Genomic DNA, 70,961 nt, shown 5'->3' with positions numbered 1-70,961 from the left:
AAGGGCAGTTACTTGAGAAGGCTGTATGTCTCAAGAGCATGAGAATCCTGATTCTGGCTACCTGTCAGAAACACTGAGAGGTCTTTTAAAAATACAGATGCCTGGGCCCATCTGGTCGGTAGCACTGACCTTGGGGAAAAAAATAAAAATTCAAGTGAAAAATCTAGGTTCTGAGGGGACTTGGGGGCAGATGCAGAGATTCTGAAGCTTTCCTGGAGGAGCCAGAGGGAAACTTCCACCATGCCCCTCCCCACTGTCTCAGAGGTTGGCCACGCCCAGCTTGAGGTGGGACGGAGCTGGGGTAAAGCAAAAGAATGCTGGGCCAGCCCAGTTGGGGGTGAGAAGCCCAGTGGCTGTGGGGTGAGTGGGGGCAGTGGATGTCCCAAACATCCAGCGTGGGGCAGCTGATGGCGGGAGGAAGTATTTCCTGCCCCCTGGGAAAATCCCGGAAGTAATAATGGAAGCAGGACCCGCCCACCAAGTCTCCTGCACTCCCAGAGAGGTTCGGGGAGAAGCACCGTTTCCAGATCCTGAGTTCAGGGGTCCAGGCTCAGAGACACCTTCGCCGTGTTAATGAAGATTCAGAAGTCACTCGTGTAGACCAAAGAGTAGATGCCCACTTGGCCTGACGCCTCTGTATACTGTGCCAGCCCTGCAAAGTCAGACTCCGCCCGGGGAGGCGCCCTGCACTCACGGGATAGGCCCCGACACCCTCTTATCCCTGAGGAGCTAAAATAAAAGCGCCTTTAAGAACCTCCCCACCCCTCGCCCCTCCGCATGGGGAATCCACTGCTCCGTGTTTAACCAGAGTCCTCAGTGTGTCCTCATCTCCGTGGTTTCCTCGGGGACCCCACAGATTTGGGGTGGAAGGCCAGGTCTTCCATGTGAGGTTGGAGGGCTTACTTCTCGTCCTTGGCACTGTTACTTCCGGCTCATCATTTCCGGGCTTTGAAGCGTTTCTCCTTAGTGTCCTTATTTAAAGGGATGAATCGCACACAGCCCGCTTCTGTAGTCAGCACGCTGACTTGCCTGATTGCTGTGCCTTTATGCACTTTTTATTTTTTAAAGATGATGCTCCTTTGGCAAAGTTTGATTCCAAAGAACTAGACTTGTGAATTCTTAAAAAAAAAGGTTTTAGCTTATTTAGAATTTTTGCCTCCTAATCTAGAGTCTGGAAGACTAAAATGTAATCAGGACAACATCTTCTTAATATATACATATATTTTTGTCCACACGGTACAGCATGTGGGAGTTCTCAGATCAGGGGTTGAACCTATGCCCCCTGCAGTCAAAGGGTGGAGTCTTAACCACTGGCCCACTAGGGAAGTTCCCAAAGTCTTCTTAAATCTGACCTCAAATAAGAGCTCTTAAATTGGAGTTGTGTAACTTTTTTTTTGCGTTCACTCTGCTTGACAAGGTACACACACAAACACGTTGTTATCACTTCCCTTAAAATTCAACAAGTGTGTGTTATGTGTCTAACAAGAGTCAGATACTGTGTTAGGGACTCTAGGTAAAAATATGGGCAAAACTCTAGACTAGTGGAGGAGACGTGTTTGATCATTTCAGTACAGAGTGGACCATGTTCAGCCAGAGCCACGAACCCAGCCCCTGAGAAGAGGGGTGCTTAGCCCAGCCCTGGTGCTGGGGGAAGACTCTGGGGAGATGCTACATGAACTGTCAGGTGTGGTAGATAAGAACAAGCTGATAGGAGGAGAAAAGGGAACTCTTTTAAAAAAAACTATTTTATTGAAGTATAGTTGATTTACAATGCTGTAATTTCTATCGTACAGCAAAGTGATTTAGTTATACACGTGTATACGTTCTTTCCCCTTATGGTTTATCACAGGCTATCGAACACCGTTCCCTGTGCTCTGCAGCAGGACCTTGTTGTTATTTATTCTATATATAACACTTTACCTCTGCTACTCCCAAATTCCCTAATTCTCCTCCCCCTGCCCTTCCCCCAGTAGGGAACAAAGGATAAGTTTGTTCTCTAAGACTGTGAGTCTATTTCTGTTTTGCAAATAAGTTCATTTGTATCATTATTTTTTTAGATTCAGTATGTAAGCAGTATCCACATGATATTTGTCTTTCTCTGACTTACTTCACTCCGTATGATGATATCCGGGTTCACCCATGTTGCTGCAAATAGCTTTGTTCAATCTTTTTTATGGCTGAGTAATATTCCACTGTGGTCTGCACGTGCGTGCCTTCTTTGCGCCCTCATCTGTTGATGGACATGTTGGTTGCTCCCGTGTCTTGGCCATTGTTCACGGTGCTGCCGTGAACACTGGGGTGCACGCGTCCTTTCAGATCACGTTTCTCTCTGGGTGTACGCCCAGGATCAGATGGCAGCCCTATTTTTAGCTTTTTAAGGAAATTCCATACTGTTCTCCACAGTGGCCACACCAATTTGTGTTCCCACCAACAGTGTAGGAGGGTTCCCTTCTCTCTACACCCTTTTCAGCATTTACTGTTTATAAATTTTTTGATGATGACCATTCCGACTGGTGTGAGGCGGTATCCCAATGGAGTTTTGATTTGCATTTCTCTTATAATTAATGAACTTCCCTGGTGGCTCAGACAGTAAAGCGTCTGCTTACAATGCAGAAGACCTGGGTTCGATCCCTGGGTTGGGAAGATCCCCTGGAGAAGGAAATGGCAATCCACCCCAGTACTCTTGCCTGGAAAATCCCATGGATGGAGGATCCTGGTAGGCTACAGTCCATGGGGTTACAAAGAGTTGGACACGACTGAGCGACTTCGCTTTCTTTACTTTCTATAATTAATGATGTTGAAAATCTTTTCGTATGCCTATTAGCCATCTGCATGTCTTACTTGGAGGAAAGTCTATTTAGGTCCTCTGCTTATTTTTTGAGTGGGTTGTTTATTTTTATATTACACCACATGAGCTGTTTGTATATTTTGGAAACATCCCTTGTCGGTCACATCATTTGCAAACATTTTCTCCCAATCTGTGGGTTGCTTTTTGGTTTTGTTTATACGTTCCTTTGCTGTGTAAAAACTTTTGAGTTTAATTAGGTCTCATCTGTTTATTTTTGTTTTTATTTCCATTACTCTGGGAGGTGGAATGAAGATACGGCTGCAACTCTGGTTTCCTCTGATGGTTTTAGTGTCCAGGCTTACCTTTGGGGCTCTAATCCATTTTGAGTTCATTTTTGCGTGTGGTGTTGAAGAGTGTTCTAATTTCCTTTTTTACATGTGGCTGTCCAGCTTTCCCAGCAGCATCTATTGAAGAGACTGTCTTTCCTCCGGTGGATAGTCTTATCTCCTTTGTTGTAAATTAATTCACCATAGGTGTGCGGGTTTATTTCTGGGCTTTCTGTCCTATTCCATTGATCTATATGTCTGTTTTTGTGCCTGGGCCATACTCCTTTGATGACTATAGCTATGTATGATAGTTTGCAGTCAGGGAATCTGATTCTTCCAGCTCCATTTTTCTTTCTCAAAATTGCTTTCTCTGTTTGGGATCTTTTGTGTCTTCATACAAATCTTAAGACTTTTTCGTTCTGGTTCTGTGAAAAATGCTGTTGGTAATTTGATTGCATAGTATCTGTAGATTGCTTTGGGTATTTTTGACAATATTCATTCTTCCGATCCAAAACACGGTGTATCTTTCCATCTGTTTGTGTCCTCTTCCATTTCTTTCATCAGCATCCTATAGTTTTTAGTTTTTTGAGGAAAGGGCTGCACCAACCTATATTCCTGCTGACAATGTAGGAGGGTTCCCTAGAAAAGGGCATGCTTGGTAAAGGGAACAGCATAGCAAAAGCAGGTACAAAAGAATGAGCGTTGCATTAGGGACTATGTGTTGGAGACAGTGGGGTGAGGGGCAGCCAGCGAGTCCAGAGGCTAAAGCCCAGGCTAGGAAGGAGGTTGCAGGCACGCTATGTTGGGGGTCCATGGTATTACCCTGAAAATAATGGGGGATCCATAGAGGGGATTCCATCAAGGGAAGCATTTTAGCGAGATCACTTGAACTTTAGGAAAGACTGAAGGTGCTTGAATGAATGAATCTGAGGTTCAAGGGAGGAGTTGAGGCTGGAGAAACACCTGGGAATTATTTGAATATAGGTGAATTATTGCATCACGCATAGGTATTGAAGGGTCACTGGATGCTGGGCCTGTTGCTGTGGCAATTTTGGAAAAAGTAATTATTTACAAATGTAAGTCTATTTTGTGTCCCACTTGGCAAGTGTACTTAAGAAGTCTGTTCATTTACTTTCCTGGAATTGTTTTTGAAATAGCTCTGCCTTCCCAGAAACCAGAGAGTACATATCCAAACCCATCTGAGTCTGCGCTGACATAATAGGCAGTGAAGATGATGTTTTGCAATTTTCTGATTCATGGATGGCTCATCAAGGCCATGCAAGCTTAGCTTCCCCAAAACACAGACGAGGACCTAGCCGTGTCCTTGGTACATGACAGAGATTCAAGAAATACTTGGTTTCTTTTTAATTTAGAAAGTGACCTGAAGTGTCTAGAATTCACTCTGGAAAGAGCAATGTAATCTGGGACGCGAACAGCAAACTTACCATTCAGAAGCTCAAGCCCAGCCTTTGAAACTCGTCAGAGCACAGAAAGGTTTTCACTTTGCCAGCTCAGTCCTCGTGGGTGTCAGCAGATGCCGCACCTTCTGGTTAATCACTGGGCAAAGAAGACGAGGATTAGGACCAAAGGGCTAGAGGATTTTGTCTTAAGCACTTGCCTTATGAGAAAGCCTTGAGGAAATCCAGAGGCCCCTTGACAACTGCCTTGTAATGAGTTCTGCCGCTCATGAGGAGCAGATGAGTTAGGAGGCTGAAACTGTTGTTTTAAATAGAATCCCCCAAACCAATTCCTATATCACACACCAAACAGGAGGAAAGTCATTGTAAATCCCAAGGGACATTCCCTCCTCACGTTCAGAAGCTGTACTTACTTGCTGTTTATGTTTCGTTTAGAAAGCGAATGAAAACCTGCCTCTCAGAGACGGGAGTAAAGGGAAAGAGTTTACGGGCTGGTGCTCAGGGCCACAGTGTTTTCCAGAAGGTGTGCGAGAAAAGAGATCAAACACCTTTGCCTCTCAGCTTGTCTGAGCAGCCCCCGGGGGTGGGGGGCGGGACCTGCATGGCAGGCACCCCACACTGGGAGGTGGGGGCAGAGCTGGTTGGACAACACCCAGGAGTTGTGAGCACAGCATGCTGTAGGTCTTGCACTCAGGGTCCTGCGGTTTTCCTTTCATAATGATAAAGGGCAGGAGCAGAGCCCAGTCTTGCCTGAGAGAGGCGCTGGCTCAGCGGCAGACACAGGCCCTGCCCCAGTCAACCTCCCATCTTCTGGCTGGCAGAGCCCCAGGGAGCTCCGAGCGGCAGGGTTCCCAGCCCTCTCCTCTTTGTGAGGGACTTTCTGTGACTGTAGTTTTCCCTGGTGGCTCAGAGATTAAAGCGTCTGCCTGGAATGCAGGAGACCCAGATTCAGTCCCTGGGTCGGGAAGATCCCCTGGAGAAGGAAATGGCAACCCACTCCAGTACTCTTGCCTGGAGAATCCCATGGAGGGAGGGTAGGCTACAGTCCATGGGGTCGCAAAGAGTTGGACATGACTGAGCAACTTCACTTTCGCTTTCACTTCCGTGACTGTGACTCAGCTCTGGCCAGTGAGGCAGAGGGAAGTCTTCTGATAGGGAGTGGGGGGCAGGTCAGGGGAAGAGCTCTCTCAACACAAACATGTTGGAGGAGAGCATCCTTCGGCAACCTCTCTTCCTTCCTACCTGGGATGCTGGGGTTAGGACATCATGGTCGGTGTTGGGATGGACATCCTGTAACCATGAAGGGATGGATGCCAGAATCCAAAGCCAACAGGAATGGCAAGCGGAAGGCGGCAAGAGCCTGTCGATGAGTGAGGTCTGCGAGCTGTTGCAACCAGTGGGGAACTGCCTGCCTTTGAACAGGGCGTGTGAAATGACTCAAGAGTGCCATTTCATCATCCCCTGGGAGCCAGTTATTCTTTGACTTGCTTTCAAACTCATTAAAGTGACTAAATTTTGGTAGATCCTAAAACAACTTGACTCTTATTTTCACCCATTCCTGTTTAGGTCATTGTAACCAACACTGGGAGGCAATACTGAGAGAGATAATCCTTCAGTAGGTTGATAAGGAGTCCAGGGCCCTCAAGGAGGAAGGGGTCCAGGGCTCTCAAGGAGGAGAAAGGGACAAACACTTTTTTTATACATTGCTTTGTCTTAGTCACATAAGACATTCTTTTCTTAAACTCTGAGTTGTTATGACAGCAATCTTTAAGACTTTCTTTAAGCCCAGATCTAATGATTACACAACAAAACAATACGTGTTTCCCCTTAAGCTTCTGTGAAAGTGAAAGGGAAGTCACTCATTTGTGTCCAACTCTTTGTGACCCCATAGACTGTAGCCCAACAGGCTCCTCCATCCATGGGATTTTCCGGGCAAGAATACTGGAGTGGGGTGCCTTTCCTTTTCCAAGAGAACTTCCTGACCCAGGGTTTGAACCTGGGTCTCCCACACTGCAGGCAGATGCTTTACCATCTGAGCCACACAGTTCAGTCGCTCAGTCATGTCCGACTCTTTGCGACCCCATGAACTGCAGACACCAGGCCTCCCTGTCCATCACCAACTCCAGGAGTGTACTCAAACTCATGTCCATTGAGTTGGTGATGCCATCCAGCCATCTCATACTCTGTCGTCGCCTTCTCCTCCTGCCTTCAATCTTTCCCAGCATCAGAGTCTTTGCCAATGAGTCAGTTCTTCGCATGAGGTGGCCAAAGTACTGGAGCTTCAACATCAGTCCTTCCAATGAACACCCAGGACTGATCTCCTTCAGAATGGACTGGTTGGATCTCCTTGCAGTCCAAGGGACTCGCAAGAGTCTTCTCCAACACCACAGTTCAAAAGCACGCTTCCCTTGTGGCTCAGCTGGTAAAGAATCCACTTGCAATGCGGGAATCCTGGGTTCAATTCCTGGGCTGGAAAGATCCCCTGGAGAAGGGCAAGGCTGCCCACTCCAGTGTTCTGGCCTGGAGAGTCCCATGCACTGTACAGCCCTTGGGGTCACAAAGAGTGGGACACGGCTGAGCCACTTTCACTCACTTCACTGGCTTCCTTTGAGGCTCAGCTGAGCCACACAGCCTCCCCTCAAAATCAAAAGGTGAACAAAAGCCATCCCTGCGTGGACGTCCTCTGTTCAGTTCAGTTCAGTCGCTCAGTCATGTCTGGCTCTTTGCGACCCCATGAACCTCAGCACGCCAGGCCTCCCTGTCCATCACCAACTCCCGGAGTTCACTCAGACTCACGTCCATCGAGTCTGTGATGCCATCCAGCCATCTCATCCTCTGTCGTCCCCTTCTCCTCCTGCCCCCAATCCCTCCCAGCATCAGAGCCTTTTCCAGTGAGTCAACTCTTTGCATGAGGTGGCCAAAGTACTGGAGTTTCGGCTTTAGCATCATTCCTTCCAAAGAAATCCCAGGGTTGATCTCCTTCAGAATGGACTGGTTGGATCTCCTTGCAGTCCAAGGGACTCTCAAGAGTCTTCTCCAACACCACACTTCAAAAGCATCAGTTCTTCGGTGCTCAGCTTTCTTCACAGTCCAACTTTCACATCCATACATGACCAATGGAAAAACCATAGCCTTGACTAGACGGACCTTTGTTGGCAAAGTAATGTCTTTGCTTTTGAATATGCTATCTAGGTTGGTCATAACTTTTCTTCCAAGGAGTAAGCGTCTTAATTTCATGGCTGCAATCACCATCTGCAGGGATTTTGGAGCCCCCAAAAATAAAGTCCTCTGTACTAATGATTATATGACAGCAATGTATCTTGTTCGAGGACATGTATTTTCTTCTTAACAAAAACCTTCTGACTAAACTTGTTATCTTAAGATGTGTGTTGTGGGAGTGGGTCTGGTAAGACCTTTCTCTTGTTAGTTCTAACCTTGTTAATTTAAGGTGTATGTTGTGGAGTGGGTCTGGTAAGACCTTTCTCTTGTTAGTTCTAACCTTGTTAACTTAAGGTGTATGTTGTGGAGTGGGTCTGGTAGAAGTGTATAAGGCCTGCTAAGAATAGTGAGGGGGGCGCTCTGCTGATGTCCCTCTTCTGATGTCTCTGTCAGAAGCTTCCTCTGTCCCTTTTTACACTTTAATAAGACTTTGTTACACAAATGCTCTTGAGTGATCAAGTCTGGTCTCTGGCTAAATCTTCTTCTTCGGGGATCATGAATCCAACATTGTTCACCGTTAACTATCAATACAATGTGGAGGTTGAAAATAAAGACCTTGGAAGCAGGTGAAAACCTGGGTTTGTGATCTAACTGCATCCCTTTCTTGGTTTGTGGCCTTGGGAAGATTGCTTCATCCACGTAAGCCTTTCTTTCTTCAACTATAGAATGGGATAATATAAAATGAGGATTATAATGGTACCTACTTTGCTGGCCTTGGAGAAGGCAATGGCGATCCACTCCAGTACTCTTGCCTGGAAAATCCCATGGATGGAGGAGCCTGGTGGGCTGCAGTCCATGGGGTCACTAAGAGTCAGACACGACCGAGCAACTTCACTTTCATTTTCACTTTTCACTTTCATGCATTGGAGAAGGAAATGGCAACCCACTCCAGTGTTCTTGCCTGGAGAATCCCAGGGACGGGGGAGCCTGGTGGGCTGCCGTCTATGGGGTCGCACAGAGTCGGACTCGACTGAAGCGACTTAGCAGCAGCAGTACTTTGTTGGCCTATTGTAAATATAACAAGAAATAATGTGAGTTAAGGGTTAGGCACAGATTTATCACCTGTGGCTGTTATGACTATTATTTCTGATGATGGGTGTTTGTCACAGAGGTCTTATTGTCTCTTGCCTAGTTAGTGAAGAAAGTTTTTTCTACTTGATTTTTCTCTAATCTCTTGAAACATCATTCATCTGTACTACACTTCCTGGTTTTCCCTCTGTGATAGAATCCATGGAGTTGAGCATCCAGCCCTTTGGTAAGTGCTAAGGGGGAACATCATGAGAAACGCTGGGCTGGGGGAGCACAAGCTAGAATCAAGGTTGCCGGGAGAAATATCAATAACCTCAGATATGCAGATGACACCACCCTTATGGCAGAAAGTGAAGAAGAACTAAAGGGCCTCTTGATGAAAGTGAAAAAGTTGGCTTAAAGCTCAACATTCAGAAAACTAGGATCATGGCATTTGGTCCCATCACTTCATGGCAAATAGATGGAGAAACAGTGGAAACAGTGTCAGACTTTATTTTTTGGGCTTCAAAATCACTGCAGATGGTGATTGCAGCCATGAAAATACAAGACGCTTACTCCGTGGAAGGAAAGTTATGACCAACCTAGATAGCATATTCAAAAGCAGAGACATTACTTTGACAACAAAGGTCCGTCTAGTCAAGGCTATGGTTTTTGCAGTGGTCATGTATGGATGTGAGAGTTGGACTGTGAAGAAAGCTGAGCAGTGAAGAATTGATGCGTTTGAACTGTGGTGTTGGAGAAGACTCTTGAGAGTCCTTTGGACTGCAAGGAGATCCAACCAGTCCATCCTAAAGGAAGTCAGTCTGGAATATTCATTGGAAGGACTGATGCTGAAGCTGAAAGTCCAATATGTTGGCCACCTGATGCAAAGAGCTGACTCATTGGAAAAGACCCTGATGCTGGGAAAGATTGAGGGCAGGAGGAGAAGGGGACGACAGAGGATGAGATGGTTGGATGGCATCACCAACTCAGAGGACATGGGTTTGGGTGGACTTCGGGAGTTGGTGATGGACAGGGAGGCTTGGCGTACTGCGGTTCAATGGGTTGCAAAGAGTTGGACGTGACTGAGTGACTGAACTGAACTGAAGGGGGAACAGGGGCTTCCCTGGTGGCTCAGATAGTAAAGAATCTGCCTGCCAATGCAGGAGAATTTGTTCAATCCCTGGGTCGGGAAGATCTTCTGGAGAAGGAAATGGCAACCTCCTCCAGATTCTTGCCTGGAGAATCCCATGGACAAAGGAGTCTCTAGCTGGCTACAGTCCATGGGGTTGCAAAGAGTCAGATACAACTGAGTGACTAACGCTTTTACTCACTTTTAAGGGGGAATGAGGAAGCGCAGACCATGGCTCTTTGCTGAAGAAAGCCTGCTGCTCAGTCTGGGATAGACTTCCACCGTGAGTCAGTCTGACTAGCAGTGCTGGACCAGGGCCATCGTAAGGCAACTGGTACCATGTTCCCATCCGGGCCCCACTGGTTAGGCTCGGGCCAGCTGGGCAGGGAGGCAATGCAAGCATGTAGCAGCCCGGTTTGAGGAGGGAGCTTGGAGGCTCAACCAGCTGGGAGGCCTTTGCTCAGACGGTCTGTGTGGAGATGTCCCTGTCAAGGGCTGGAGCCTCGTGGAGACGGTAGCAACTCCACCACCCAGCAAAGCAACAACCACCTAGAGCCGTGGGCACAGGCCTCTGTGGAGAGAGCTTAAGGGTACTCTTAAGAGCTGACTGGAGAAGAAAAGAGCATTCCCAGTAAAGAGTAGGAAGAGGGGCTCCTCATCCTCCCGTTCCATGAGGCATCTGATCATCATGGGGGAACAAAACAAGACCTCTCCGCAGCAGGTCAGTGTGCTCAGCGGTGCCTCTCTCTGGGCGGTCGGAGCGATGGGGACGCCTGTCCCTTGTGCTTGGTGAAGGCTCTCTGGACAGGCCGGGTCAGTGACGTGCAGAGCAGAGATGGGGTCAGGTGCTTTGAGCTGTCCGTGTGTGGGGGGAGGAGGCGTCCCCAGGCTGTTTATCAGGAGCCAGCCTTGGGCACGCAGGCACCAGCTCTCAAAGGGCATGACGGGCTGGCAGCTTTGAATGTAGATTGCACCAGGCCAGAGGTACCCCTGGGTCTGGACTTTCAACACATTCCTTGTGGCCGTGTTGGCTCAGGAGCACAAGGAGGGAGGCTGATTGGCCTCGTACAGCCTGGCCGCGAGCCCTGCTATTGGGAGACCCTCTGCTTGGCTTGACTCTGGCTTGTATGCTGAAGTCTGGCTGAATGGGCTGCCAAGGATCAGAGTTTATGTAAACACACAGAGGCCATGGTTCTTGCACCATACAGGAGCTCATATCTGATTGCCCTCACATCCCAGTTGCAAGGGAATCATGTTGGGGGAAGGCAGGGAGGGTGTGCATTGTCCTTTGTGAGTGTCTTCACCACCGTAACCTAGAAACACGTCAGATTTCATCTGTTCCTGCAATTGAATCCCATTGACTTGGCTGAGATGCTGAGAGGTACTCTGCTCCTTAGCACCCCTCCCTTCCTTGTTGATGCTGCCCATGGTCTCATTTAGGAAGCTGGCCCTGCCTGACCGTCAACAGGGAAGGTGCGAGGCATCTGTGCATCCAAGGAAAGGCAGTTGACAGCTACAGTGTCAATGTTTTATATTTTGATTTTTTAAAAATAAGTCATTTGTTTATTTCTATTTCATTCTAAAAAGGATTGGAGTCTGTTTACAGTTAGATCCTGTTTTTTCCCCTCGTGTGTTTTCTTTCCTTTTTGGTTATTTATAATGTAAAAACACCCTATTTTTAAACTTTCCACCTTTAGTCACAGTTTCTTTGGGAACAGTTTTCTGTTTTTAAAGGGTCTATCATTTGTCTCCTTCTGCAGCTGGAAGGAGGTGGTAAACAAGGCCTGTGGGCCACATCGGCCCCATCACCTGTTTTTGTAAATAAAGTTTTATTGGAACACAGGGACGTGCATCTGTTATTGACCCTGCCTGCTTTTGTGCTACAAGGGCAGGGTTGTAGTCAGAGCAGAGACCATGCGGCTGCAAAGTCAAAAATATTTACTATCTAGCCCTCTGTAGAAAAAGAATAAATACTAAATATAATTCAAAACGTTAAGTTATAATTTTAAAATGCCATCTGGCCCAAGTGCGTTTATTCTGATCAGCACTGTGCAGTGATGTGTGGCTAGAATTGGTGTCTGTTCTCTGTACCAGTGTCACCCTGATGCCAGAGGCCCAGCCTTTCTGGATCTGTCTGGCCTTCAGAGGCTGCTCTTTCTGGGCTCTGTCCCAGATAGGGGCTCAACCCAGTTGCTTGGTTCCCATCCTCCAGCACAGGACACGGTCAGTACGGAAGGCTTGGCTGAAAGTTTAGGGTGATAGAAATAAAGTTTTAGATTGAGGACTAGACACAATTCTGAAAATCCCTCTGGTAACCCTTCCTGACTCCACTAGGAATATGTTTTTGACCATCTTGCTCTTTAGATGGAGAAGGCAATGGCACCCCACTCCAGTACTCTTGCCTGGAAAATCCCAAGGACGGAGGAGTCTGGTAGGCTGCCGTCCATGGGGTAGCTAAGAGTCGGACACGACTGAGCAACTTCACTTTCACTTTTCACTTTCCACTTTCATGCACTGGAGAAGGAAATGGCAACCCACTCCAGTGTTCTTGCCTGGAGAATCCCAGGGGAGGGGGAGCCTGGTGGGCTGCCGTCTATGGGGTCGCACAGAGTCGGACAGCTCTTTAGATGCTCATGATATTGTTTGACCCTTCTCTTCCACTTTCTTCTGGAGAGCTATCATGCTCTCTACTCCTCACTTACAGGGGATACCTGATATCTTCTAATGCTGGTATGTACCAGTTACTGAAAAATAACTGGAATATGAGAGGGAAATTTTCTGTGTTGCAGGGGAACTTTGCTTCCCTAGGCTTCAGGTTTCCACAAGGAGGGGCATCAATTAGTGGAACACGAGTGGCCTCTCTCTGCTTCTCACTCATTAGTCCTCAAGGAGGAAGGACAGCTAATATTTTAGATAAGCTTGGGATGAGGACTGACCACATGCCCCTTCCTCAGTCTCTTTGTCTTGGGACACAGCTTCCTGGAAGCCCATAGGCTGATCTTGCAGTTTGGAGAGAAAATTTCAGTCCAAGGGAGTAGGAGTATTTGGCGCATGGGGTGGGAGTACTATAAATAAGCAAAGAATGGAATTTGATGAGCAAACTAACTCTTGTAGGTAGAAAATTTTAGTGGACAGGCCATACATTCTAAGGTGGATTTCCCTATTAGGAGACAAGGAGATAAGGATTTGAGGGCAAGTGATTTGTCTGGAAGGTGAGCTTAGGAAGTTGAGGTGTGAGGAAAGGATTGCAGGCAATCAAGCCATTTACCATTTGGGTGCTCAGAGCTTAACCCCACAGTAAACTCTGGGAAATGGTGTAGAATCTGCACCTCAGAGCTATCCTGCTGGAGAGATGGGGAGCTGAGGTATTTATACTCTAACTCTTGTCAGTCACTGATTGAGGATTGCTCCTGGTGGGGGGCGGGGGGGGGGTGACTTCCTAGGCACATCGGGCCTTCCCCACATCAGAAAGCAACCTTTTTATCTTTGAAGAAAACCCACAGGCAAAGAAGGCGGTGCTAGTGGTAAAGAAAAGTTAAGTTGCTCAGTCGTATCTGACTCTTTGTGACCCCATGGACTGTAGCCCACCAGGCTCTTCCGTCCATGGGATTCTCCAGGCAAGAATACTGGAGTGGGTTGCCATTTCCTTCTCCAGGGGATCTTCCTGACCCAGGGATTGAACCTGGGTCTCCTGCATTCCCGGCAGACGCTTTAACCTCTGAGCCACCAGGGGAAGCCCTGGTGGAGAAGAACCCGCCTGCCAATGCAGGAGACGTAAGAGACGCGGGTTCGATCCCTGGGTTGGGAAGATCCCCTGGAGGAGGAAATGGCAACTCACTGCAGTATTCTTGCCTGGAGAATCCCATGGACGGAGGAGCCTGGTGGGCTACAGTCCATGGGGTTTCAAAGAGCTGGACACAGCTGAAGTGACTGAGCACTCACAGGGAAACCCTCAGGCTGCTGCTCACTCCCTGAGGCTGAAAGGCTGGAGGGAGGAGGGTGGGGCCAGAACACTCTGTCGCTATCACAGACTGGTGTGGAAGGGTGAGTTTGGCATCTCTTTCTTAGTTAACTGTGTTTTAACTTTACTGTGGGATTTAGGATTGAGAGAATCTAATTTTGGGCTTTCTCAGGATTTGTTTTCTGATCATAGAATCTCACGGTTGGCTGTTAGTTATGGCTCTTTTCCAAGGCCGCAGGTCCTGGATCTTCTCCAAAAGACTCCTATGGCTCAGTGGTAAAGAATCTGCCTGCCAATGCACGAGACACAGGAGACGCAAGTTCAATCCCTGGGTCAGGAAGATCCCCTGGCAGAGGGCATGGCAACCCCCTCCAGCATTCTTGCCTGGAGGATCCCATGGACAGAGGAGCCAGGCGGGCTACGGTCCACAGGGAAGCATAGAGTTGGACACGACTGAGCTCACACGCACACACAGAGGCTCACCATAATCCTCTCCACTGGCTGCCTGCCTGCCTGGGCCCCAGCTGCCTTCTTGAGACAGGGCCCTCCGACAGCACTTCCGGCAGCAGCTTTAGCAGCCTGTCGTCCTCTGTCCACAGACAATGGTATTTCTGCACCTTCACATCGTGGGTTCTCTGGAGAGGAGATGAGGCTGAGAACTGCTGAAAAGCTGAGTGATAAACTGGTTTGTCTAGTTCTCATAGATTCTTTGGAGAAGGCAATGGCACCCCACTTCAGTACTCTTGCTTGGAAAATCGCATGGATGGAGGAGCGTGGTACGCTACAGTCCATGGGGTCGCTAAGAGTCTGACACGACTGAGTGACGTCACTATCACTTTCGTAGAGTCCTACCTTGTCTCTTATGTCTCTCCGTGGAAAATTATTGGTGAATGTGCTGACTGACCCAATTAGGTCAAGTGTCCTCCTGCCACCAGTCGGGGGTGGACTCCTGTAGAGGCAGCAGGTGGCTCCTGGTGTGGCCACGTGGCTAGACTTGGGGAATGTGTGGGGTGGGCAATCCAACAGCTACCTGCCTCCCCCATAACAGACACTTCTCCATCCTCTGAGCAGGGTCACTGGTGCCTCTGTACTAGTCATGGCTTGAAAACAGCTTTCCAGGCTCTTCTGGGCCTTAAGTGAAGCATCGCCACCCTTGGCCAATTCCTAGAGGAGAAGGGTCAACAGTGCCATCAAGAAGGCCGCCCAGTGAACTAAAGGTGCCCCACCTGCTGGTCACATTTTACTGTAAAGTTACGAGGCTTTCGTAAGTCCAAGCTGCAGTAGAACTGGCCCTGTCATCTTCATTTAGCGTTTGTCAACGGTTCTGGAATATCACTTGACTGTGAGTTAGCTGTGTGGTTCAGAAATTTTCAACTCCTCTAAGGGCAGAAAGTGAAGAGGAACTTTAGAGCCTCTTGATGAGGGTGAAAGAGGGGAGTGAAAAAGCTGGCTTGAAACTCAACAATAAAAGAAGCTAGGATCATGGCTTCCAGTCCCATCACTTTATGGCAAATGGAAGGGGTAAAAGTGGAAGTGGTTTCAGACTTTATTTTCTTGGGCTCCAAAATCACTGTGGACAGTGAGTGCAGCCATTAAATTAAAAGATGGTTGCTCCTTGGAAAAAAAACTATGACAAGCCTAGACAGCGTATTAAGAAGCAGAGACATTACTTTCCCAACAAGATCTATATAGTCACAGCTATGGTTTTCCTAGCAATCATGTACAGATATGAGGGATGGGCCATAAAGAAGGCTGGGCACCAAAGAACTGATGCTTTTGAACTGTGGTGCTGGAGAAGACTCTTGAGAGTCCCTTGGACTGCAAGGAGAGCCAACCAGTCCGTCCTTCAAGAAATCAGTCCTAAACATTCATTGGAAGGACTGATGCTAAAGTGAAACTCCAATACTTTGGCCACCTGATGTGAAGAGCTGACTCATTTGAAAAGACCCCAATGCTGGGAAAGATTGAAGGCAGGAGGAGAAGGGGATGACAGAGGACGAAATGGTTGGATGGCATCACTGACTCAATGGACATGAGTTTGAGCAAGCTCTGGGAGATAGTGGAAGACAGAGGGGCCTGGCGGGCTGCAGTCCACGGGGTCGCAAAGAGCTGGACACGATTTAGCAACTGAACAACAACAACAACAGTTTCAAACATGACGCTGATCTGTTTGGGCTGAGCTTGTAAACTATCACTGGGAGTGAAGTAACCACGCCGATTCTGTTGTTAACCCAAAAAGAGTCAGGTGACCTGCTTTGATGTGATGACAGCATGGCATATTGGTATAACGTAGAGACTTTGGTGATGAGAAAATATCGACATCCCAGACCTGTGCAAAGATCTACCACACCAGCAAAGATCCTCCCAATATTGAAGCCATGCTAAGGACACACTTCCCTATTTAAAGAGCACGATTCACAGAAGAGTAGGTTGAAACTGCAGAAACATTGACGTAAAGTGAAGTCGCTCATTTGTGTCCGACTCTTTGCAACCCTATGGACTGCAGCCCTCCAGGCTCCTCCACACATAGGATTTTCCAGGCAAGAGTATTAGAGTGGGTTGCCATTTCCTTCTTCAGGGGATCCTCCTGACCCAGGGCTGGAACCTGGGTCTTCCACGTTGTAGGCAGATGCTTTACCATCTGAGCCACCAGGAGATTGCAGAAACATTGGAGATTGGCATATAATTAACAAAGAAATAGCAGAGGGTTCTAGAATGCTGGAAATATCACCTCCTTAGTTATTGTGCTCAACATAATTATTGAAAATATGCCCAAATCCAAGTGTTTGAAGAATCAGGGCAGGACTTGTAGGCGCTTTGGGCTTTGGCCCAACAAGCTGCATTTCTAACAGAGCCTTTACAGAACAAGCATCAACAGCGTCCACAATATGTAGGGCTGTGCCCATCAAGCAGCCCACGGCAGTGTCCGGATTTAGTGACTGGTCACAGGTCGTTTGGTGCCCAGCTGGCTTTTTCATGGCCTCTCAGTGCAAAGTGGAAGTCTCCCCTCGAGGTGGGCATGATAACGTGACCTCCAATGATGTCAAATTCTGGCACAGTGACTGACACATGATCAGCTCGGTCCTGGGGGACTTTCTGATGTTCGTGGGAGTTGCGATTCTAAATTGGCCAGTGGGATTAATGCATTGAGACCAAAAAGGAAACAGATCAGGGCCCCTCTAGGGATGACATCTGCTTTCGTTGTGAAATAGCACAAAGAGTGTTGGACTCTAACATTGTTGGCTGAAAACTCTCTGTTCCCACAGTGGGACAGCCTCAGGATATTAGCAGAATTTGTGTTGAACATAAACAAGTCTGAAAGAAGACGATGGTGGCTGAATCTCTTCTTTCCATGGGATGATGAATCTGCCTAGATCATTGCTTACTAATGATGGTGAATTCAGTCTTAAAACCCAAACAATTAAGTCTTACAACATTCAGATGGACGAGTGAAACTCTTGGGAATCAAATCTTCTGACTGCCAGGGTTCCCCACTTTTAAATTGATCACTGTAAATAAAATCAGAACTGAGTCCATAGAGGAGAGGATTTGAATACTATTACTCTATGATGAGGAGAAGGTTGAATTCTTTGAGAATTAAGTGGAGGCATCTGTTTTGTTTAAATTAAGGGTCTTTAAGTACCAGTCAGGGACTGAGTTGACAGCCATTTCTGTAATAAAGTAATAAATCATGGGGATGGTTAAGGAAGCAAGAAACACCACATTCTTACTTTGTTCAAACAATTAAGCAATAAGCCATCTGGGTCCTTTTGTAAATTACTGTCAAGTACAGCTTATACAATTCAATTCAGCCTTTCATTTAATTATATTAATTTATTCCAGCAACTTTAAATACCAAACAATGCCAATACCAATGTTCAGTTTTAAAACAGAAGTCTAGTTTAGCTTTTACTTTTTAACGATTAACACCCTTCCCGAGGTTGTCATCTGAGAATTTTTAGCACTGTCTCAGCCTCAGGATATAGGAGAATTTGTGTGGAACATAAACAAGTCTAAAAGAAGAAGATGGTGGCTGAATCTCTTCTTTCCATGGGATGATGAATCTGTCTAGATCAGTGCTATCCAATAGGCCTGTTTTCATGACAGAATGTGCTATTATCTGTACTCTCTCACACAGTGGCTCTTGAGTCCTTGAAATGTGGCCAGTACTGCTGAGGAACTGAGCCTAAATTTTCTTTAATTGTAATGAATTTATGTTTAGGTAGCCACATGTGGCCAGTGGCTCTTTGCCCAAGTCTAGAGTGTATTCTGAGGAAGGAAAAACACGGCATGCCACTAACTTCAACAGGTGGAGAAGAGATGCATAGTTATGACGGATATTTTTTGGAAGCCCTCACTTCCTGCTCAGTGTTTGTTATCTGAAACTCAGTGTTTGTTATCTGTATCCCGAGACAGCCCAGAGGAGATGAGCATCTTTGAGGGGAGTTCTCTGACTATGTGAAGAGGGAACTCCATTTGGAAGAGAAACGGGCACCATTTTTTCTTAATCGCAGAACCAACCCCACTCAACAACCCTTAAGTCCCATCTAGATGGGCCAAGTCACAGCATGAGAGACATCCGGCTTTCGCCAGCATGGACTCTGCCCTGAGGAAGATGTGTTCTTCCTACGGCTGAATGTAAGGATGTGGGCCCCTTTGGGGGTAGCCAGACATTTCCTGGGGGCTCAGACCCAGCCCTTTCAGCCTCATGGACATCAACACCCCGCTCTAGTTCCTCTCAAAGGAATTTTGACTCAGATGCTGGCATTTCCCTCCCAGGGAGATTTGCCTCTTTGCAAAAGTTGCTTGTTCTGATCCAGTCAATGCAAACTTGGTAAGAGGACATCAGGAGTTTCTCAACTATACACACTTCTTTTTTGTGGGACTGTTCAGTCTAAGCTGACCCAACACCAGTGACTATAGAGAAGTGTATTGCATGAGAATCTGATCATAGTTAATCAAGATAGAGAACAGTGAGGGCAAGGGTGAATGGAGGTAGGAAGTCCCGAGAACATTCTCATTAACATGAAAACATCTTATTCCAGGTCCACTGACTCTTTGCAGCTGCTAGGCTGAGCTGAAAACTGGGCAGAAGTCTCTGTAACCCTGTTTTCTCTGAGTAGCTTGCTTCCTTCATCTGAGTTATGGTTTAACCAATGAACATGAAATTTGTCTTCATAAACTTATTCAAGTGTTTGGATGTCAGAACTTTGCACCTTCTTCACTCTTTAATTTTAATCTCTGTTGTCGACACAGACAGTCCAAGGCAAGGCAGTTTAGAATAAGCTGATCAGTAGGGATTTTGTATCCTGAAGATGTTGCCAGGCCTCTTTCCCTTGTTGTTGCTCAGTCGTGTCCAACTCTTTACGACCTCATGGACTGCAGCCTGCCAGGCTCCCCTGTCCATGGATTTTCCAGGCAAGAATACTGGAGTGGGTTGCTATTTCCTTCTCCAGGGCATCTTCCCAACCCAGGGATGGAACCCACGTTTCCTGCATCGGCAGGTGAATCCTTTACTGCTGAGCCACCAGAGAAGCCCCTTCTTTCCTCAGTCAGAGATAAAAGGAATTGCATACTGCTCAGTTGGGGGGGGGGAACCAAGAATCTTCTGCACCATGCTATGATCATTTACCAGTGATGAAGACAATGAGACAATGGGTCCGTATTTTTTGTCTAAAACAGACAGTGGCCTGTGAGAGAAAGGCAGGAAGAGAAGGCTTTCCGTATTCATTCACGGAGCTGTGTCTCTGCCCTCGCCACCGCACACACCTAAAGGGCCTGCTTCGTGAAAGGCACGTGCTCCTGCAGTTCACTTGGGCTGGACTGCGATGGCCACGCTTCTGTGTTCCTTCTGCGGGTGGCGTTCACCGTTCATCCACGGTGCTGACGTTGTCAAATCGCCACAGCTGGCTGGCTTTTCCATCGCACTCACGCAAGTACAGATCTTTATTGTTTTCCTGCACCACAGCTTCCATGCATTTCCCAGAGAGAATGTGAACAATCATTCCATTCTGAAAGGAGAGAAGGAAAAAAAATAAAGAAATAGAGAAAATCAGTCGGACCCTCACGATCAGTCAGCAAAGAAAGAAATACCTAAAATTTGTGCTAGTCATTAAGAGAATGATAAAAGCGTTGCCAACTGGCCTGATAGGGAATTGGAGTATTTTGGCTACTTTGTAATATAATTTATGTAGCCCTAAGTTTCCCAGGTGGCTCAGTGGTAAAGAATCCACCTGCCAAGCAGCAGACACAGGTTGGATCCCTGGGTCAGGAAGATCCCCTGGAGAAGGACATGGCAACCCAATCCAGTGTCCTTGCCTGGGAAATCCCATGGACGGAGGAGCCTGGTGGGCAATGGTCCATAGGGGTGCAAAAGAGTCAGATACGACTTTGTAACTAAACAATGACAACAACAATATGTAACATAAAACTTCCCATCTTAACCATTTTTAAGTGTAAAATGTATTCCTGTTAAGTATATTCACATTGTGTTGAGACAGATCTCCAGAACTTTTTCTTCTTCCAAAACAGAAACTCAAAACCCATTGAATGACAGCTTCCCTTTCCCTTCTTCCTCTCGGGCCAGGTAACTACCATTCTGTTTTCTGTTTGTATGAATCTGACTTCCCTATACACCTCATATTAAGCGTAATCGTATAGTATTTGCCTTTTGGTGACCGGCTTTTTTCACTTAGAATAATGTCTTCAAGTTCCATCCATGTTGAAACAAAAGACAGGATTTCCTTCTTCCTTAAGATGGAATAATATTCCATTGTGTGTACATAGCATATTTTGTTTATGTATTCATCAATCACTGGATTCTTGGGTTGCTTCCGCCTCTTGACTATTGTGAATAGTGTTGCTATGAACAGTACCTCACTTCTTTTTATGGCTGGATGAGAATACTTTTTTAAAGCCTTACTTTTTAACGCCTGAAAGATGCTGGGTATATCTTAGTCACTAATTTTTTACACATTATGCTTAAATGCTATTTCTAAATCTATCTTATCCAGAGGCTTGCTTAGAATGATCCTTTATGATCATTCATAAAGGGCCTTAACTTGGTTTCCAAGAATTCTTTGAGCATGTGTGGGCCCCCTGAGCCTTGGGTTCACTTGTCGCCGAGCCCCGAGAGCTTTGTTCTCAACAGTTCTCGTGAGTTCAGCTTAAGTCTTAGACTACCTGATTTTCCTCTTTCACAGCCTGCTCTAAGAGCGGTGATGCTTGGAGTTCTGATTAGTTATTTAACCTCCCTTATTTCCAAGCAAAAGGGGAAGATAAAGCACTTAAAAAGATGTGTGTATTACTTTGTTTTTTCATGTACTTACACCCTACCTCATGTCAGAAGGGATTTGAGGTGAAGGAAAAACAATGTAGACAGTTGTTAATACTGCCTCCTTCCAACCCTTAATCTGCCCACTCTGCCTAAATATTTGGGCTCCTCCTATTTCCTCTTTATTGGATACTGACCTCTGGAAAGGAGCTAGAGCCTCTCTCTGGGGTAATGGGAATTAAAGTCTTTCAAAAATGATGAAATGCTCAGCATGAAATTAGCAAAGAAAGAAAGTACGATCTACACCACCATCTATGTGATTGTGGAACAGGAGGTGGGCCTTTCCTCTGCTCCTAAAAGCACACCACCAGTGGGGTTTGGCAGTGTCTGTAACGCGCCCCACAGTCCTACTCGAGGCCTAAAGCTGATAAACTTTACAGCTAGGGGGTCTCCTCTTTCCAGTGCATGAAGACTGAGCGACACAGAGACCTGGGAAATTAGCACCTTTCTGGATGCCGGCGGATAACTCGGCTGCAAGGTCGGCTTCACCACCCTCCGAGACCTTAGTGCCAAACCACTAAGTTCAGCCCAGGGACACAGGCTAGTGCGGTAACACTTGACCTCTCGGAAGAGCCAGACACGTGCCCACCAGAGGCCCTGTGAGCTCCTCCTGGGTGGGTCACTCACCTCCTGGTGATCCCAGTGCTGATGGTGGATGGCAGGGCCCCCCTCGGTGCAGTTCTGGAGAATCACCTGCTCTCGCCTGACGTCAAAGCACAGGTGTCCTGGGCCGCCGTAGTGGATGGCGCTCCGGCCCGTGTGCTCCAGGCGCTGGGACAGGGGAACAGCCGTTAGCACCGCTAGAAGGAGACCCTGTCCAAAGCTGGATAAGGGGAGGAGAGCTCACTGCAACAGGGCCAAGGTCTGGGGGCAAGCTTCAGATTCTGCCCGAGTCAGCAAGGCCCCATCTCATAGTCAGGTCCACAGATACCGTGTTGGACTAGCTCTGACCTCTGACACCGCCTCACTCCAGTTACCGTGACACTCACATCTATACATTCTGACAGCCTCCTCCCTTATTCTATTTCCTGCAACATAGGCGAAGCCATCGGGCTTCCCGCATAGCTTAGCTGATATAGAATCTGCCTGCCTTGCAGGAGATCCCGGTTCAATTCCCAGGTTGGGAAGATCCGCTGGAGAAGGGATAGGCTACCCACTCCAGTATTCTTGGGCTTCCCTGGTGGCTCAGCTGGTAAAGAATCTGCCTCCAATGCGGGAGACCTGGGTTCAATGCCTGGGCTGGGAAGATCCCCTGGAGAAGGGAAAGGCTCCCCACTCCAGTCTTCTGGCCTGGAGAATTCCATGGACTGCATAGTCCATGGGGTCGCAATGAGCCAGATAGGATTGAGCGACTCTCACTTTCCCTTTCAGGTGACGCCAGGAAGGATGCCCTATGTTTTGTGAGGGTCCCTGGAGATTTCTCTTTGCTATAAACTTAGTTCCTTATACATAAAAGAGTGTGTTTCTTCTTATTCTTAACACAGCATATGGTAGATTCAGCTTAGCTAGTTCACAATTTTTCTGGATACAGAAGCCGATGCTAATCCCCACCTCCCCACCAAGAATCTTGGTGGTGGTTTAGTCACTAAGTTGTGTCTGATTCTTGCGACCCCAGGGACTGGGAACCTACCAGGCCCCTCTGTCCATGGGATTCTCCAGGCAAGAATACTGGAGTGGGCAGCCATTTCCTTCTCCAGGGGACTCTTCCCAGGAATTGAACCCAGGACTCACTCCTGCACTGCAGGCAGATTCTTTACCGACTGAGCTACAAGGGAAGCCCAAGAGTCTTAACGAACTCCAAAACCTAACATTCCTCTTGCACGAGGGAGACCATTATCCCTACTTGCAGATGAGGAAGCCAAGACTCAGAGGTTAAGAAGCCTACCTGACGTCACACAGCCAGAAGGTGAGGCGCTTCCACCGTCATAAGGCCTCCTCACCTACCGCTTTCTCTCTGTCCCCTGGGCCAGGAGTGAGTGCCCATCGGTGTGTTCTAGAACACTGGTAGACAGTAAAACCAGAAGGGGACAAAGGGATCCTGAGTGCCTGCTTCCCGACAAGTCCTGCAGGCCCAGGGCCTTCGCCTGGGGTCCCAGAGCCTCGCTGGTCCTGCCTGCAGGGCTGGACCCTCCAAAGCATTTTCCTGCTTTGGCCCCAGGCTCTCGGGGGCTTATCTGACTCGTTCCATCAGTATCTCCAGGAACTCACACTTTGTTGTTCGCTTTTAATAGAGGCCTTTGGGGTAGAAGAGCTTAATTCAACAGCCCCATCACAGGCTGGAAGCAGAGAGACTTGGGGGCGGGTTAGACTTTCGAGGTTATCATCCAAGCTGTGAAAAGAAGTGAACCCACCAACCCTTGGCCAAAGTCACAGGGGCGTCCCATTACCTGGGCAGGTATTTGTGTGATGGGAATTTGAAGAGAAGAAACGCCCTCACACAGAAGGAGCCCTTCCTGATAAGCCAGGAGCCCACAGGATGCTGGACGCACCCTCCGCCTCTAACCTCCCCCTCACTCGCTGAGGATCTCCTAGTCTGTCCTGCCGGCCGTGCGCCCACGTGCAGGACCTCAGGGTCAAGGAGACCCTCCCCCTGCGGGAGAGAGCCTGCCGGTGGTGTTCATCATCCCCCTTTGGCCACCCCTCGGGACATAAGCTGGAGAAGGAAATGGCAGCCCACTCCAGTATTCTTGCCTAGAGAATCCCACGGACAGAGGAGCCTGGTGGGCTGCTGTCCATGGGGTCACAGAGTCGGACATGACTGAAGTGACCGCAGTAGCAGGTCATAAGCTTCTGTTGTCCTGGGGCGGCCCGCCCTTCCAGCTACCCCAGGGTCCAGCCTCACTGCAGAGGGAACCCCCCGGGAATCTGAGGATGGTCTCCAGTGCACCTGCCCCAGCAGAGTTGTTCCCTTCCCTTCCCCAGGGGCGTTTCCACCCTCTGCCTCCCTTCTGACTGTGGAGAGCAAGCCCTTCTCCCCGAGGGAGGAGTTTCACAGACCACATGCTCTGAGTGAAGCCGCTGCTCTGAGACCTGCAGCCAGCTGGGTGACCTCTCCTCCGGCAAGTGGGGTGGGGGCCGCTGAGGCCACGAGGCTGTCTGCCCAAATCCAGCCTTTTCTCACACACACACACACACACACACACGGCTCTTGTATTGCCCTAAGAGCCCCCTCTGGCCTGGAAGTCTTGGCCCCCAGAGGCAGGACTCAGCGCCAGCAGCCTGGAGTCTCAGGAACACAGTCACGAATCACAGGTTTGATGGACTACTGTAAATGGGGGACGTTTTCTGAGGTCTCCTCACTTCCTCGGGGCTTCTGTGCCTATAGACCCTGCTTGGTCACCTACTGTCCCCATCTCTGGTTCTAGTTGGCTAATGGTCTTGAACTGGTTTCAAAAAGGTGCCCTGGTGAGAATTTGCCTGCACATAAGTTTTCTTTGATCTCCGATTATAGATTTTTAATTTAAATGATGAACTTTTCCATTTTGTAAATAAGCTCATTTGCATCATCTTTTAGGTTTCACACATAAGAGATATCTTAAGATATTTGTCTTTCTCTGTCTGACTTACTTCATTTAGTATGTCTACAAAACAGGAACAGACCCACATTCAGAGAAGACAAACTTATGGTTACCAAAGGGAAAAAGGTAGGGGGAAACAGATAAATTAGGAATTTGGGATTAGCAGACACAAACTGCTATATATATAATAGATAAACAGCAAGGCCCTACTGTATAGCCCAGGGAGCTATAGTCAATATCCTGTAATAAGCTACAACAGGAAAGAATCCGAAAAAGAATATAAACATGTATATATGTAGAACTGAATCACTTTGCTATACACCAGAAGCTAAGACAACACTGTAGATCAGCTACAGTCCAAGAAAAAGAAAAAGAGGGAATTCCCTAGCAGAGCAGAGGTGGGGATTCCACACTTGCCCTGTAGGGGCATGGGTTTGATCCTAGTTGGGGAAGTAAGATCCTGCATACTGTGAGGCTTGGCCAGTAAGTAAACAATTTTTAATTTTTTTAAATGGGAGTCTTTTCCATGAATTCTGGATTTCCAGTGTCTTTTATGGTTTTGGATGATCTCGTGATGCTGGATCCACTTCCACACAAGACAAGAGACATGCCTGTGGCCGGGGCAGGCGCTCCTCAGGGAGAACGGCCGCTGCCCACCTCCCTGTGCCCGCTGCCCCTTACCCACAGGGGTTCTGGAGACGCCTGCCTTGGTCGCCCCTGGGCTAGCCGCCCTCCAAGCCTGCGTTTCCTTATCTGTCAGCCGAATGCACTGGCTAAACAGCCTGACCCTTTTCCTTGAGCTCAGAGGCTGGTTCTCTGAAGGCTCCACATCTGGGCTAGGGGCTCGGGACAGGTTGGCGGGCGGGTCACAAGAGTGGGGCCCCAGGCACAGACAAGGACGCGGACCGGGAAAGGAGAGGCCCCCAGGGGAAGAGAGGGGCATCCCGGCAAAGACGCCCTGGGGGTCTGGGAGCGCTGGCCACCCACCTGCTGCGGCTCACCGTCCCTGCAGGGGGCCAGCATCACGGCACAGCCCGGGGCCGCCTCTTTCGCCGCGCAGTCTGCGCAGAAGCCCAGTCCAGTGTTGTGGAGCTGTAAGCAGACACGCGGGGGTGAATCCCACCCTCCGCGCAAAGACGCCCTCTGTCGGCCGCATTCCCCTCCTTCACTCTCTGCAGTGATGCTCAAGGCCCACGTGCGGGCCACAGAAGCGAGGGAGGTCAAGCTCAAACCAGCGATCCTAAGGGCCGGGCCTCCTGAAGGCCGTGGACGCACCCCAGGGTGAGGGGCCCTGCGGTGGGCTACGGCACAGCCCAGCCATGCCCCGCAGGGAGGCCCCGCTGGGCCCGGCCTGGGTGCCCGGGGCTGGGGGGAGAGCCTCTGAACCCAGGCCCTGGCCGGGAAGCCGCTCAGCCCCCTTTCCTCCTCCTCCGCCCTTTGTCTTTCTCATGCCTTGCCTTTCCGGAGAACCTGGGCCTGCGTTCCAGTGGGTACAGCTCCGGGTAGACGTTGGCCAGAAACCAGTGGAAGGTCCGGCAGCCCAGCCTTCTCTGCAGCTGTTGGCGCTCCGTGCAGTCCGGCTTCCCGGCCTGGGGAGGGGGGAGACACAGGCAGCGGCTTTACATCAGAGCTCACGCGGGGGAGGGACGGGGGGCTGGGAGGGAGCTGAGGGAGGCGGACAGCGCGCGTCACCGCGGGCCACGTCCCGCGCCAGAAAGCATCCACGTGTCCTGCCAGCAGAACTGTGCCGAATGCTGGTGGGCCAGTTGAAAATGCCGTTTGTGGACATTTAATCAAATGTATGAAAGGTTTATTTTTCTGGCCTTTGCGGGGAGGTCCTCTACGTTTACTTCTATGCTTCTGTTTCACGTCTTGGGGTAATTGCATAGCCCCGAGCACTTTACCTGGGTGAAAGGGCCCTCGGGGGCCCATCTCAAAAATTACTCCCCACCCAGTCTTTGCTCTGGGCCCAGGATGAACGGCCGCATCCTTAGATGTGATGACAGACCGCGCCCCACAGACACCGGGGGATTCGAGGCCAGGACCAGCTGTGACCGCTTCTCCCTCCCACTGCTCCCCCCGCCGCGCCCCCTCACCTCCTCGCGGAGATGCTGGGAGAGACAGAGGACAACCCCACCGGGAGGGGGAGCCCCTTGAGAGGGCCCCCATGAAAGTACCAGCTGGAAGCTTGTATTTGCCCTTCAAGGTGGATGGGGAGGTGCTTCTGGCCCAGCCTCCAGCTCGGGAGGGGCCGCTGGGTGGGCACAGAAGCCTCTGCTGGGCTCCCCCCTTACCTTGCTCAGGGACAAGGCCTCTGGACTGTGCTTGTAGAAGGTTTCTTTGAAGGAGTCCAGCCAGGTCTCAGCGATGCGGATCTTGTTCTGCAGGGCGGCCTCCCGCTCAAGCTGGGAGTGGGCATCTTCATTTCGGTAGAGGTGCCCCACCCGAGAGCAGGGCAGGATTTCCACGGAGCCTCCACAAAGCCAGGTCTGCCAGGAAAGGAGAAAACGCACACGTCTGTGCTCCTCTCCAGAGATGTGGGACTCAAGGGACCCTGGGAGGGGCTGGAAAAATGCCCGCAACCTCACTGAGCGCACAGTGACGCTAGTTATCAGGATGGAACAGAGCTTCCTGATATGAGAGTTCTGCGCAGGCGGGTAGGGGCAAGGTGGGGAGAACGAGGGTGGTGGTCCCGGGCCGGGATCTGTGGGTTGAGGGGCCACACCCTGGCAACAATGGGAGACAGTGGAAACAGTGGCAGACTTTATTTGGGGGGGGCTCCAAAATCATTGCAGATGGTGACTGCAGCCATGAAATTAAAAGACACTTGCTCCTTAGAAGAAAAGCCATGACCAACCTAGATAGCATATTAAAAAACAGACACTACTTTGCCAACAAAGGTCCATCTAGTCAAAGCTATGCTTTTTCCAGTAGTCATGTATGGATGTGAGAGTTGGACTATGAAGAAGGCTGAGCACCGAAGAATTGATGCTTTTGAACTGTGGTGTTGTCCCTTGGACTGCAAGGAGATCCAACCAGTCCATCTTAAAGGAAATCAGTCCTGAATATTCATTGGAAGGACTGAGGCTGAAGCTGAAACTCCAATACTTGGGCCACCTGATGCGAAGAACTGACTCATTGGAAAAGATCCTGATGCTGGGAAAGATTGAAGGCAGGAGGAGAAGGGGACGACAGAGGATGAGATGGTTGGATGGCATCACTGACTCGAAGGACATGAGTTTGAGTCAGCTCCGGGAGTTGGTGATGGACAGGGCGGCCTGGCGTGCTGCGGTTCATGGGGTCGCAGAGAGTCGGACACAACTGAGCGACTGAACTGAACCCCTGAAACTGCCTGAATGTCCCTGCCCCGCTCCTGAAACACATGCACAGATTCAGCACTTGGAGGATGCATGCATGCTGTTAACACTTGGCCTCTCCCAAGGCTGCTTCCTGGGGGGAGAGAGTACTCCTAGTGGCCAGGGAATCTCTAAAAGCTCGTGACGTCTCCTGCTGCAGTTACCAGAAGCCATTTGTGTGGAGATCGAAGCAAGCTCTCCTCAGTCCTTCCTACTTCTGGGAGTTTCCCTGCTCTCCACTCACTCCTCCTCCTAAGTGCCTGGAGTTCATCTGACAGGAAGTCTCTTATTCCCTACTTGGGAATAAAGAGGAAAGCGAAAACCTGCCTAGGATAGGCAGGACCTAAAGACACCAAGAAGGCAAACCACGGGCTTTCCAAACTGTGTGCCAAGGCGCCCCAGGGTGCCAGAGCAAACTGAGACGGCTGGGTGGGCTGTTTTCAGCGTTCAGGAGAAGCGTAGTGACGTCTGTTGGGTGTTCTGCAAACTGATTTCAACCTCAGATTGCTGTACTTGCAATGCTGTGTGTCTTTGCTGGGTTGGGTTTTCAGGGGTTGCTGTGGTGAAAAATCAGGCTAAAAATCAATGAGGAAATGAGAGTGAAGGGTCCGATCCGATCCAAGGCTTGAGAAATTGTGTGGTGCACAGTGGGGCTACGCTGTTTGGACAAAAACTGATTAACTTATTAAGTTGTTTAGTTGCTAAGCCGTGTCTGACTCTTGAGACCCCATGGACAAAGGAGCCTGGCAGGCTATAGTCCATGGGATTCTCCAGGCAAGAGTACTGGAGTGGGTGGCCATTTCCTTCTCCAGGGGATCTTCCCAACCCAGGAATCGAACCCGGGTCTCCTGCATTGTAGGTGGATTCTTTACCAACTGAGCTACAAGGGAAGTCCCATTATGTTGTTTGGATCAAACTGAGCACACAGAACTGTGCGGTATTTGCTTCGGCCAGCGGGCACGGTGAAAACTCTCCAGGTGCTAAGGGTGCTGGCCTTGGAGGACGTCCAGGAAGCTCTGCATCAGGCGGAGATGACTGAAGACACACCCTTTCCTGTGAGCAGGCTCCACAAGTGGGCTCAGGAGGGAGGCTGTGGCAAAGTCAAGAGAGAGGATAGAGGGGGAGAAAGCAGGTGGGACGCCCCCCGATGAGGACTCTGTGTTTGTCTGAAGCAGCATCCTTGACCTCCAAGCTGTGACCCTACCCACGGCTCCAGAGAACCTCCGGGGCCTCCCGTGGCCCAGGACGTACCTTGAGAGACAGCTCGAGGTTTCCACCTCCCTGCAGTGACAGGAGAGGGTCGTACGCTCCGGTGTTCTGGAAGTAATGTCTGTCCACGGCCACCACCCCGCCAGGCACCACGGGGCTCCTGGGAAGAGAGGGTGGGAACAGACTGCAGTTCAGAACCCGGAGCGCCTGGGGTGGGAACGGCAGGTGGGGCTGTTCCAGGGGCCCAGAGAGTGGGCTCCGGCCTCCGTCAGGCCTCAAGGCTGGAGCCAAGCGAGCATGTCACAAGTCCCAGGGTTGCGTGAAACGAGAGCTCCAGACGCCTGGACCTTTTATCCCCCATCCTGGGACTCTGCTCCTTCAGGGAGGGCCCCCTCTCTGGTGAGGTCTTTGGGAAGAAGGTGCCCTGAGGCCAGCAGCACCAGGTCTGAACCAAAGCGGCCAGCGGGCCTCTTCCTGCCCTCACTCTTGACCTCACACTCTTATCTGCTTTACGACCACGCACCCCCGAAGACGAATGCCACAGGGAATCTGGAATAGAAAAGTCCCCAAGTGCTCTGGGGGGAATACACGTTCCTTAAAAACACAGAAAGCTGGAATCCCTGAGAGGGAATTAAGACGAGAGCAACATCCTGCAGAAGAGTTTCCCTGAGGAGGACCAAGCCAGAGGCTTCGGGATCAGCATCTCTTCATTCGAAAGAGCACACATTTCAATATGGCCCAACGCTGGGTATGCCTCAGGAGTGGATGACTCAGAGTTCACAGTTTTACATGAACAAAACTACTGATGTTTGGGCTATTGAAAACACGAAGTTATGCCACACTAAAAACCAATAGTGTAATTATTTCCAGTTTTACCACTTACAATTTGTAAGATCTTGGATGAGACAGATGACCACTCTGGGCTCAATTTCATCACCTCTAATTGGGGACAATAACATTGCTTCATAATAGAGTTTTTGGGGACTAAAAGAAATGTCATGTGAAGTACACCTGCTTGCCAAAACCCAAAGATCTCTGAAACTCAAGTGCTTTTTCATGATGCCTTTGGCAGCAAGCCCTGTCCTGAGCTGACACGGGTATCTGTATAGCCTTTATGTACCTGGCAATGATAGATTGTATTTAAAACTTGACTTTAAAACACAGCAGAGCAGAGCCATGAAGAGCACTGTGGCAGGAGGCTGGCCTCCAAGTTTAACCTTGAATCTACCGCTCAACAACTTCATGCAACTGGGCAACCTCTGGAGGGTTCATCTCTAATTTAATCTCTGTGTACCTCCATTTTCACATGTGGGAAATGGGACTAATAATAGTAATTAGTAACAGTTACTGCTTCACAGAATTATGTGCGTGCCAAGTCACTTCATTCGTGTGACCCTATGGACTGAAGCCCACCAGGCTTCTCTGTCCATGGGATTCTCCAGGCACGAAAATGAGTGGGTTGCCATCCCCTCCTCCAGGGGATCTTCATGACCCAGGGATCCAACCTGTGTCTCTTGCGTCCCCTGGATTGGCAGGCAGGCTCTTCACCACGGAGCCAGCTGATATGTGTGATATGTCTATAGCATTAACTAAGCACACGTTCAATAAATATCACTTAACGCTACCATTGCAAATGTACAGATGATGGTATCCTTTCTGGAAGTTTCTTGGCATCTGTGTGTAACCTATACCCAACCTCATCCTAATTCCCCTTTCATGCTCTCTCACCAGACTGATGAGAGAGGCCATGAAGTCAGAGTATCCAAGGTGGGGAAGACACAGTTAGAAACGTATGAATGTGTGTGAGAAGAGATCTGGGCCCCGCACAGGGAGCCTGAGGCCTCCACAGGGGCCGGGTAGCAGCTGGGTCTCAGGGAAGGAGCAGCCGCCCCAGGCAAAGGTGACTGGATTCTCCTTGGCTGGAACAGGAGAGACGCCATCTTTGGCCAATGGTAGGTGAAACTGGGTGGGTCAAGGTGACTACAGTGACCTTGGGCATCAGAGAGACCCTGAGGCCTAAAAGAAGGTTCCAGAGAGGACTGGTGCCTGGAGTCAAGGAGCCTTTGCCTCAAGTTGGGCAAAGGTCATCTGAGAAGTCTGTTCTCTTGAATGGAATCCCTTCGCTTTGGCTGGAGCAGATTAAATTGCTCCCTCAAGCAGGCCTCTCTCTGAACTTTCTGTGGACCCACCTATCCAGCGCTCCTCATAATGCTGAGATCTACCATCCTCCCACACCATAACTCAGAGAGGTCTAGAAACTTCTCTTTCGATTCTTTGGGTTCACAGCGCTCAACAGAGTGTCTGGCGTGAAACAGGGGCTCAGAAGACGCTGACAGGCCAGTAATGAAGTCAGATAGAATTAGCTCCCTGTGCTTTCAGGGCGCACACCTATGGTGGGAGGAGGTAGAACATAGCTGGTTCCGCACGGCACCCCTCACACCTGCTTCTCAGTACCATGACCCTTCCCCACTGGGGATACGAGGCCTAAGGTTGGTATGGGCCGGTTTCAGACTGAATGTCTGTGTCCCTCCCAAATTCACATGTCAAAGCCCTAACCCGCAGTGCATTGTGTTTGGAGATGGGGCCTCTGAAGAAGTAATTAAGGCTAAATGAGGTCCAGCAATGTGAGAAAAGTAAATCTCATGTTGGTTAAGCCGCCCAACCTGTGTTTTTTTGTTATGACTGCTGAGCTGACTACAACGTGGCCCCAAAGCCAAGAACAAAGACAGCAGCCTCTGAGTTTTGAAATCTAATGGCAAAGCTGCAGTCTAGGCCTAAGATGAGGGCTCATCCTCACAGAGCCAGGATTTTCTATGCCCAAACTAGATAAGATCCTCAGGCCCGGGGAGAGAAGAGAGAGCCCGAGGGGAGACCAAGACACAGAGATTCAGGTAGATCGCTGAGAAGGACCTCGTATCCACCTTGACACCTTCAGGGCAATTCCTGGAGGAGGAGGATCCCTTGCTTGTTGTTTGGGGATCAGAGAGCTGAGGGCACATGGCCCACCTCCCAGCTGGCTGTGCTGGGAGTTCAGCACCCCCCTGATGGCCCTTGGCCCTAGGAGATAGGGTCTAGGTGGTGCCCGGGGAGGCAAGTGGTAGGTGCAGCTCCTTAGAGGCTCCCGGACCATCAGCATGCCAGTGTGGGCTGGAAGAAGATGTGGGACCTCGGCACAAACCATGTGGAGGGTGCAGGCCAGCGGGCCGTGTGCCAGCCCCGCTCTGCGGCCATGGCCGGTGAAAGCGCACGCATCATGGTGAATCCGACACAGGACAGCCAGAGCCTGAAGCGGAGCCCTTCCTTCCCACCAACGTCCCGCACGGAAGCCTGGAGCCCAAAGTCCACCCAGAGGGACGGAAGGGTGGGCACACCTGGATGACAGATTCAGTGATGAGATGACTAAGCTATCACTGAACCTAATTTGTCCAAAAGTTTTCTGCTGTTAGGAAACAGGGATCGAGAGAAAAATTACCTAAGTTCAGTTAGTAGAAAATAAAAAATATTTCTTGCATATCCAAGCTTGGTGGCTTAGGTCAGCTGTTAGAGTCACACACTATCAGGTAGGCACTTGGAAGCCCTGTTTGTGACTAACTCCTCACTTTGTGTCCATAGACTAGGCACACGGAAACAGTTTGGGTGACTGCTTGGTGCTGGGCAGGCCAACGGCGGCAGAATCCTTGTCCCTTGAGCTCTGTCTACAACACGACGTCGATCCCACTGCGACTTAGGGCCACGTCTCCCTCCTGGGAACCTAGGTGGTCTGTGGCTGTGGAGGAAGTGACCCCAGGTGACCTCTGAGACTTGCTTATGAAAGGGGGTACATACTCTGAAACATTACGATAAGTGGGAGAAGCCAGACACAAAAGGTCACCTACTGTGTGAGTCCCTTGGTATTAAATATCCAGAACTGATAAATCTATGGAGACGGACAGTGGATTGGGGATTGCTAGCGGCTGAAGAAAGGAGACAATGGGAGACACCAAGTAAGGGACTTGCCTTTAGAAAAAGGGAAATGTTTTGGAACTGTAAAGAGGCAATGGTTGCTCAGCATCGCGAATATACTGAATTGGTCACTTAGAAACGGTTCATTCTACATTATATGAATTTCACCTCAATACGTTATTTTTTAAATTGGGTAGGAGATGACAGCTTGCTTTGCCTGGCTCTTCTGGGACCTTTGCTGTCTGAACCCAGTGCCAGGGTGTCGGAAGCCCCAGGGACCCGCCTGCAGGGATCTCATGGAGAAAACAGGGAAGAAGCTCCCACTGGGTCCCAGAGGTGGCCACCATTGGACTCTGGGGAATCCTGCTCCGAGCCATTGAGTCATTTCCAGCCAGTCTAGTCTGATCCTGCTGAGGCCCTGGACACGACAAAGCAAACAGCCAACACCAGAGCTCCCTTCAGAATTCACAACCCAGAGTCCAGGCTCTTAATAAAAGCTCGTCCAGGCTCTTAATAAAAGCTCTTCCACACTGTTAAGTCTGGACAGTTTGTTACACAGCAGAAGCTGTCTAGAACATTGACCAGATGTTAAACATAACGTATCCTATGATAAACATAGGATATTTGTCTGAAAGTCAAACACGTGAAAAGCAAACCACAAAGCTGGACGTATTTTGAGACTTCCGGTGTTTTAGCATTTACCCAGCTGAATTCTTCCCTTTTACCAAGAAAGTACCTGAGGCCTGAGCAGCTCCAGAGTTTCCTGGTGAGACGGAGCTGGACTGAGACCCCAGATAAGGTGCTTCTGCTTTCTACTTTCAGGGTCTGGAAACTTCGCCAGACTCCACTCGTAAAGCAATGTGAGGATAATAACAGCCATCCCTAGGCAGCGGCGAAGCCGGCTGGGGAAGGAGCCTCACCTGAAGGGACTGACAGGGGAGGCGAGGGCCCTCCTCTCGCGCTCCGGCAAAGGCTCCCAGCGGAAATCCAGCTTCCAGTCCAACACTCCCCGCTGCTGGTCCTCGGAGGGGTAATACTGCAAAGTCTTCCAGTCAATCACGTCTAGGACTGGAGACACCACCCTGCTCCTGGAAGGAACCGTGAGATCAGAGAAGGGATACACACCCTCCATTTGCTGGGGGGGCAGAAACATAATTTAGACACCAGCCCCCAATACGGCAACCACCAGTCACGTGGCCACTGGGCTCCTAAAAATATCAGGTGTCTGAACCGAGATGTGGTGTAACTGTAAAGCACGCACGGCCTTGAGAAGACTCCGTATGAAAAATGGCGTGCCCATCTCAGTAATCATCGCATTGATCGCATGTGGAAATGATAATATTTTGGACATATTGGGTTTACTAAAATATTTTGTTGAAATTAACATCATCTGTCTCTTTATCTTGCGGCGGGACTACTAGAAATGTTTGTTACACCTGTGGTTCCTGTTCTATTTCTACTGAAAGCACTGTTCTAGAAAATACATTTTTCCACAGGGAGTTGGGGGCCCATTTCATTAAAGAATATTCCTGCCCCCTTCTTTAAAAATCTCTCTGTCCATAAAAATAAACACACACACACACACACACACACACACACACACACACACCCTCTCTGGACAAACCTGAGAGACAGAGGAACGGTGACCTAGGCTCAGCTCCGCCGCTAGTGCGCTGTGTGGCCTTAAGGCAGCTGCTGTGCCTCTCTGGGCCTTAGCTTCCTCATTTGTAAAATGGGAGGCGGAACTACTTCCCAGAAAGGCCTTTCTTTCTCAGCTGTAATGCTCTAGGACTATGGCTCTTGACTTCTTTGGAGGCCTTTGATTCCTTTGAGAATCACAGGAAAACAATGGATCCCTCCTCAGAAAAATAATCGTATGCACATGTACAAAATATTGTGTTTAACTGCAGAGGGCTCACGGCTCCTATTCTAGGGTCTAGTTCTGGCTCCTACCTGGATCATGAAACTGGGTTGTCTTGAGAAACCAGAATTGTCAAGCCCCAGAAGTTTCCTTGATGTTAAAGCGTGTATGTGTGTGTGTGTGTGTGTGTGCATGCGTGCACAAGCGCACGTGCGTGTGTATGAGTACGTGGTGTCTCTCAGCGAAGTCCTCAACTAGATTCCCTTGTCCATTTCCTGTAGCTGTTGGTGTTGTATTTCATCCCAGATTTTTTGCTTGGCTCGGGACTACATGACCTCAGAGAGGGCGCTATGGGAAATTGGCGCAGATTTCGGTACAGGTTGGAAACCCTGCCTTTTGACGCATCACTCAGGTGTACCAGCAGCTGCCCTCCACCTAGTCATATCTCAGTCACATTTTTTTTTTCCCTTTCATGGCCTTTCATGGCAGTTTCTTCTAAAAGCTGTACCTTGGAATGAGTTAGGCATGAACTCAGGGGTTACCCAGTTAGACTGGTAAGAAAAGTCTTAGACTGGCTGGCAGCTACCAGTCTAAGAAAAGGAATATTTCTGGGAAAGAGATGCCAGCCATGCTGTTTACACTCCCATCGCTTTCCATCCACTTCAGAGACGGCCAGGGCTGGCACGAGCCCAGCCCATATGGAGAGGGCCAGAGTGGTCCTGGCATTCAAGGATCTGCTTTAATCTGTGGCCTCCAGTGACTGGCCTTGGCATGAAGGGTCACGGGGTTTATATTTACAGCAAGGATCCTGATACATTTTCCCTGCCCTCTGGAAGGTGATGGTGACTTGAGACCTCTGGCCTCTGCCACTTTGGAGCACTGTGCATTGACCAAAGAAGCTGAGAAGTACAGGCAAGGATTTAAGGGAGACGTGCTCCCAGGTCTGCTTACTGTTGAAAGAGCTGTGCAGAGCGGATGGATTTGGCAACTGGCAGAGCATTTTGTGGAATTTCAGAGTCAAGAGCCAGGGAAGCCGTGTGGCTGAGTTCTGAAGAGCCCCATCGAGTCTGTGCCGTCTTGGTCATTGTAACAGGACAAGAGAGGAAACTGCGTTCAAGTGTCTACACAATGTCTGTCCCAGAGCTCTCAGCTGTGTCCTTCTTGATAAAAGTTGTACCTCCCTTTTCATCAGAGAATGATCACCCTAAAGTTTCTCTTTTTGCTCTGCCTTGCTGGAGGCTCAGGGTCATATGTAAATCTCATTTCTAATAACTGTATTACCCCCAGTTTCCAACACCATCTTTTCCTTCTTCTATTTTAGAGAGTTACATAAATGATTCATCATAAGCCTCTTTGAATACACTTTGGGTAAAGATGAAGATTAAAATGCCAATGAGTGAAATGAAAGATGTTTCCTTGTTTTGTTTTTTATTCCCATGGACCAGAGCAGCTGCTTGGTCAGGGCTGAATTAGGAAGAAATTGGAGTTGAGAGACTTGAAAAGGAGTGATTTAAAAAAAAAAAAAAAACAGTCTTACATTTAGCTTTGTGTTTCAAACCTACAGATGTATCTGGAGTTCTTAGAATTCACTTAGGGCAAAATAGCAAAGCTTCCCTGTCTGACTTGGAAGGAGCGAGGAAAGGACTCACTCCATCATCCTGTCACTTGTGAACTGAGTTTTAACTCACAGGCCGACTTGAGGTCAATCCTCTCCTAAGCCTTTCTAAGCTCTAGGTGGTCAAGCATTTAGGTTTCAATGGAGTCGTCAACAAACACCAGCTAACTGAAATATATGAGGTCAACCAAAGCACCACTGTCCAGGGAGCCAAAAGGTAGCTACAGCTGCAAACTCATCCACCAAGCTTTCACCCCAAGGAGGAACGACCCTAGTCTACCTCGCCACTCTTTGCTTTTCCCTCAGCCTGAATGGTCCTCCTGCTCTGTGATGTAGAAAGTCATTCTGGAAGTTCATGCAAATTCTCAGTGTTTGTGGGAAGTGTCTTATACTAAGAAGCAAGAAGCTCTGCAGTCTCTCTTCCCAGAGCTTTGCTGCTCAGGTGTGACCCCAAGACTGACGCTGGCCCTCCCGGGACTCTGTCTGCCGAGGGGGCCAGAGCAGGATGGGACTGAGAGCTTTCCTGGGCCACAGACCAGAGGAAGGCAGCTCGCTCTGCAGAGCTGGAGGCACCTTACTCCCCTGCTGCTCCTCAACACACACACACACACACACACACACACACACACACATGCACACACGCACACGCACACACACACATGTGGGATTCTTCAGACTGCCTTCCATCACTAAGCCCTCAAATACGGAGCAGTCTCAACCTCAGCTGAGAACTAGGTGACCTTGAGAGCTAGGTGACCTTGAGAACTAGGTAACCTTAGGAACTAGGTGATCTTAGGAACTAGGTGACCTTGAGAGCTAGGTGACCCTGGGAACTAGACAACCTTTGAGAACTAGGTGACCTTGACCTTGAGAACTAGGTGACCTTGGGAACGAGGTGACCTTGAGAACTAGACGACCTTGAGAACTAGATGACCCTGGGAACTAGACGACCTTGAGAACTAGGTGACCTAGACCTTGGGAACTAGGTGACCGTGACCTTGGGAACTAGGCGACCTTGATAACTAGCTGACCTTGGGAACTAGGCATTCCTCTTGGATGCTTTTGATTTGTTAATGTGGGTTCAATCAACTGTTAACCATTTCGCCACTCTGATGGAAGATGCTGGCAACGGGGAAGGCTATGCACATGTGGAGGGAGACGATACATGAGAAATCTCTAACTTCCTCTCAACTGGGGGCTTCCCTCGCAGCTCAGTTGGTAAAGACTCTGCCTGCAGTGCAGGAGACCCAGGCTCGATTTCTGGGTCGGGAAGGTCCCCTGGAGCAGGGAAGGGCAACCCACTCCAGCATTCTTGCCTCTCAATTTTGCTGTATACCAAAAATTGTTGTAATAATAAAGTCTATTAAAAAAAAATAGAATGAAGACATCCCAGATCCTGCACTTTGACCAGGAGCTCTTTGTGAACTATAAAGTGATATACACATATTTTTAAAGAACTAGGTATCCCTAAGGCAGGAGTCTGGATCAGTCTTCTTCCATGGGAAACAGCATGGTCAGCATCCTGAGCCAGGAACACCCCTAAGAGGGGGGTCTGCCCCTTTGCCCTTGGAAATCTCCCCTTTTCTCTGGCCATGACCCTTCCTCCCTGGCTTGGGCACTGGAGCTGCAGTCGGCTCAGGCAGTGGTGGCTGGGGAGGTGGGGTGTGTTCTGTGAGTGGCTGAGGCCGTAGACCATCTCTCCCTCTCCTGCCTCCTGCTTTACAGCCTCTGGGGGTGAGTTACCTGTCACCAGCTATTCTGGCCAGGAGGGGCTCCAGCCAGCCCGGCTGGCACTCGCAGTGGGCATCCATGAAGACCAGCACGTCCCCGGTGGCCCTGGCGGCCCCCAGCATCCGGGCCCCACTGGCGCCCAGCCTCCTGGTGCTCCTGAGCAACTTCACGCCCTCCAACTGGGCCACGTGCTCGCTGAGAGCCATCTTGAGTTGTCCTGGAATCGACAGGGGGGTGGTCAGTGAGGTCACGGGATGCCACAGCCCTCGAGGGTGCGATGACCATCACTAGGATCATCGCTAACAGGCCCCTCTTGGGAGCGGTGGCGAGCATTGCCTACATTACGGGGTGGTTGTCGCTAAGATGTGAGATGCCTAGTTCCTTTGGGTGGATTGGGGTTCCCTCTGGTAAAAACCGGGAGACATGGCGTCTTGAAGTTAGGAGAGCAGAGAACGCGTTCACATTCTCCACAGGCAGCAGCGAGGCTGGAGCAGACGTTGCTGGCGCCCTGCTCCGCTGGGACCCTCTTGCTGGTTTGGTTTGCAGGTGCCCAGCTGCCGGGAGTTGGCCACCAACTGAAGTCCCCATCCTTCCCTGCAGACGTGCCCCAGGGGACCAGAACCCAGGGGACTGGAGCCACCTATCCTGCAAATAGCAGGGAGTTGGGCAGAATGCCACCCCTCACCGCAGGTGGGTGATGGGTGGACTGGCAATGACTGACTGCTGCCTGAATACCAACCCCACTGTTTGCCTCAAGGCAAGACAGATGCTGAGGTGCACCTGGGAACGGGCCGTGGCTGACCTTCACTTGACACTACATCTTAGCTCAACTTTTTCTGCCTCCTCCAGGCTTCCCCGCTCCCCTAGAGTGTTCCCCTGAGAGCACCGCCCTGCCCCCAATAACATACACATGAGTCCCCATTTCAGGCTCTGCTTCTAGGGTACCTGACTAAGACACAGGGGTCAAGGAAGTCAAAGACAGAGGGGCCATTGTAGGTGGCCCCCAGGAGAGTGGCACCGGCCAGAGAGGTCTTAACTGCAGTGGTGGGGGAGTGAGCAATGGAGAGAAAATTGGAGGCTAGAGACTGAGATCAAAAGTCTACACACTCTTCAGGAATGACAGTCCTACAGAGGATACAGGTTGAGAGAGGCTTTTTAGGCTTTGTATTCAAGATCAGGTTCAGTTCCTAGGTGGGGAGGATCCTCTGGAGAAGGGATAGGCTACCCACTCCAGGATTCTTGGGCTTCCCTGGGGGCTCAGCTGATAAAGAATCTGCCTGCAATGCGGAAGACCTGGGTTCCATCCCGGGTTGGGAAGATCCCCTGGAGGAGGACATGGCAACCCACCCTAGTATTCTTGCCTGGAGAATTCCATGGACGGAGGAGCCTGGTGGGCTACAGTCCACGGGGTTGCAAACAGCGGGACGTGACTGAGTGACTAAGCACAGCACAGCATATTCAAGATCAGAAACACTGTGCAAATGGACAGGTGTGAGTGCCCCCAGATGAGCAAACTAGCAGAGATGGAGAGCCCAGCGGACAGTCACCCTTCAGAGTCGGGGTGCGGGCGTTGGTTCCAGGAGTCCCCCCACCCACCGCAGACACCGAAATCTGCAGATGCTCCAGTGCTCAAGTGCCTTACGGAAAAGGTCAGTACAAGGGACCTCCCTGGCGGTCCAGTGGTTAGGACTCCACACTCCCAATATAGGGGCGCGGGACTAAGATCCCGCACGCCGTGCAGTGCGGTCAAAAAAGCCAACAACGAGAGGGCAGTGCAGTCACCCTCCAGCTGCTGGGTCTGCGCCTGCAGCCAGCGTCACACCCTGTGGGTGTCACAGGGGGCGGAGCCTCTGGGGCTCTCCCGGATGAGTCTCCTGCACCCGAATCCCCGTCTGCGGGACCGCTTCGGGGACTCCCGCCTACACAGGCTCCAAACCCCAGTCTGTGCACGGGCCCCCCCCCAGGGTCCACGCCCTCCCGAGAGGGCCTTCAGGAAGCCCGCGGCCACCTTGCTGGCTGAGGTCGTCCACCAGGACGATCTCCTTCAGGAAGGCCCTGGGCGCCGTATCCAGGATGCTGTGCACGGTCCTCAGGAGGGTGGCCCAGGCCTCGTCGTGGAAGCAGAGGACGACGCTGGCGGTGGGCAGGCTGTCCGCGGGCGGTGGCTGCTGCAGGCACCTGCGGGGAGGAGAGGCGGGGTGTGAGGGGAAGGGGAGCCCCAGCCGGGGCGGCTCTAGCCAGTGGCTCTCCTCCCAACTCGTCGGCTCTCTCCCTGGGTTGTCTCAGAATCTCCACTAAAGAGAACCCATGACGCCCTCACAGACGTGCTGTCCCCTGTCTCCCAGGCCTCGGACTCCGAGAACGGCTTTGCATTGTTTATCCTTCCCTAGCAGCCGAGAGGTGTCACCACCATCCTCAGCAGACAACTGGCCTGGTCTGTGAAATGGGAATGAATGACAAGATCACCCACCACTCAGAGCTGGTGTGAGGCCTTAACAGGACGAGATACACAGAAGTGTCCTGTCAACACGAAAGATCATCTGTTTAAGAGCAGGGACGCTGTTTTCCTTACTTTTGTATTCCTACAGTCTAGCGTAGCGTCTGACACACTCTACACGGTGACTCTTACTTCACTCCATGTGAGTCCCTTGCCCTGAAGTGGGTCTCCTGCAGGCAGCGTTATCATGGGTTCTTGTTTTGGTTTTTTAATCGACTCTACCACCCTATATCTTTCAGATGCGGCACACTTAGAGGCACAGTTAGCCCACTGACTTTTAAAGTAATTATTGTATTTATTGTCATTTTAAACTTGGTTTCCCATTGATTTTCCTCCCATCTCTTCCTCGTCCTTTTCCATTCTGCGGCTGGCTGACTCTCTTTTGTATTAAGCTTATGATCTTTGCTTCTTGGTTTTTGTGGATCTATTGTATGTTTCAGATTTGTGATCACTCTGCTTTTCAGATACATTAATCCCTTCCTATATCTTCTTCTGTTAGACTGGTAGTCACACAGGTTCAAACACATTCTAGAAAAAAGAACTGTATCTTCTAAATCCCCCACATTTTACGATTTTGAAGATTTTATGATTTTACATCTTCAGGTTCATCTTTTTGCTGTTCATTGTGGTTGTCATCATTTCACAGAAAAATTCTTTTTTGTTTTTTTTTTTTTAAATCTGTGTACTGGTTTATTTACATGATTTACCTTCCAATTGTAATTTTCTTTTTCCTATAGATTCTTACTTATTTTCTATTTAGAGAAGACCTTGCAATATTTCCTTTAGGGTAGGTTTAGTATTGCTCTGTTCTTTCCGTTCTTGCTTGTCTGAGATATTCTTTCTTCTCCCTCTGTTCTAAATGATAATCTTGCTGGGTAGAGTATCCTAATTGCATTTTTTCCCTTTCAGGACTTTGTATACATCTTGCCACTCCCCTGTGGCCTGCGACTTTTCTGTAGAGAAACCAGCTGATGGCCTTATGGGGTCCCCTTGTCATCCTCTTTAACGTTTGCCATTTTAATTCTCATCTGTCTTGGTGTAGATCTGTGTCTGTCAGATGACACACAGGTGCTGACTTTACAAAGCCAGGGGCAAGGGGTGTAAATCCATGGTTCACACAACCGCAGGGAGAAAAACTTCAGCCCTGCTTCCCAGGTAGTGTGGCCCCTGGGGCTCAGCTGTGGTTTCATCCACCCTCCTGTGTGTGGACAGCCTGTGCCATCTGCTACTGAGCCCCTGAGCTGTGGCTGGGGGCACTCTCTAGTAGCCCCCGGCGGTAGGGGTCAGGCACTCTCTAGGAGCCCGCGGAGGTAGGGGTCAGTGCGCGGACACAGCAGCTGCTATAGTGGCCCTGCCCTTGGTGCGCTACTTAGCAATGTGCGTTGCTACTCTGGAGGGCTGAGCTTCCTCCAAGAACACCCCTTGGTGAGCTGGGTCACGCTCCAGGCCCTTCAGGCTGCCTCCCAGCAGCCAACTCCAGTCCTCTCCCCAGGCCAGGCCTCTGAACTCCGAGTCTCAGCACCCAGCCCCAGTCCATAGCAGCAGACCTGTGTCTCAGGCTGGGTGCCCAGCCTGGTGGCTGGACCATCTGTGCAGGCCTCTCTGCTCTGTCTGCCACGGGCTGGTGGCTGGGCTCGCCTCTGAGCCTCTGAAGCTCCGTTTCTGAGCTCCCCACTGGAGAAGGGGCTTCTCGGGGTTCTGGAATGTTTCCTCTTTTCTTCTCCGTCACAGAGACCCAGGAACTGTCCCACTTACCTGCCTTTCCCCTTTCATCCTGCCCAGTTGCATAGAAACCTTTCTTGTCCTTTCAGGAGTTTGAGGGCTTCTGTTACGGCCAGGGAGGTGCTCTGTGAGAACTGCCCCACCTGTAGATGCGTTTTTGATGTATTTGTAGAAGGAGGTGAGTTCCACGTTCTTCTACTCTGCCATCTTGATCAAAGCTCTCTACATGCTAATTATTATTCTGATTAATATTGTAATTATTATTGAAGAAGGGGCAAGGATTGAACCTTTGGGAGCAGTAACAACATGCCAGATGCTATGTCAAGCCCTTTATGCACATTACTGCCTGTTGAGTGTGTGGCTTGAACCACCTCACCCCACTTTACAGATGAAGAAACTGAGGCTCAGAGGGAACAAGGCTCATCAAAGCCACATGACTAGTGATTGGCAGAGCTGGATATTATACCTTCACAGCAGTCACACCCTTTCCCTTTTGCTGGTTTGTGACTGGACCAATGGGTGTGTGTGTGTGTGTGTGTGTGTGTGTGTGTGTGTGATGGTGTGATGGTGTGATCTCTGCCGGGAGACTAACAGGTTCCCACCTTCCTCTCCAGGTGAAGAGAATGCTCTGCTTTATGTTTGCTGAGCATGGGGTCTGTGAGGATTCTGAGTGAACCACAGTGGAGTGAACTCTAATAACAGCCTGACCCATAAAGCAGCATGCAGTTCACACCTGTCCACAAAGGCACTTTTAAAAAAGGCACTGCTAGAGCACGCCTTTCCAGGTTGTAGCTGCTGAAACCACCCATCTGTCCTCAGAGAGGCATTTGCATTTGAACTGGGGTTGTCTCAAGGACCTCAGACTTCTAACATCTAGAGGCATCTGTGCTGGCCTGGGGATCAGCCTAGCTGCTCACCAGCTGGACACCCGTCTCCTGGATGTGTCCCAGCTGAAGCTGGAGCTCTCAATGCACCGGAGACTCGCCTGTGACTCTCTGGGAAAGATGCTACATGGTGAGGGATCGGTGCTAGGTGAGTGCTTTCAGATAAAGGTAAAACAGAAACCTTAGATGATGAAGCAACAAAGCACGTGAACGTCTCGTAAGCTGGCTGTGACAACTGTAATATTGTTTCTGTATTTATACACTATTTCTTTTCATAAAGTACTCAAAGTCACTCCAAACTGGGAAAAGAGTATGTCAAGGCTGTATATTGTCACCCTGCTTATTTAACTTATATGCAGAATACATCATGAGAAACGCTGGGCTGGAAGAAGCACAAGCTGGAATCAAGATTGCTGGGAGAAATATCAATAACCTCAGATATGCAGATGACACCACCCTTATAGCAGAAATCGAAGATGAACTAAAGAGCCTCTCGGTGAAAGTGAAAGAGGAGAGTGAAAAAGCTGGCTTAAAGCTCAACATTCAGAAAAGTAAGATCATGGCATCCGGTCCCATCACTTCATGGGAAATAGATGGAGAAACAATGGAAACAGTGACAGACTTTATTTTAGGCTCCAAAATCACTGCAGATGGTGACTGTAGCCATGAAAGTAAAAGACACTTGCTCCTTGGAAGGAAAGTTATGACCAACCTAGACAGCATATTAAAAAGCAGTGACATTACCTTGCCAACAAAGGTCCATCTAGTCAAAGCTATGGTTTTTCCAGTGGTCATGTATGGATGTGAGAGTTGGACTGTGAAGAAGGCTGAGCGCCGAAGAATTGATGCTTTTGAACTGTGGTGTTGGAGATTACTTTTGAGAGTCCCTTGGACTGCAAGGAGGTCCAACCAGTCCATCCTAAAGGAAATCAGTCCTGAATATTCATTGGAAGGACTGATGCTGAAGTGGAAACTCCAATACTTTTGCCACCTGATGTGAAGAGCTGACTCATTGGAAAAGACCCTGATGCTGGGAAAGATTGAAGGTGGGAGAAGGGGATGACAGAGGATGAGATGGTTCAATGGCATCACCGACTCAATGGACTTGAGTAAACTCCGGGAGTTGGTGATGGACAGGGAGGCCTGGCGTGGTTCAGCCTAAGGGGTTGCAAAGAGTCGAACACGACTGAGCGACTGAACTGAACTGAACTGATTCAAAGTCACTCCGAAGAAGTATGCACAACAAAATAATGATTTTTTTTAAAAAGCCTTAAAAGAATGTTGCCTTCTGGTCCCGTAAAAAAAGAATGTTGCAGCCATCAGACAGGGCAGCTCCTCCCCCGCCCCCACCTCTCCGTGTACCCCGAGGGGATTCAGGATAGAGGAGAACAGGCTACTGAAGATGAGCATCTAAGAAATGATTCCAATGAGCCCAGATTCTCGCATCTTCCCACACAGAGCAAAGCACTAAGATCATTAACTCCAGATGTCTGTTTTTTGCGATTAGCAGTAATCTTTTGATGTTCGACTCCATTCGATGTTGACTCCATGGTTTATTTGCTTTTCTTTTTTTCCAGCAAAAGCTCCTATAAATCTGGCTCCTCTCTTACTTCTGGGGAGCAGTTCCTCAGCTGTCTGAGTTGATGTCTCCCCGGTTACAGTCCTCAGTAAGGTTCCCAAATAAAACACACCTCTCAACGCTTAGGTTGTGCCTTTTTCTTTAGTTGACAAGTGGAAAGTCAACATTTGGAAAAGGATGTACATGTGTAGGTCAAAAGAGCCTTGGTATTTCTAGAGAGAATTTAAAATTTGACTCTAAGCTTCCTGGAACCCAAAGTAAAATGGGATTGTTACCGTCAGAAAAGCTACATACCAGGTAGACTTTTCTTTTATACAATTGATAACTTTTCCATCTGAAATCATTTAAGACCCACTAGAAGTTGCAAAAGCAGTACAGAGAATTCCCATGTTATCTTCACCCAGCTCCACCCAGGGAGAGCATTGTACACCACCACCCACAACTATCAAACCCAGGAATCTGACATGGTTCAATACTGTTAAGTCACATACAGACCTCATTTAGATTTCACCTGTTTCTAAATATAGCACTGATTTGTAAAAGAAATTCTGATGGACTGTAGGGCTTCTCTGCTGGCTCAGTGGTAAAGAATCTCCTGGCTCAGTCCAGGAGACACAGGTTCAATTCCTGATCCAGGAAGATCCCGCACGCTGTGGAGCAACTAACTGGGGTCTCCTGCATTGCAGGTGGGTTCTTTACCAACTGAGCCACAAGGGAAGCCCAGCTAAGCCCAAGGGCCACGACTATTGAGCTGTGCTCTAGAGCCCGGGACCCACAGCAAGGGAAGCCACCGCAAGAGAAACCCGCTCACTGCTCCTAGAGAGTGGCGCCCACTCACGGCAACTAGAGACAAGCCTGCACTGCCGTGAAGACCCAGCACAGCGATAACCAAATACGTAGAATTTTAAAAGGAGAAATTCCTGTGGACTCTAGAAAGAAGGCCCTCTTAAAGAGATGACAGTATTCTTAGAAGCATCCCCGAGATGAACAAAATAGTGAACTATATATGATTGCAGCTTGATTTCAGGGCTATTCAAATAACACATTGGAAGTGGAACAATACGAGGACTGGCAAACCCAAGGGTCCCAGAAACGGGCTTCTGATAGCTACTGAAAAGAAGCCTTAGCACAGTGAACTCAGTGGGTACAGAAAAACCCCACAACATTATTTGGGCAGTTGCTTGCATGATGGCTGTTTTCTGAGTCAGATAGGAGAGGAGTTGGGAACAAAGAGGACTGCATATGGGGTTCCCACAGGTGTAGATTCAGAGGGACTGAAGTCCATCACCTCAGAACACAGCCATACCATCCCAAGGGAGTGACCCCTTGCTCTATCCCCAGTCCATGGAATATGAGGATAGGAAACAATGCACGTGCGTGCGTGCGTGTGTGTGTGTGTGCACACGTGTGTCCTTGTGGTGAAAGCGAACAACAAGTGAAAGGTGCTCATCTGTGTCCGACTTTTTGCAACCCCACGCACTATACAGTCCATGGAATTCTCTAGGCAAGAACACTGGAGTGGGTGGCCTTTCCCTTCTCCAGGGGATCTTCCCAAACCAGGGATCAAACCCAGGTCTCCTGCATTGCAGGCAGATTCTCCACCAGCTGAGCCACAGCTTGGGCTACGCTTGTGGTTCAGCTGGTAAAGAATCCACCTGCAATGTGAGAGATCTGGGTTTGATCCCTGGGCTGGGAAGATCCTCTGGAGAGAGGGCTTCCCTATAGCTCAGTTGGTAAAGAATCCGCCTGCAATGCAGGAGACCTGGGTTTGATTCCTGGGTTGGAAAGATCCCCTGGAGAAGGGACAGGCTACCCGTTCCAGTATTCTGGCCTGGAGAATTCCAGGGACTGTATAGTCCATGGGGTCGCAAGGAGTCAGACACAACTGAGCGACTTTCACTCACTCACTTACTCAACTCATAGCTGATTCACTTTGTTGTGAGGCAGAAACCAACACAACATTGTAAAGAAACTAGACTCCAATTAAAAAAAAGAAAAAGAATGGAGCTGTTAGGGGAAGCACACTGATTGAAACCGCCCACCCTGGCCAGGCACCATAGTAACTATTTGCATGAGCTGTTTTATGACAGGAGATCCTGGTAAAGAATACGGAACTAATCAGCCACCACCAACTGGAAGAGTTCGGGAAAGGTCTAAAGGAGACACCGCGCGTCCGTCCACTTTCCAGAATCCCTCTTGCTAGCATCCATCTTGGCTGAGTGATGCATGTACCACCAGGAAAGACTGAATTAGAATGATTGGCCAAAGACCACCCAGAAACTAATCCCATCACCATAAAACCCGAGACTGCGAGCCACGCGGCAGAGCAGTTCTCCTGGGTCCCCTCACCCTACTGCTCTCCACCCGGGCGCCCTTTCCCAATAAAATCTCTTGCTTTGTCAGCACACGTGTCTCCTCAGACAGTTCATTTCCGAGTGTTAGACAAGAGCCCAGTTTCGGGCCCTGGAAGGGGTCCCCCTTCCTGCAACAGTGCTGGCCCTGAGCGAGCGCTCTGCGTTCACTGCCCCCTTCAGAAGATATCATTACTGCAGGATGGACCCCAAAGGCTCTTGCAAGCCTTGAAATGCTGTGCTCCTGACTCTTAGAACAGGGAGAAGGGATGAGGGCGAAACAGGGGAGCGGGGTTTTTGAAGAGAGTCTCCTAGGCCTGTCCTCCTCTTCCTCCAGGTCCTGTCCAGAGTTTTCTAGATTTTACGAGTAGAGAGGACTGTGTTCTGTCTTCCTGGTGAGAGAGAGGGGTGAAGAGATGACAGGGAAGGTGCGTGGCTGGGATGAACTCAACCGGCTTCGAGGACTTTGAAAAGCAAGCGAGCTTTGGAAACTCTTCAAGGCTAAGGGGGTGGGGGCTCCCTGAGCCGTGGAGGCCGGTGTCTGGCAGCAGCTCAGAGAGGACCCTCCACGGGCTCCAGGGAAAGAGGCTCACACGTCCTCAGGACATAAGCAGATGGCTCTGGAATACCTCTTCGGGCAACCACAGAGCTGCCGGGGCTGTGAGCTGAAAATAACCACGGTGGCAATGTGGTGCTCCCAGGAGGACCGGCGTGGGCTCCTGGGGGCAGGCCAACTCTCCCACCGAGGCTCTGAGAGCAGCACAAAATAGCAGAGACAGAGCTTCGGTCAGGCCTGTGTCTTAGGGCCTGTAAGATGCTCTTCAGAGGAGCCAGGATTGATTCTTTTGCTTCTGGAGGGTAGAGTGAACAAGAACAGGCGTCTATGGGCTGGGCAGGCTGTGCAGACCCCCGTGGAAGGAAGAGGCTCCGGATACATGCCTGGGCTGCTGGGGTCCAAGGTCATCACTCCAGCGACGGCCTCATCAGCCTCTGGGCAGCACCACGTCTCATGGAGGGGGCCAGACGGGGCCATGTGGTAGCACAGGGGCAGAGGGAGGTGTGGGAGGGGATTCCCTGAGAGCTCCAACACCCTGACAGTTGAGAGAATCTTGGGAAGTTCAGTTCAGTTCAGACGCTCAGACCCCATGGAATACAGCATGCCAGGCTTCCCTGTCCATCAACTCCTGGAGCTCACTCAGACTCATATCCATCAAGTTGGTGATGCTTAGGAAGAGTGCATATCAGACTTTGACACTGAATTCAAATGCCAGAGCTGTCCTTATGTGACTTGGACAAGAGACCTATGCTTACTAATAGCCATCCTTTCTTTCAACAGTTTCCAAATCCACAGGCCCAGTCACTTCTGTAGTAACCAATGCTTGCTTTTCAGAATCTCCTTGATTCCAATCAAGCATGCAGTTTACTCTCAATTTTTTAATCTGCAAAATGGGTTTGTTGGAAGGAGCAAATAAGTGAATTCATATAAAGTGCTTAGACCAGTGCCCTACTCATAAGTAACCTTTCAGTACAGGCTGTTTATTATCGATTCCTGTAAACCTTCCAAGAGCCTGACTACCTCAGCTTCATCCGTAAAATGAGGAGAAGATGTACGTGGCCGTTAAGGACTACGGGAAGATTAAAAACCTCATGTAAATGGAATCACATGATCTGCGGCCTTTCGTGCCTGGCTTCCTTCCCTTTGCACAGAGTTTTCAAGGTTCGCTGTGTTGAAGCCTGTGTCCGTACTTCACTCCTCTCCACCGGCGAATGTTGTTCTGTTGCTTGAGCAGACCTCACTCTATCCATTCATCAGTTGATGGACATTTGAGTGTTTCCATTTTTGGTTATTATGAGTGGTGCTGCTATGACCATTCATGTGTAATTTTCATGTGAACACGTGTTTCCAATTCTCTTGGGTATACACCTAGAACTGGCATTGTTGAGCTATGTGGTAAATGAATGTTTGATATTTTGAGGAACTGCCAAACTGTATCCAACAGCTGCACCATTTTGTATTCCAGCAATTTTGTCACAGCCTTGTCATCACTTGCTATTGTCTTTTTTTCCCCTTAATTTAGTCATTTCAGTGGGGGTGAAATGGTGCCTCACTGTGGTTCTAATTTGCATTTCTCCACTGACTAATGATTTGAGCATCAGCTCCTGTGATTTTTGGTAATTTCCTATGTATTATTTGGAGAAATGTCTATTCAAATCCTTTGCCTATTTTTAAGTAGGATATCTTTTTATTTTTATTGCAAGGGGTATTTATACATTCTGAGGCAAGTTCCCAATCAGATACATGATTTGCAAATACTTTCTACCATTTCTGGGCTGTCTTTTCACTTTCTTGAAGAACATTTAAAAATTTTATGAAGGCCAATTTACTTATCTTTTAAGTCACTAAATTCTGAGGTGGTACGTATGTATCTCCAGGTAAGGCATATGCAGTCCATTCTGAAGATGAGGAAACTGGAGCCCAAAGGGCTTAAGTGACCTGCTTACATACAGTTGCACAGCAAACGGGGCTTCCTCGGTGGCTCAGCAGTAAAGAAATTGCCTGCAGTGCAGGAGCTGCAGGAGGCTCTGGTTTGATCCCTGCGTCAAGAAGATCCCTCGAGGGAGGGCATGGCAACCCACTCCAGTACTCTTGCCTGGAGAATCGCATGGACAGAGGAGCCTGGTGGGCTACAGTCCCTGGGGTTGCAAAGCGTCAGGCACGACTGAAGTGCCTTAGCATGCCTGCACGCACAGCAAACAGCTGATGGTCAGTGTGACTCTCTACACCTTGCGCTCTTGACCAGTATATGCATACTGGCATCTTGGACTGAAGTGCTAACGGAACGTTGTGAATTCAGTCAGAAAGCTCGTGTTTGTTCCAGTGACTGTGATGGGAGGGGATTATTTGAAGAACATATAATCCACTTGTATCATCAAATGCTCTGGGCTGTCTACACTGATTTAGTGAAGTCCTCAGAAGGCAACTTCCTTTGATCCCACTATCTTGGCTGCCTTAGAAACTTGCTTCTGTGGAGTCTTGCAACAGTGAAAAAGCTTTTCATGACAACTGCTTTGCATCATGGTCTCCGTAACACCTGTGGAGGCGTGGTCTCCTCCAGCACTTTCTTCTGTCCCCTCCACACAACTCTGGAAGAAATTTTCTCAAGACAGAAGTGCCAGGAAAATCCTTTCCTCCTTTGAGGACATGATGTGTGTCCTCCTCCTGAGCAACAAGGGTCTCGATATTTACGGTGTTTCCTGTTTCACTTTGGCCGCCAGGAAGCTCAGAGTAAGAAAATGGTGACTCAGCTGGTTAAGAATCTGCCTGCAATGTGGAACATCTGGGTTCAGTCCCTGGGTTGGGAAGATTCCCTGGAGAAGGGAACATCTACCCTCTCCAGTATTCTGAAGAATTCCATGGGACTGTATGGTCCCTGGGGTTGTAAAGAGTCGGAAGCGACTGAGCGGCTTTCACTTCCCTAGTCATTGACTGCCTATTTTCACTCTAATTTTCTCTTTGATCTCAACTTTCCATTTTCTATCCAGTCATATAACAGTCCTACTATGTGTAAGGACTGGGAGGTGGATTAAATTCATAAGTCCCCTCCATATGAGTCTTCAAGTTGCAGACTTTCCAAGATATGAGTGTGCATCTGCTTCCAGCAGGGAACGAGACCCTGTGCCGTCAGCATCATGGGCAAGTGACCCTGCAGCTCGCCCTCCGTCTCCCAAGGCTGACGACCTTCAGCTCTACCGCCTCCTGCCCCCTCTGTTTCCTCCATTCAGCAACTCTTCTTGCCCGTTCACCCAACACCAGCCCCTGTGTGCCAGCTGCTGTACTGGACTACTGTACCATTCAAGGTACTGCCCTGTAAGATTAGAGACGATTTCTTTACTTTTCGTGATTTTTTTAAATGTATCATTTGTGTGAAAAGTATTATAAACCCGTTACAGTACAGTACTATTGAGTTGGTGATGCCATCCAACCATTTCATCCTCATTGGATGTCATCACCAGCTCGATGGACATGAGTTTGAGTAAGCTCCGGGAGTTGGTGATGGACAGGGAGGCCTGGCGTGCTGCAGTCCAGGGGGTTGCAAAGAGTCGGACATGCCTGAGTGACTGAACTGAACTGAACAGTTCTATGTAGCCCATTGTGTTTGCTGGGTACCTAGGCTAACTTTGTGGGACTTGCGAACAAATTGGACTTGGAAATGTGCTCTTGGAACAGAACATGTTCACATGTAGGGGACTCATCGTAGATAAAAGCCTTGAAGCAGTTGTGTGATGCTCCCGCCCATATCCCCTGGGGGATATCCTAGAGTACAGCGCAGCTTGACTTTCAACCGTCTGGCGATTTTCTCTGACGGCCAGAGATGTTCCCCTTACGCACCAGTGCCTGAAGAGCTGCAGAGTCACCTCCTTCAGCCCCGGGAGCTGCCTGCTAGGCGAGGGGCAGCAACTGCCATCACCAGCTGCCCCCTCAGGGCTGAGCCTCAGCTGCCCACAGAGGAAACCGCCTGCAAAACCACCTTTTGTCGGCTGTCCCCTATTCTCTGCCTCACCGTCCCAGCCCCCAAGCAGGGCTCCCTGGCACCATGGACAAAACAAATCCTTGCCTTGGGGTCTGCCTTGGGGGGAACCCCAGCTCAGAGAGCCTCTGATGTTGTGGACTTTATATCCCATTAAACAGAAAACCAAAGAATTATTCAACAGCTGAGGCCAGGACCTGAGGGTGGGTGGGGCACAGTCAGGAAGGTGCCTGGTGGGGAACGGTGTTCATGGTAGGGAACGGTGTTCCTGGAGGATGTCACAGCCTTTGCTAAGGACTGGAGGTGGGCAGGGGCTTGCTGTGTACCAGGAACAGAAAGGAATATTTTCCCAAGTACACTTCCCTTTATCTTGACTAAACAGGATGTTAGGAGCAATTTTCTATTTCATGATGTATCTTCAAGTCCATCAAGGGAGTAGAGTAGGTAGGAAGGCAGACAAGAGAGCAAAGGTAAGTGGTCCATGCAGGGGCCCTGGGCAAGTCCCCTCCCTCCTGGGGTGACTGGGGTTCTTTCTGTCAAGTGGGTTTTTTTTTTTTTTTTTCCGCTCTGTCCATACCACGGCTTTGCCGGGGGGATGGGTGAGGCAGGGCAGAGAAACAGCTCTTGGACACTGAGAAGCAATGCTCGGGTTGTGACTGGGTCCGATGAGGCGCTTTCAGAAGAAACGCTTGCTTTTATTATTAAGTGATGGCGCCGCTCTCTTTGTCCTTCAACCAAACGCCTGGTGCATGTTTTATGCTCTCAGTGTGTGGATATCACACAAGTGTCCAAAAGCCCACCCGAACTCACTTGTCCACCTTCTGAGCGGCAGCAGGGAGGAAGGAAGGACCCAGGGCTTTGGAACCAAATCAACGTGGCTCTGAATCTTGGCTCCACTATTATACCCGCTAATTAGCCAATACGGGGAGGCTGAGACCCTCCCTTTAATCCAGGGCTGCTGCCTGGATTAAAAGGGATCATTCTGGCTCAGGAGAGCTGCTCAGTGCACACAAACTTCACATTTGGAGATCAGAAGAGCAGGCTGACACACAGACGCACAGCCTGGCTTTCTGTAGCTCTGGGGTCCCCCGTGACCTCAGAACATGCATTTGGAGGCTGATTCTGAAAAGAAGGAGCCACAGCCGCGCACCAGATGGCCAGGCTGTGACGTAAACCCTTGTCTACCCTCCCCTTGCCTGGCCAGAGTAGAAAGGTTTCTGCTGGGTTTTCTAAAGCTGGTTTGGAGTTCCTGACCCCTGTGCGTGCTAAGTCGCTCCACAATTCCTACCAGATCAGTCGAGTCCCCCACTGAGATGGGCTTCCCTGCCTCAGCCCTGACCCCACCCATGTTGCAGCTGGCTGCTTGTCTGCAGCCCTCAGGGTATCCTAAGCTCCTCAGGGGTGGGGCTGGGGCTTGCTCACCTTCCCACCTTCAACATTCGCTAACCAAACACTCAGAGCTGGACTTGACGGAAGTGACTTAGAATGCATGAGGGCACAAAGAAATATTTATTCAGTGAATGAAGGTGTATGCTGTTCTTGCTCTCAAGAGGTGTACAGGCTGGCTGTCTATAGGAACAGGATAATGATACAAACGCCCTGCATTCTATGAAAAGCCCTGGGTTCAGCCCATGGTGCCCCTAATTGGTGAAGCTCATCGTGGAGACCACAATTTCCAGGCCAGGCCTGGGGCCAGGGCTGCTGGGATACGGACTGGGGACGATGCCTTAGAGCAATGGTCTCCAACATGTTTGGCAAGGGGGGCCGATTTCATGGAAGACAATTTTTCCATGGACCGGAGAGAGGGATGGTTTGGGGATGATTCAAGAACATTACATTTATTGTGCTCCTATAAGAATCTAGGGCTTCCTTCATGGATCAGTTGGTAACGACTCCGCCTTCAATGCAGGAGACCCAGGTTCGATACCTGGGACAGGATAATTAGCTGGAGAAGGGAGAGGCCACCCACTCCAGCGTTCTTGGGCTTCCCTGGGGGCTCAGCTGGTAAAGAATCTGCTTGCAATGTGGGAGACCTGGGTTCAACCTCTGGGTTGGGAAGATCCCCTGGAGAAGGGAAAAGCTACCCACTCCAGTATTCTGAACTGGAGAATCCCATGGACTGTATAGTTCATGGGGTCGCAAAGAGTTGGACATGACTGAGTGACTTTCACTTTCACTTATGAGAATCTAGGGCTTTCCTGCTGGCTCAGATGGTAAAGAATCTGCCTGCAATGCGGGAGACTCAGGTTCAATCCCTGGGTCGGGAAGATCCCCTGGAGAAGGGCATGGCAACCCACTCTGGTATTCTTGCCTGGAGAATCCCCATGGACAGAGGAGCCTGGTGGGCTACAGTCCACGGGGTCACACAGAGTCGGACACGACTGAGCGACTAACACTTTCAGTACTTTCACTTTATGGGAATCTAGTGCCACCACTGATCTAACAGGAGGCTCAGCTCAGATGGTAACGCGAACGGCGGGGCCACTGCAAATACAGATGGAGCTTTGCTTGCCTGCCCACCACTCACCTCCTGCTGTGCAGCCTGGTTTTCTAACAGGGCACGGGTTGGTGCCAGTTGCTGGCCTGGGGGTTGAACACCCCTGCCTTAGAGGGACAGACAAAGGAGCTTACAGATGAGAGAGAGGTGTGGACGGGCTTGAGCCTACATATGAGGCTGAGGCTGCCAGCCTGTCACTGCCCACGGAGGAGACAAGCCACACAAGGTGCCCACAACCCTCTTCTCTCTGCGGAGGGATCTCCAAAGTCTCCCAGCCTCCTCTGAGGGGCTCCAGGCACCCTTGGCTTTGCTCTGACCCTGGTTCCCTTGCCTTGGACTAATGAGGGCTGCACACGAGAATCTCTGACAGTGAGTCCCTGTGGGCTGTGTTCAGTTGGTTAGTCTGGGGCGGGGGAGCTGGCCACGGTCATTCATAAAACCCTCCAGCTGATTCTCACATGCAGGCAGCGCTGTGAACTGTAACCCTCATCAGTGTTACTCAAGCTTTGACATGAACATAAATCACCTGGGAATCTTGTTAGAAACAGATTTTCCAGCAATAGGGCTGAGTGGGCCTGAGACTCTGCATTTCCGATGTTGCAGGTCTGAAGCCCCACACTTTGAGTGGCTCTGGAGTAAATAAACACTACCTTTCACTTGTGGCTCAGCTGGTAAAGAATCCTGCAATGCAGGAGACCTGGGTTCAAACCCTGGGTTGGGAAGATCCGCTGGAGAAGGAAATGGCAACCCACTCCAGTATTCTTGGGCTTCCCTTGTGGCTCAGCTGGTAAAGAATCCTCCTGCAATGTGGGAGACCTGGGTTCGATCCCTGGGTTGGGAAGATCCTCTGGAGAAGGGAACAGCTACCCACTCCAGTGTTCTGGCCTGGAGAATTCCATGGACAGTATAGTCCATGGGGTCACAAAGAGTTGGACACGACTGAGTGACTTTCACTTTCACTAGTAATTAAAAAAGATAAGATGTAGGTTGACCACTTCTGATCTAACCCTCAAACCACAAGGCAGGACCCCCCCAACCCTGGGTACTGGGTGTTCCATCTCAGAGGATGGCACTCGGCACAGTCTACACCGCAGTCCCTTGTGGGGGCTGGATCCAGAGTGGAGATGCAGAGAGGTGCCCTCGCTGGCCGTGGCTTTGCTGGACTTGGGGGGCTTGGTGATCACAGGGTACCTTTGTGACCTGACTAGCCAGGCAGCACACACACGGGCTTGTTTTCCCTCTCATTACAGGTGGGGGATTAGCTGGGCTCCCGCCCCCATCTCTGCCCAGTTACTGACTGTTCCCTGCTCCCAGCTCCTACCAAATCAGTAGTGGTCCCGTCACCTGCCCTAGGGCTGGGCCCACCCACTCAGATTTACTGATGCGCTGGCAGCTGCCCTCGTTTGCAGCCTGGATGGCAGAGCCATCCTGCGGTGTCTGGCTTCCTGTCAGAAACTGACCTGACCCTGTGGAGAGCCACACCCCCTCCTTCTTGACAACATGTCACAACTCCAGGTGATGCCCAGGCCTCAGCCCAGACTGCCTATTTAAGAATCCTTGCAAGTAGGACCCGGGCAGGAGTCCTTTTTAAGACTTTCCAGGTAATTCCGAGAGCTGCCAAGTTTGTGATGATTTGGCAGCCAGAGGGGGCCGAAGATAATTCACGGGTCAGAGAAAGGACAATGGTGTGCAGTCCACAGGTGCCCCTCCAAGCTTCTTTCCAGCTCACTCCCCGGACCTACCCTTGAGAATACGCCAAGGGCGTCTTCCGTTTGGACTTGAACACTAGGGGGAGTTGGCACACGTGCCGTCTCGGTTGCATCACAAGCCTCCGCGAGGGCGTTACCGTCATCACCACTTCACAGTTGGGGAAACTGAGGCTCAGGGAGGTTGAGTGATGGCGCAAGGTCACACAGTAAGGGGTCGTGTCCAGAATTCAACCCCGGGGCCATTGTCCCATGGGTGTATGGTTTAGTCATGGGGTGGGTACACCCCTAAGGAAACCCAGAGCAAACCATAAACAAAGTCGGCGTAAGCAAGTAGCGCAGAGCCGGCTACAGCTGAGCTGCCGTTTGTGTTCAAGTACAAACCCGGGCCATGAGAGCGACTGCGTTCCTTTCGGCCTCTCTTCTCTATCTTCCAATCCCAGTACTATTTCCCCTGTGGAAACATCCAGAACCCCACTGCCTCTCCAATTGACACCCCGCAGGGCTCTGCGGGCCTCCTGGGCACGAAGCCTTTCTGTCTCCCCTATTCCTCTGATTACAGGAAGCAGCCTTCATTCAGCCTCCGAGGCCTTCCCTGAGTGCCAAGGGGCGGATTCAAGCTGTCAATTAGGGGAGAAGGAGGGACATCAGAGCAGGGCGAACCAGTCAAGACGAACAACAGTGGAGCCTTGGGCCAGGGTCGCGGGTCCCCATCAAGGGATGCACACAGCAATACCTTTGCGCTGTTTTGCAGAAACTGAAACCCCCTCCAGCTGGGAGAAGTTAACTGTTCACTGCCCACAAGCATGTAGAGCCTAGACCAGTTGGAACCAGAGCGTTAATGATGCTGACTCCTGCTTATCTAGTGAAAGGGAAAGTCGCTCAGTTGTGTCCAACTCTTTGTGACCCCGTGGACTATACAGTCCATGGAATTCTCCAGGCCAGAGGACTGGAGTGGGTAGCCTTCCGCTTCTCCAGGGGATCTTCCCAGCCCAGGGATTGAACCCAGATCTCCCGCATTACAGGCGGATTCTTCAACAGAGCCCCCAGGGAAACCCAACCACCAACCAATTAGAAGAATGTCCCTGAGCTGCTCATGCCCTCTTTGAACCATTACTATAAACCTTCTCGATGCCCCCTCCAGGTTGGGGGACACACAGTTTTGAGGGCATTAGCCTGCGGGGGTCCCCTTTGCCTGGCAAAGCAATGAAGCTATTCTTGTTTACTTCACCCCAAACTCTGTCTCCAATATTTAGCTCAGTGTCAGAACACAGAGGCAGATTCAGCTTCACAGTCACCCCCAGCCCTCTAGTACCAGCTTGTAAAAATTCAGATTGCTGGGCTCCAACTCAGAACCACTGAGAGTTTTTAGCAATGGTGTCTGAAAAATCTTTTTTTAAACAAGCAATCTGCAGGAATCTGACATGCACATATATTTGGGAACCAGTGATAAAGCCGCTCGCTCCTCCAGAGTGTGGTCTGTGGACCAGCAGTCCTGGGATCAGCCCGGAGCCTGATAGAGATGTTGCATCTCTGGCGCTTCCTCCCCTCCCCTCCCCCGGCCAAATATGTCATACTGCATACTTTCACAGGATGCCCAGGGGATCTGCGTACACGATGAAATTTGAGAAGCGCGCTCTGTGCAACCTGGTGAATACAGTGTCCTCAGACACACAGGAGAGGAGCTTCTGAGATGGCTGTTCTTTAAAGGACTGCGTTTGGGGCCGGTTTTAAAGTCCCGTCACCCTGGAGGGAGGTGGGGTTGGGGCCTCTCAACGGGTGAGAACCCGTTGTCATCCGGGAGCCCCGCGAGGAGGGGGAGGCGCTAGCGCCCGGGGTGCCCCTGGGGGGTGGGGGAGCTGGGGACCCAGGGCCGGGCTCGCGGCTGCAGGGACAGACCGCAGCCGGGAGAGGGCGCCCACAGCTCCGGAAAGAGCCCTGCTGGGGGAGGGGAGACAGCCCGACGGACGAGCCCGGACCGAGCGGCGTCCTGACAGGACCGTCCAGCAAACCCAGGCAGCTGGTCACTCTGACCAGGAGTGGTGCACACACACCCGTGCACACATGCACCTATGCGCATCACACGGACAACACCCACCCGTGCATTTAGGCCACAAGCACAACACCAACAACACACCCGCAAAAGCACACACGCACCACTTGCACAACACATTTATAACACTCAGCGCACGCACACAATACACGAGCAGCACACTCACAGCAAATACACGTGCTCACAGACCACACAGACACGCCAAACGAGCCGTCCGCCACAGCACACACGCGCACCCTCGCAGCGCAGGCGCACACCATGCCACGTGCGCGACACGCGGCGTAGCACATCCATGTGCTTCACAGCACTCACAGGATCACACATGTGCAGCACAGTCACAACACGACACGCGTGCACACGTACCATAAAAGTATGCAGCCTGAGCCTCACATCACGAGACACAATGTCACACGTACATGTGTGATGTGTGCACGCGCCATGCGATCACGACGTGTGCACACACGAACCCTGCCACCCTGAAGACACACACGCAAACGTGACAGCGCAGCACCCGCAGCTGTGCACACCACTAACACTGCACACAGCGTTCACCTTGCACGAGGCAGACACCCAGCCACTCACACACACACAGTCACAGACTCTTGATTGAGGCCGTGTGTCTGGTTAGTAAAACATTCTTGCTTTAGGCCAATGAAGTGAAGTGAAGTCGCTCAGTCGTGTCGGACTCTTTGCGACGCTATGGACTGTAGCCTACCAGGCTCCTCCGTCCGTGGGATTCTCCAGGCAAGAGTACTGGAGTGGGTTGCCATTTCCTTCTCCAGGAGATCTTCCCAACCCCGGGATCGAACCCGGGTCTCCCGCATTGCGGGCAGATGCTTTACCATCTGAGCCATCTGGGAAGCCCATGAAAAGATGCGGCAAAGAATTAGAAGACGCTGTATCGGCTCATTCAGCAATCGTTTCTCCAGGCTCACCGCATGGCAAGGGAAGCAGGCACTGAATGAACCAACATCAAGGACCATTTACCCTCAGCTGTAGCGAGGGCTATGAAGTAAAGCGGCCGGCAGCCCAAAACGGCGACAGGGCGGGCCTGGCCGGTTCTGGGAGTTTCCCGAAAGGAGCTGTTTCGGTTGAGACCTGGAGACAAGCAGCAGGGCGGGGGTTTGCGACCTGAAGGAGGCGCTGAGGTCCAGAGTCTGCGCATCTGCCCGCTCCTGCGGGCTAGCAGCCCCGTAGGCTCCGAGGACTACGTGGCCCCACCCCCTGCTGCCCCGCTCCGCCCCTCCCACCCAGAGGCGCGGAGGCTGGGTTTGCTTCCTGGGAAACTCTCCGGGCTCCGGGAAGAGCCGTGCCTACAAGGAAGGGATCCAAGTACCCAGCTACCCAGCTGCACTGCCCCTGGATGCAGGGGATGGTGGGGAGCGTAGGGCGTCCAGGACGAGCCCACCGTCTCCCTGAGCACAGTTTGTGGGTCATCACATCTCCCACCCTGCCTCCTGGGGTGGTCCTAGAGGTGATGGAGCCACCCTGCCAGGTCAGACTGCATCAGCGCAGTATTCTAGCTCCTGGATCCTGCACGGTCCACCTCGTCTAGTGGACTAAGGGGCAAGGCATAGTGTAGGGAGGGGCTCGGGCTGGTTGGAGCAAATCCCTGCTTCGGCGCCTCCCAGCTGTGTGATTGTGGACGAGTCACTTGGCCTCTCTGTGCCTCAAGAAAGTGAAAAAGTGAAGTCGCTCAGTCGTGCCCCACTCTTGGCGACCCCATGGACTGTAGCCCACCAGGCTCCTCCGTCCATGGGATTTTCCAGGCAAGAGCACTGGAGTGGGCTGCCGTTGCCTTCTCCGTGTTCATACCTATAAAATAGGCACGATAGCAGAGCTAGCACCCGTCTCGCTAAGCTGTAAGGCCTTTACCAGTCGATACATGAAAAGCTCTTTGATTAAAGCCAAGCAATGGCAAGATCCACATAAACATTAACTGCAGTCGTTACTTTCATCCAAAAGAAAACCAAGCCCAACACTCAATATAAAAATGTGCTGGAGTCTCAGTCCTGGAAGCGTCTGGGGAACGTCGGCTCTCAAGCCCCTCGGGGTTGGAGATACCTTTGACGGGCAGATCCAGAGACAGAGGGACTGGAACCCGGGTCGGTGGGGAAGAGAAAGGATAGGGAAGAGTCCTCCTTCTCCGTCTCTAGGACGGTGGGTCTCCCCTGGAGGGCTGGTTAAAGACAGACGGCCGGACCGCACCGGGGTTTCTGCCTCTGCGGCTCTAACAAGTTCCCAGGTGATGCCACCGGTCCGGGGACCGCACGCACCTGGAGAAGCGCCGCTGCCACAGCGGGGGCGGCGGGCGGAGCGTCTGCGCCCCTCCGGGAACTGGGAAGGGGCGGCCGGGGTTCACTTACAGCGGATGCCGCGAGCCCCTCCTGTGCGGGGGGCTGCGGGCACTGGGCGCCTCCTCCCGGCTGAGCGCGGTCCGCTCCCCCTCTTCGGACGCCTCTCCGTCCTCCCCATCCTCCTCCTCGGCCGCCCAGTCCCTCTCCGGGGCCGCCGGGTCCTGCTGCTTGTGCGGCCGCGGGATGAGCCGGTAGCCGCCGCCTCGCCCGCCCCGGCTCCGGTTCCTTCCGGCCCTGGGCGAGGCCACGGCCACCAGGAGCTGGTCCTCCCGCAGGGAGACGAGGGGCGGCAGGGGGCCGTACTCCTGGTCCTCCTCCTCGGACTCCAGCAGCCACTCCTGGGGGTCCCCAAAGTCCAGGCGGTAGCCGGCCTGGGGGCTGCGCCCGGCCGCCTGGGGGGCTGGGGGCGCCCGGGGCAGGGCGTGCGGGGGCGGGTGCAGGGCCCCCAGCAGCAGCAGCACGCACCCCAGCGCCAGGAGGGCGAGCAGCGCCTGCCGCCGGCAGGGTCCGTGTCTGCGCCGCTTCCTTACAAGCATGCTGCGCGGAGCTGCCAAACGCAACAGGCCATCGGCCACTTCACTGTCTCCTCCCGCTCCGGGGTCCTCCACGCTGGCAGCGCAACCTGGCTTCCTGGGTCCACTTGGAAGCTTTTTTTTTTCTTTTTTGCCAGCTTACTTAACCTGGTCCTTTTTCCCCCGCAGCTGACACTTGCCAGCAGCGTGTGTAAGACTGGTTGCCACTGACAATCAGAAAACCACCGACCCAGGTTCCAGCCCAGGTCCTCTCTGAGCGGATGCCTTTAATTGCCTTCCGAAAGCCCATCCACGGGGTGCCGGGGAGGGGGGAACTTCAGATCGAACCCTGATGCCCTTTTCCTCTTTGGGAGAAAGAATAATTCCTTTCTGCTCAGGGGGCGAGTCCCACGTGTTTCGCTCCCAGCACCCCGCCGCTTGCATGAAGGGTCAGGTTGCTGTGGGGTGTCTGGAGGGGGGGAAGCCGGGAGGTCTCAGTCCGGCAGAGCTGACCCCCGTCCTTCTTTGGACCCTTCAGGTCGGGTCGGACCCACAGATGTGAAGCCGGAGCAGGCTAATTTGCTTTCACACATCGCTCCGCGCTCGGCCAAGACGCTGCGGGCCGGCGGGCGGGCGGGCCGGCGGGCGGGCAGGCGCCCGGCTCCTGGTCCTAAAGCCCTCACTGTTTCCGGGAACACGACCCGGGGAAAACAAACACTGACGCTGCCGGGACCAATCCCAGCGGGAACACCCCGGGGAGGTCCGATCTGCATCTGATCCCAGGAAGGCTTCTCTCCCCACCCAAAGGGGCGGGAAAGAGGATTCCCTCTTGATTTCCAGAAGGCTGTTCCTGGGACGGAAATACAGGGAGCTGGGGGGCTGTTTGCACCCTCAGTCTCCTATAGGTGACCCCGGAGAGCCAGGCTGGTCCCTCCCTCCCTTCCTGAGGACCCCTGTCCTCCTCCTTCTGAAAGGGAGGTGAGCTGGTGGAGATGCTCCCGTAACAAGCTCCTCTGGAGCCCCGGAATGCCCGCCCAGCCTCGGCCACCAAGCAGGTGGGGACAGGGAGAGGGATGTTGAAACAGAAGGGGCACACTCCCTCCGTTCTCAACTCCCTTCATTCAGCCCACACATAATGATGAGCCTCCACCGTCTGCTGAAACTATCCCCGGGGCTGGGCGCAGAGATCACAGCGAATAAAACAGCAAAATGTGTGTCTTGTGGAACTTACAGCCTGGTGGGACAGACAAGCACGATTGAGACCTACAGTGGGAGAGATGGCGATAGTGCTAAGGCGAAGACAGAGGCAGGCGGCTGGAGAGCAGGGGCTGGGGGTGTGCAATCCACCCGGAGTGAGGAAGGGGCCCCAGGAGCTCTGCTGAAGGAGGAGGCCTGGGCAGCTCGGTGCAGGGAGAGGAGCAGCAGGTGCTAAGGCGAGAGCTTGCCTGGCCTTTTGAGGACCCGCAGAGGGCCCGCGAGGCTGGAACAGAGTGGGCAGGTGGGGATGGGGTGAGAGAGGTAAGGGGGGCATCTTTTAGGACCTTGGGGGGCACTGTGGGCACTTGGGCTTTTCCTCCAAGATGGGAGCCCTTGGAGGGCTGTAAGCAGAAGACAGACACCATGGACTGGGATGCTAACTGGACCGCTCTGGCTGCTGAAGGTAAACAGTGGGAGTGCAGGGCAGAAGCAGGGAGACCGACTGAGGTGTTGCTGCAGCGAGGCACGAGGGCATCCCTGGAGCCAGAGGTGAGTGCTCAGCTTGGGCACGTATTTCAAGGAAAAGCTCGTAAGATTTGTCGGTGAATTTGTGGGTGAGAGACATATGAGTCAAGGATGGTTACAAGTTTTGGGTCCAGGCAGTTGGAGGAATCAAGTTGCCCTTGAAGGAGATGGGAAGGCTGGGAGCAGGCGGGGGGGGGGGGGGGGGGGTGGGGGGAGGGGGGGCAGAGGAACAAGGTGGCTCAGCGGGGGACACGTATCGTTGAAGACAGCATCTCGACAGCTAAAGGAAGGGGAGGTGTGGGCAGCTAGACGAATGGATACATGGGGGTATATATACCTGGAGGTCGGGGGACAGGTCTGGCTTGAAGATGTAAAATCAGACACCAGCAGCACAGATATGGCTTTTAAAGATTTTGGAGGGAGTGATGGAAACAAGAATATAATCAATCTGATTTTGGTGTTGACCATCTGGTGAGGTCCATGTGTAGAGTCTTCTCTTGTGTTGTTGGACGAGAGTGTTTGCTATGACCAGTGCGTTCTCTTGGCAAAACTCTGTTAGTTTTTGCCCTGCTTCATTTTGTACTCCAAGGCCAAACTTGCCTGTTACTCCAGGTGTCTCTTGACTTCCTACTTTGGCATTCCAGTCCTCTATGATGAAAGGGACATCTTTTTGGGGTGTTAATTCTAGAAGGTCTTGTAGGTCTTCATAGAACCATTCAACTTCAGCTTCTTCAGCATTACTGGTCGGGGGATAGACTTGGATTTCTGTGGTATTGAATGGTTTGCCTTAGAAATGAACAGAGATCATTCTGTCATTTTTGAGATTGCATCCAAGTACTGCATTTCTTACTCTTTTGTTGACCATGATGGCCACTCCATTTCTTCTAAGGGATTCCTGCCCACAGTAGCAGATATAATGGTCATCTGAGTTAAATTCACCCATTCCAGTCCATTTTAGTTTACTGATTCCTAAAATGTCGTTCACTCTTGCCATCTCCTGTTTGACCACTTCCATTTACCTTGATTCATGGACCTAACTTTCAAGGTTCCTATGCAATATTGCTCTTTACAGCATCAGACTTTACTTCCATCACGAGTCACATCCACACCTGGGTATTGTTTTTGCTTTGGTTCCATTCCTTCATTCTTTCTGGAGTTATTTCTCCACTGACCTCCAGTAGCATATTGGGCACCTACTGACCTGAGGAGTTTATGTTTCAGTGTCCTATCTTTTCACCTTTTCACACTGGTCATGGGGTTCTCAAGGCAAGAATACTGCCTTCTTTTTGCCATTCCCTTCTCCAGTGGACCACATTCTGTCAGACCTCTCCACCATGACCCACCCGTCTTGGGTGGCCCTACATGCCACGGCTCATAGTTTCACTGAGTTAGACAAGACTCAAAAAACTAAGACCATGGTATCCACTCCCATCACTTCATGGCAAATAGATGGGGAAACAATGGAAACAGTGACAGACTTTATTTTCTTGGGCTCCAAACTCACTGCAGATGGTGACTGCAGCCATGTAATTAAAAGATGCTTGCTCCTTGGAAGAAAGTGAAACTGAAAGTCGCTCAGCCGTGTCTGACTTTTTGTGACCCCATAGACTTTACAGGAAATGGCAACCCACTCCAGTGTTCTTGCCTGCAGAATCCCAGGGACGGGGGAGCCTGGTGGGCTGCTGTGTATGGGGTCGCACAGAGTCTGACACAACTGAAGCGACTTAGCAGCAACAGCAGCAGCAGATTTTACAGACCATGAAATTCTCTGGGCCTAAATATGGGAGTGGGTAGCCTTTCCCTTCTCCAGGGATCTTCCCAACCCAGGGACCAACCTAGACAGCATGTTAAAAAACAGAGACATTACTTTGCCAACAAAGGTCGTCTGTCAAAGCTATGGTTTCTCCAGTAGTCATGTATGGATGTGAGAGTTGGACTATCAAGAAAGCTGAGCGCCGAAGGATTGATGCTTTTGAACTGTGGTGTTGGAGGACTCTTGAGAGTCCCTTGGACTGCAAAGAGTGCAACCAGTCAATCCTAAAGGAAATCAGTCCTGAATATTCATTGGAAGGACTGATGCTGACGCTGAAATCTGATACTTTGGCTTCCTGATGAGAAGAACTGACTCATTGAAGAAGACCCTGATGCTGGGAAAGATTGAAGGCAAGAGAAGGGGATGACAGAGGATGAGATGGTTGGAGGGCATCCCCGACTTGATGGATGTGAGTTTGAGCAAGCTCTGGGAGTTGATGATGGCCAGGAAACCCTGGTGTGCTATAGTCCATGGGGTCACAAAGAGTCAGACAGGACTGAACAACTGAACTAAACTGATGGAGACAAGAGAGAGCACGTGAGTTGGCAAGCTCAGGGTTCAGGCATCTGGTGGACCAGATTGATGGCGGGTAAGTAACCATCATCATGAGAAGTGACTCTTTTGATAACTGCAGGAGGAACTAGGGTGGGGCGGGTTCCTGAAATGGATTGCTCATTCTTTTTTTCTGATTTGATTTTGATCTTAGATTGTGAGCATAAAACATCTCATGGAAAAAAATGTTTTTCCTTTGGACTCTGGGGGGTGTGTGTGTGTATTTGTGCTCATATTTGTTTTCCCTGAAGCCACTCAGAGTCAGAGGTGAACGAGTGGGTCCTAAACAACTGTTTGCAACAGCCCAGCCCCCAGCGGGCAGCTCATAGGAATTGACAGATTGGACCGTATTTTCCAAATCCCACATCAGGATGTCCTGGGGGTGGGAGTTGCGGGACTTCCAGGTTCAAGAGGCAGGCATTCTGGGAGATGTGGTCTATTTTTTTTTTTTTAAGATTTTTTTTTGATGTGGACCATTTTCAAAGTCTTTATTGAATTTGCTACAATAGCGCTTCTGTTTTTCTGTTTTTTGGCACCAAGGCATGTGGGGTCTGAGCTCTCTGCCCAGGGACTGAACCCGTACATACCCACTGGAGTGGAAGGTGAAATCATAACCACTGGACCACCGGGAAGCCCCTGGGAGATGTGGTTTAGAATGTAGGGACCTCTGGGGGTTGGGGATGATGGGAGAGAGAGTTCCCCTTCCCGGGGGCTCTCAGAGGCCTAAGGGTGCAGGGTGTCCACCCTGGGGCAGAGCGCTTCCCCACCCCGCCCCGCCCCAGTAACACCGACCTCAGGCTGGCCAGCCTCAGCCTACAGCAGGGCCTTTACACTTACCCTCTGCTCTGCTTGAGAGCTCTTTTCACAGAGGTCCAGCCATAGGGCTTATTTCTCTACTTGGGTGTCAACCCCAGAGTCGCCCATTCAGGGAGACCCATCCACGTGTGGCTTTATCGCCCCTGCTTTCTCCATATCTCTGGGACGCTTCTCAATACTCGATATTCTTGATCTGTTTCTGTTCATTTTCCTCCTTGTCACGGGCCATACTTTACTGACTCTTTGCATGCCTTGTCATTTCTAATTTGATGCCAGATGCTTTATCTTGTTGGATACCAGATACTTTTGTATTTTTATATTGTTGAGCTTTCCCCAGAAGGTCTGGCCTTGGAGCAGTGTTTAACTGAGGGTCAGCATCTCCACTGCTGAGACAAGGGCTGAGTCCGCCTCCCAGTGTCCCGTGCATGTCGAGGGTCTCCTCTCTGGAGCGGGGCTGCTGCCTACCCTTTGGGAGGGCCGGGGATTCCTCACTCGGCTCTTCCAGGCGCTCCTTTCCCTGGCCTTGGTGAGCTTCCCCACAGGCAGGTTCTGACTCTCGCTGGTCCCCAGAGCCCTCTGCGCACAGCTCTCTGCTCCCAGCGCTCTGCCCCCAGGCCTGTAACACCCCTGCCTCGGGTCTCCCAGCTCCACCTCCTCAGATCGCGGCGCCCCCAGTTCCATCCGGAGAAGCTCCACCCTCCTGCGCTGCAGCCTGGAAACGGTCTCCAGGCAACACGCTGGGGAAATCCCAGGACTCACCTTGTTGGTTTCCTCTCTCATGGGTCACCTCCCTGTTACCGGATGGCAAGTCCTGAAACTACTGTGTTGCATTTCCTCCAGGGTTTTTAGTTGACCCTGATTTACTTGAAGAGGAAAATACCTCTGAGATGTCTTCTTTCGGGGTCCCCTAGAAGTGGGCATGGGGGGGGGGTCCTGATAGATTCTGTTTTTGTGATTTCGCCTACTTGCTGCAGTTGGTCTGTAACCTCAGAATCATTTGCGGACACGCACAGAGCGGCGCAAATGTTGACTTTTTTATTTAGTGCTGTGTTTACGCCTTTTCGTGTTTTGTGTTGGCGATTTTGCTGTTTAAAATGGCCCCGAGCGTAGCGCTGAAGTGCCGCTAGCGTCCTAAGCTCAGAAGGCTGCGATGAGCCTTATGGGGGGGATGCAAGAGTTAGGAGAGCTTCATTCCGGCCCGAGCTCCAGTGGGTTTAATGTTCATGAATCCACAATATCTATTAAATAAGGTGTCTTTGAACATACTATGTTAAGGCAAGGTTATGCATTTATTGGTTGACCAGAGGGCCAGAAAGCAGTGAGTGGTTCTGTATTCTCTAAGCCAGTATTCACAGCGGCTTAGTAGAACAACACTCATATGAGGTCTTGTTACTGTACACAAAAAAACTGAACAGATGGTTTATTCAGGGAGGGGAGAGGGGAAGAGAGGGAAGGTGGGCAGGCTTTGAAGGGCACGTAATCAGGGCAGCTACTACTGTGGGTATCTGGGGCATAACATCTTCGGGGATATCAGGGGGTCAGAAGGCAGCCTGCCTCAGCGTGACGGCAGCCAAGGAAGGGGGAGTTGGGGTGTATACGCACCAACCCCATCAGCGGAGAATGGCTGTGGAGGGACGCTCACAGCCTGCTGGGGAGCAGACAGAGCTACTGACTGCCAAAGGCCGTCCTCAGGCAGAGAGGCGCGGACGCTGGCAACTGGGGTGCCCACTACAGTGGGGGCGGGTCTGAGCGTGTGTGAGCCGCAGGAGGAAAGGCACGGGCCTGTGAACTCAGGAACCCCAGGAGTGGGCAGGTCAAGTAAACCAGGGCAGTAGGCTGAGAGGCCGCAGAAGCTGGGAGTATCTCTCCCTGTCTAACAAGAACAGCTGTTTCTCAGTTACAGCCAATTTTTGCCATGCTGGAAGATAGGAACTAGACTTGCCAAATCTGATTTTTTTCAAGAAAAGTGGGAAATGCAGATTTTTTTTTTAATGTGAAATCCCAAATTTGTAAAAACTGGCAACGAATTAAAAAACTTCTAACTATACTATTAAAGCCGAACAAAATGTGGCAGCAAGCCAACGGCAGCCCTAAGGTCTGCAGCCTCTTGGATGGAAGGTGCCCGAGATCCCAGCTGCTGGGTATGGGCCTGGAGAAAGCGTATCATCACGTCCTGCGCACGCCGAGCCTCCCGGGGTGCAGGGGGCCTAAGCGTCTGTCCCGACACCCACGTGGAGAGGCGCCCTCGTGTCTGTGCAGTGGGCTCATCTTGCTCTTTTGCCTTGAGGCTTCTGAGAGACCTGAGGATCACCATTCCCTGTGGCTGGTGGAGTTCTCCAGCCGTTTCTCGTCACTGGCATTTTTCTTCTTGTGAGAAATTAGCTGAGCCTCCTGGGCTCTTCGCCTGGGACCTGCTGGTCTGCATAGACAGTCAGCCTCCTCCATCTTTGAGAACAGGGCTACCCTCCCAGCCTCCCACCTGCACACCAACCAGAGATGGTCAGAGGTGCTCGCAAATTGAGTGGTCCTGTGTGTGGAAGCAGAGCCCAGGGAATTGGCCTCCACGTGGCATTTTCCTGCAACACAGAGGGAGAGGGGAGGACGAGGACTGTGCTCCCAGAGACTGGCAGAGTACCCGTCAGCCAGCAGTCAGGAGGCAGCCGGAGAAACAGATCCACCAAGAGGCAAAAACGGGAGACGCAGGATTTGTCACAGAGATATGGCCTCACATATCTCTGCTCCGGGAGCTGGCAAGTGGTCTCGCAAGGCTGCTGTCTTCATATCTGATGCTGAAGCTTGACGTCAGGACAGGCAGCTATGAAAGAAAGATAATACCAAGCGGGGGGAAGAACAAGAATATCAAGAACAAGCTGGAACCCATAAGCATGAGCTGGACCCCCACGCAGAGGCACTGACGTCTTTGCTGTCTCTACGTGGGCCGTATGGGTATCCTGCAGAAGCCGGGCCCTTTGTCATGAATCTAAATGCCGATCCCTGGCCCAGAAATCAGAGCAGAGATGCTGAAGGAGGATTCAGGGAAAATCCTACTACTTTGGGCAGACGAGTCAGCAGATCAGTAACAACTTGCAAGTCCTACTCGTCTGTTTCTTCCCTTCTGTCCAAAAACCTCCCCTGTGCCCCCCTGCGGAGAGATCGGAACAGCCCTCCCTTCACTTCCGGGGACACCTGAACATCTGGTTTTTGTCTTATGATCAAGGTGAAGGCAATGAGGTGTGTGATGCCCTGTCTGAGGTCTGAAACTCTCCTGGCAAGCCTCGGGGATCTCTTCTCTGCTGGTGGATGGCAACAGTTTTGAGAAGTCTGGCTGGCATAGCCACGGCCCCTTTCAGTGAGTTCTCCTGAAGCCAAGTTTCCTCACACAGGTCAGCAGTCCAATCCAGAGACTCGGTGTGGTCTGTGTGGACAAAGTCTGGGCCCCGGTGTACAGATCCTGTGTCTCACAGCCACACTGTTGCCCTGCATTCTCTTTCTTTCCCTGGACTGGATCTTCTGGCTTTAAATAAAAGCTTTAACATGAGGCAGGAGGAGAAGGGGACAACAGAGGATGAGATGGGTGGATGGCATCACCGACTCAATGGGCATGAGTTTGAGCAAGCTCCAGAGGTTGGTGATGGACAGGGAGGCCTGGTGTGCTGCAGTCCATGGGGTCGCAGAGAGTTGGACACGACTGAGTGGCTGGACTGAACTGAACTGAACTGAACTGAACATGAGTATATTCTGTGGAGTCTAGGGAATCCTTTCTGATATCTGAACTGAGGCAAACAGTGTAACCAATCTTGCTAAAAACATGCAAGAAAGATCACTCTGGGAAACGTGGGTCAGCCTAACTGACACGTGATGAGGTCACCAAAGCGTCCATGGGCCTCATTGCTCTGTGGCTGCCATCTTGGTATAGGAAGGCTTGCTCTTGGCATTGGTAACAAGGATGGCGGACCTAGGTCTTTTTAAAGACATCATTCCACAGATGCCTGGGGAAACCAGAGCGAATGAATTCTTAGACGAAACAGACTTGTTGATTTCTTCAGACTCTCCCTTCCTGTGATTCTGTGGCTAAAAACCCTGTGGTTTCCTGCAAGCTTCCAACACTAACAGACAGAGAATGCAGAAGGTCTGCTTCCTTCTGGGAAGGACCCTCTAGAAAGAGCCAGGAAGACATAGATGAGAAAACTAGGCCTGCCAAGAGGGAGTTACAACATGGCGGATTTTGGCTCCATCAACGGGAGGCTTTATAATATTGAGAGCAACGTGTCCAGCAGCTGAAGGGATTGACTTGTGAGAAACAGAGTCCAGCTTTTTGATTTGTTAGCTTTAGGCAGAGATTTAATAATTTCCTTCCTTCCTCCTTCCTTCCCTCCTTTCCCTTCTCCCTTCCTCCTTCCCCCTTCTTTCATTCCTTCAGTGAGTCTGAACGCTCAGTCATTTTCTATGGATGCAATCAGTCTGTCAACAATTATTGAACATGATATTCCACGTGCTGTGTTGGGCTCTGCAATCACAGCTCAGCAGAGAGGGTAGTTGTGGGTTATTGACTGCTTGCTGTGTGCTGGACACTGCTTGAGTCGCTGGAGTTTAGAACCTAGCATAGACGTCAGTCTGGGACTGGTGCTGAGATTCTTCAGCTCTAAGCCGTGGTTCTTAAGTGAGCTCCCCTATTTGTGAGTCCCGTCCCGCTTGGCTCTACCAGCCGTGATCCCTTGACTCAATGGACCCACACGGCTTCTCTTGCCACTCAGATTGTTTTGGTTTGGCTGGGTCCAGGAAGGCTGGGATGTTCTGGGCTGTGACCTCATTGTTTATTATCATTTTTTTTAAAGCTTCTCTCTCCCTTCTGTAGGCTGGATCAGAGCTGGAGACAGCAGGGTGTCTATGTGAAATAAACTCCAGGCAGCATTACTGTCATCTTGAACACCCAAACAATGGGTCACACGCCTGC

General features: G+C 50.8%; 1 protein-coding gene across 1 annotated transcript; it reads right to left on the bottom strand.

Moving 5' to 3' along the window:
- Nucleotides 17,655–61,736, bottom strand: GALNT15 (polypeptide N-acetylgalactosaminyltransferase 15). The gene is made up of 10 exons (XM_013967229.2): nt 60,602–61,736; nt 40,426–40,595; nt 38,430–38,634; nt 34,131–34,298; nt 29,311–29,428; nt 26,998–27,192; nt 26,161–26,292; nt 25,691–25,795; nt 21,813–21,956; nt 17,655–19,863 (listed from the first exon to the last, which is right to left on the bottom strand). Exons 1-10 carry the CDS (start codon nt 61,126–61,128, stop codon nt 19,717–19,719), a joined length of 1,911 nt encoding a protein of 636 aa, XP_013822683.2. The 5' UTR covers nt 61,129–61,736; the 3' UTR covers nt 17,655–19,716.

This window comes from Capra hircus, chromosome 1 (genome assembly GCF_001704415.2).
Source record: "Capra hircus breed San Clemente chromosome 1, ASM170441v1, whole genome shotgun sequence".
In the NCBI taxonomy this organism is placed as follows: Eukaryota; Metazoa; Chordata; class Mammalia; order Artiodactyla; family Bovidae; genus Capra; species Capra hircus.
Note: the sequence above shows the minus strand (reverse complement) of the source record. Positions and strands in the feature narration are given on the sequence as shown.

What these genes read in the sequence shown, in the direction of transcription:
- GALNT15 (XM_013967229.2), bottom strand. Translation starts at nt 61,128, where the DNA reads ATGCTTGTAAGGAAGCGGCGCAGACACGGACCCTGCCGGCGGCAGGCG. An exon ending in ACCTCGAGCTGTCTCTCAAG is followed by an intron (nt 27,193 to 29,310) that starts GTACGTCCTGGG and finishes CTTTCCTGGCAG; the next exon opens with ACCTGGCTTTGTGGAGGCTC. An exon ending in AGCACTGGGATCACCAGGAG is followed by an intron (nt 19,864 to 21,812) that starts GTGAGTGACCCA and finishes CTCTCCTTTCAG; the next exon opens with AATGGAATGATTGTTCACAT.